General features: G+C 34.5%; 1 protein-coding gene across 1 annotated transcript; it reads right to left on the bottom strand.

The window, feature by feature from the left end:
* Nucleotides 1–3,043: 3,043 nt before the first annotated feature.
* On the bottom strand, nt 3,044–52,707 carry LOC128225619 (dachshund homolog 1-like). Its single transcript, XM_052935512.1, has 9 exons — nt 51,523–52,707; nt 17,416–17,537; nt 11,145–11,337; nt 10,617–10,708; nt 10,173–10,319; nt 5,778–5,972; nt 5,353–5,436; nt 4,756–4,917; nt 3,044–4,432 (listed from the first exon to the last, which is right to left on the bottom strand). The coding sequence occupies exons 1-9, from the start codon at nt 52,071–52,073 to the stop codon at nt 4,344–4,346; spliced, it is 1,635 nt and encodes a 544-aa protein (XP_052791472.1). The 5' UTR covers nt 52,074–52,707; the 3' UTR covers nt 3,044–4,343.
* Between the last annotated feature and the right edge of the window lie 7,841 nt (nt 52,708–60,548).

Below are 60,548 nucleotides of genomic sequence, written 5' to 3'. Positions count from 1 at the left end.
TGAAGAATATTTGGTCGCACGTAGCGCTAAAAGTATTGTACTTACACACATAAAAACTCATGTTGGCTATCATTGGGAATTGTGCACCTTCAATTCGTGTGATATTTCACCACGTCTTACAAGAGTTTTGGCCCTTGGCTTATTAAAATGGTCGCGGTCATGTTCTCCCGATTCCGCACGATTATGCCATTCCCAAATAGTTTATGTTTAGCGTCAACTCTTTGTACGAAAACCTAGCTATCTAGCTATCCTGAAAAAAACGAAGCCCCGAAAAACAAGTACTTAATCAGTGACATCCTACATGTATGTATAGACACCAGAGCCGCCTTAGTCCATTCTGGACTATTCTGAATTGTTAAATTTCCATTGCAAAATGAGCTCAAATAAAACTGTTATTTAAGCGTGCTGATCATGGGAATCACACAGAATGCATCATTTTCTGATATCAGATGCCAATACTAGTAAAAAGCATGAATCATGTTTTCTGCACTTGTGTTCTGTATTTGGAACTAGAGTGAAAGGAAATTAATCATATTCGCCAAGATCGTTTGTCATACAAAATGTGTTGTTCTTTCGATCGGGAAGGCAAAATCTTATCCGTTCGCGGAGGCTAAACATAGAAGCGATTGGGTATGGCCTTAACACCAATAAATCGAAAGCTCCCAACGCGCAATTCGGGCTAAGAACGTTCTTGAAAAGTAGTAAGTCGCAGGCAAATCCTTGATGGCATCTGCATGCATCTTGAAGAACCGTTTGAAGCTGCGGGTGAGGAAAGACCCAACTGTGTTGAAGTATGAAAAACCCGAGATTAAAGGAAATAGAGGCATATTGAGGTTAAATTCGTGAATGTGAGAGCCGTGCTTGAATTATTAATATACATTTCAGTTTTCTGTAACAATGTTCTCTCTAATTGTGGTGGTCATCTTGACATCTTGTCACGCCTATTAGAAGGTAAATTGTGGCGACTATCTTGTACGCAATATAGAAATCGGTACGGCAAAAAATACTTCATAATTCTATTTAAGTATACTTCTTTTAATTTCTTTTAAATAAAAGTATTGTTTCTGTCCAAATTTCAAAGCCAATGCACAAGTTTGAAAGAGATTCATCATTTTGGCAGCCATTTTGATTTTGATCTTATTCAAAATTATGTTTGATTGCTTTAAAGTTTAAAAGCTTATATTCAAAACGGTATAATTAAAACAGTTTTCGACAAACCATGAAACCACACAGAAAGGTTTGAAAGAAAATCAATATTTTCATTCATTAAGCATCCAACTTGGACACCATTTTTTCATAATTATCATCTGTTATATTTTTAATATGAAATATCACATTTCCATCAATTCAAAACTATTAATGGGATGACTTAATTACGACTTAATGTCAAGGTTCGTGCACGTATTTTTACGAACATAAACCATCTTGGAAGTATTGAATTACCAGAGCGCGGCCATCGATCAGATTCTTGTAAGAAAGGGTCAAGGCTACACTGTACCAAAATTTGCAAGATAGGTTCGTTTTATGTGAATGTATCAAGGTCTGCCTACGACCATTTGCTGCATTATGACTTGACCCCGCCGTGACGACTTACATTTTGTTGAAATGCCAAAAGCGACGTGAGATATAAATGACAGCAATTCGCAATCAAGTCCAGACATTGTAAGACTAGAAGAAACAGAGTTAGATACAAAAAATCCGGGTGCGATACTCTAACTCTTTTGCGAAGATACCTCTTGGGTCTTTTACGTGCTCGGTGTAAAGCACCAATACACGGAATACAACTTTCTTGGGTTGACCCAGTACTGAGTACACCATTTTCCCAGTATTACTCTAAAAATGCCGAGCGTTAGGCAAGAAAGCTACTGGTACCATATTTAAACATCGTTCGGTTTTGGCGAGGCCGGGATTTGATTCCCCGACCTTCCGCACCCGAAGCGAACGCTGTACCACTGATCTATCGTGGCGGTTAAAGATGCACTCTTACTCCACAATTAATCATATTGTTTTAATATTCCAAAAAGGATGAATAAATATCGAAAACAATGGTTTTTATGAAGGATACCAAGTTTAATTTGAAAGAAATGGGCATAAAACACCATATGAGACGATAGTAGATCACAGGAAATCTTTTAGCATTCACCAATCATTTAATATTTTTGTGCTTTATGCTATTAAATACACGGTTACAATCTTGTTATCTGTTATTAATATTTTCCATAAATGCATTATTTAGTAAGTAGTTGAAGGTTTATCAGTCAAAATTTATGTTTGTTATACACGTGCATGTCTTCATTTTGAATAAGAGTGTCACTTAAAAATGTTCTATTTACCTATTCGACTAAATGCCGGTAACCCCATTTGGCTGCCGTAATACTCGACATATGGTTGGACGATAAATACTTACGGAATTGCCTGCACAAGATTTAAACCTATTTTCAAATATAAAATGGGACGTAACTCTGGTGTATTGCATGCGAGTTATCTTACAATCAAACTTGACCAAGACATTATGTCATAAACATTGTTTACAAGTTTTAGTGTGATTGTATGATACATAACTTTTCGTCTGCACGATTTGAATGAAGCCACCGACCCCAGACGCAAATGTGGCCTTTATGGTCCTCTTATTTTTTTCTAAATCGATGGACTAGAAACGTTGTAATTTCCCTTCATAAGTATGCCCATTTGAAGAAGCAGCATATGTATTTGAAAATGTTTGTGACGGCCTGTCGAATGGTCTGTCATTCGGAGGCCATGTGTTGTTCGCACATTTACTTCCCCTGCCAGTTGTACTTGACCAATATATTTATATTTTTGTTTCAGGGGTCAGTAGGTCAAGGTCACGGTCATTGTAAATGTTTTTCTTCATAAAACACATTAATTGAAAGCAGTCCAGCAAATCTGTCTGACAAATTGGAGCATGTTTATTTATATTTAATATACAAAACATTTTAAGTGATTAATCATTAATGGCACTAATAATGATTTGTTTAACTAATTTGAAGACACTTCATGTATTGAAAACAAAATGACATTGTTATTGTTTTAGACATTTATTAGGAGGTAAAATTTGCTACAATACATTAAAACACGAACACAGTTCAAATACATGTACAAGTAAATTTAAGCATTAACATTACATTTCATAATCACTTGACATATATTACATAATTAATAACAGTATTATGGATAATTAAAATGCAAACAATACGGACTACAATTACGTACTGTGATAAGAATTGCTCATCATAATTTCTTCACATTCTCCCTTTGAATTGTCAGTCATACTTGACACGAATCTCGTTCTGATGACAATACTATCAAATTTCTCCGCCCTGGCATTTATTGTTTAACGATTTCTTAAAAAATATGACATGTTACATATATGTCCTATATAAAACGTTTTTTTTTTTTTCTGCACTGAATTCAGTTTTGATTTTCTGATGCCAACTGTAGCACTCGTCGTTTTAAAGGGGCACGCCCATGTTTTTGTAAATTGCATTTTTTTTTCAAATAGCTTACAAATGTGGGTTCGCACCCCACTAAAAATAAATACTTTTTTATACTATAATTATATATTATCTGCAATTTCGATATCATAGAGTAAAATACTGATAAAATAAGTGTTTACAGATGCATTCAAGGTAAACTAGTTTTTGGTCCAAAAACATGAGCGAGTCCCTCTATATTCAATATTACTCTTATCTTTATCCGTTGATATGCCTCTCAGAAACCATTCACTCAATTGGCCAGTTATTTTTACCGTCCAATCAAAATACTTGGATTCTAATCATAAACTTATTTTAAATCTAAGGTGGTTATGGAGTATAGCCCCGTTTTATTCCTTTGCATTCAAAATACAGTCGAACCCCGTTGGCTCGAACTCCAAGGGACCGGTGTAAATACCTCGAGCCTCGGGTTGTTCGAGCCAAGCGGGAATGCTTACATTCTGTAAAATGAAATCGGTACTTTAGGTCCTTTGGATCCAGTTCGAGCCAACGAGGAAATCGAGCCAAGCAAGTTCGAGCCAACGTGGTTCGACTGCAGTCAAATACACATCACTGAATGCACGAGTGTTAACAATAAATAACCCGTGCTTCACACACAACATACGGACCTTGATGAATATGATAACAAAATGTGTCCCAGGGTAAAACAACAATTGTGAATGCCCCCCAATCTTGATGTAGATGGGTCTGTTTTTATAGCGTCTTCAGAATAATATTGAAAACTTCCGGCATAGCTCCACAATGTCACGACTATTCTGAAGGTCACAAAAAGTGCCTACTACATATAAGCATATTTTGTGTAGATTTCTAAATCCACCATAGCACACGTGCTCAGACGGGCTGGAAGCTGTTCTGTGATGGTGCACGTTCCGACTCGTGGGCGCTCGTTCGGGACTGGCTCCGCTCGTGCGACTCTTCATCTGTAAAACAATGTTCAATGTTGAGCTTGTAAATTAATGACATACAGATGTATTAAATTAACTGTTCTTAACTGTAACTTCGTTTATATTACTCAGTTTAATTAGTGTTTCCGCTCACGTCTCAACCAATGGAGTCGCCGGACGGATTCTAATAAACTAATTTAGAAAGCTGCCGACGAAAGCAATCGCCAAAAATTCAATTACTAGCAATTTATCGCTTTGTTTAACTTTAAATATGTCTCACAAACAAAACTGAAAATTAGTGAACGAGTCTAAATCATGAGAGCGCGCATCTAATACACAAATCGCAGACTCAAACTCACCACAGGGGCTTGGTGCCGGCTTGTGGATCTTGTCATTGTTGTTGGTGTGGGTGGGGCTGTTATGGCGAGCTAGGGCTACCGGTACGCCTGATTCCGGTGCAACCTTATCCTCTTGGTGGTGCCTCGCCCGCCGTTCTCGCTTTAAACGTTTTAGAAGTATATCTGAAATAATGCGGTAAAATGGTAACTATGCATTGCCTTGAGATATTGCAACTTGCTTTTGCAACAATTACGACAACATTTAACTACAGTCGAAACCCGTTGGCTCCGATATCGCTTGGCTCGATTTCCTCGTTGGCACGAACTTGATGAATTAAGCCCGTTTTTTACTCCTTGTAAGCATTCCCGCTTGGCTCGATATTCGCAAGCTCGAAGTATTTTGGGCGGTTCCTGGGATATCGAGCCAACGAATTTCAACTGTATTTTCATTACTTGTTCAACTTAGGAACAAGGAATGATATCCTGTCTAAATATGCACCATCATGATAACGGAATACGCCAGCCGTTGGTTTTCGACGATGAATATGCCCTTAACAGAGTCAAACTTTATATTTGTATTAAAAATCCCTTTTTTCATCAAAGACAAATCAAACTCACTTTTCTGTTTCTGCTCCTCGGAGAGTTGCTTTTCGAGATCATCTCTGGCTTTCTTCTCACGGATAATGTCTGATTTTAGCTCGGCTGAAAATACAAAAGCAATGCTAAACCAGAGGAGATAAGCATCAATCGTAACAACCCGGTCATCTCCGGCAATCTTCGTAATGTGCTCCGATTGCGTATGTAAAACTTTACAGCAGCTAGCCCATATAAACAGCCGCTTCAGAGTCTTAGACGATTTTTTAATTTGGCGACTCCTCGGAACAAAATGAATATCCAAATGTTAAAAAAGTTCCCTAAACGCGCATTGTTGTGGCTATACAGCAGCCAGTAATAAAACCGACACATTTAGGACTGCAATTTGAATAAAACGAGTTTTTCACCAAATTGAAATATTTAAGATGGCGTAGGAATCAAACACTTACAAATCTGTCTTTCTTGGTGTCTGGCATTTTCTCCCGCGACTTTCAGAAGTCCTTGTATGTTCAACAGAAGAGTTTCGATGGAGGAGTAACCGGGCAAAGCGCCGTTACTCATACCGGTCGTGCTGTGTTGGTCTTCATTGGTTGCCTCCCCTACATCGTCGTGAGACAGGGTTTCCATCAGCTCGGCGCTGTCAGCTGAAAATGTAATAAATAGCATTGCTATTATTTAAAAAGAAAAAAAATAATGTAAATGATAAGAATGTAAAGATACTTTGTCACAGTGACTTATGTCAATGCAGTTTTATTTCTGTGTAGGAAGGGGCAGTCAACAATAACCCATCTTTTAACAATGTGTTTCCGAAACATAGGAGGGGGCAGACAACAAGATTTTTTTAACATTGTTTTTCTTCGTGTAAGGACCTATAGTGTTATCACAAACAGCGCATATATATCAGTACTAATATCGGCATTGCACGTAGAACCAATGAATGTGTTGACACTTTTTACCGTGTTTGTGTATCTATAGTCGCATCAGGTGATGCCAGCTGATATGCCAACATTGCTGAGTCGTTTTATAAACGTGTACAGACGATAATTCGTTCTTTTTTGTGGTTTGCCTCTCATTTGAATTAAAATGATGGAACGATTATAACCTTTAGATATGAAAACAACCGTTTAAGAGTGTATTAAGTGAGTGTTATTTAGAAGAGCTCGCGTATGCGCACTAGCAAGTGTAAAGACATTCGGGTGGCATTTCTCGCTCAACACTAAGAAAGTAAGCATTAATTTTGGTCTTTTAAACCGTAAGTCGGCGCCGGTCTGCGCCGGGCCCGCCGACTTATTCGTGCAAATTTACACTCTGTACTTTGGCGCTTTGAAAACATTTTTAAAAACAATTAGGAAAGTTTAATCAATTATAAATATTAGACATTTGTTATATTTTTTTTGCAGTTTCTGTAATTTTCTTTCCGATGCACTCTTGCACATCAATGACCCGTATATTGCAGTTCATCGAATATTTTTAACTAGATGCGACAATTTCTATAGAAGGATTGATTTATACCAGGACTATTACGTTTACGACGAATTAAGGACGAAACCGTCTGATTGGAAATTATTACAAACTTAACAATATCAGATTAAAACAATTTACCCACGGAAATTAATCCGTTTCATCTAGCCTATAACGATTGAAAATGGCGAATAGAGCGGTCCGGAATCATATACAGAAGATGAATTGAAGAAATTAAGACCGACTCAATTATTACTCGACAGAAATGCCACGAAATCGGAATTAATAAATTTACCACTGGTTTCATTTATTTCGCTCGAACAATTGAAAACCGGTGTATTAATGTGGCAATAATAGCGCGAGCCGTGTTAATGGTCTGAGCGGTCCTGACAGTCATTCTCTGCACCCGGGTTATTTCTTTTTCATTGATTTTCATCGCGGACCCACGTTATTATTACAATATCTCAGGAATAGATCGGAAGTACATATGATATATATTTAATCGTTCATTTGCTTTGACAAGTTTTATCAGATTTTTAATGGTTGTCATTACTACAGAGTTTCTGTACTTTACATGGCGTAGCTCTATGTAGGAACTATGGGGCCGGGCTAGCTAAAGAACTTCAGCGAACACGTTATATATTACCTTTTTGGACGTGTAAACATAAAAAATATCAACATTAAAGTTATGGAAGCCAGAACTAGGGCCGGGCCTGCACATGATTTTCAAAAGTGGCATTTTTAAGATGTCCAACAAATGGATTTAAAAATGAAGGGTAAATGATATTAGACTGTCTTTCCGTTTAGCGTTTTTCTGTTGTTTTCTATTCAAAGCTATTAGTCATACGCACCCGTATTTGAAATGAAAAATCGCACGTGAGCATGCCCCGACCACAAACCCTCTTTTGCCGACCCCCGACCCCGACCGGGCCACATAAATATTGGTCTTTGATAAATCCTTCTTTATGTCGAAGACCTAGTAAGAAGAACCGTTCAGGAAGATCTTAAGAATATGAACTCGTAACGTTGTCCCTAGTAAATAGATATACTCTAAATTACTTTATTATGATACATCTCAGCCCCTTTGTGCAAAATATACTTTTTAATAATATTTTCTTTTCACAAGATTTATAATCTCTTTCTTACATCATAACAAATTCAGATACTGTTTGAACATCGTCTCTTGAATCAAAGACCAGATTTTAAAAGAAAAAAATGAAACATGAAAAAGAGAACCTGCGGGCTTCACCGCTTTGAAGAAAATGCATTTTAAAACGATTAAATGCATTAATACAGCATTTATTACGTTTTCATATGGATGTATGATTTCGCTGGATAAATCAGTAGTTTTGATATCCTTAGAAGTTGCCGCTTAATCTTCAATTGCAATTACATAGTGAAAAGTGAAAAGAGTATAATTCTGTATTAATATTAAACCATTTTTAAGAAGGATTAATTAATATTAAGAGTAAGGGGGATTTTGTTGCCAAATAATTTCCGAACGATGGATTATCCGACTCGTTTCAAGTCATATGAATGAAAGGATTTAAATTGTTCTGTTTTCTTTTACATATACCAAATTATAAGTTATAACATTACGTTTGCGAAGAATGTTTTAATATAAAACATCCAATTTCGTATCATCTTAAGACAACAAATAAACTTTCCTATCTGTTTAATGGAGCGATTTCGGCGTATAAAATCGTAAATTAAGCGAAAAGCTTACAAGATAAAACAGTCGAAAGTCGTACAAATGTTTTCCTGATTCTAAGTTTTTATTTCAAGATTTCGCTAAAAACTGTGGGGCACGTCATTAAAATGAATGCTCATCGTCATTTGTAATTGGCTCACAGCTCTCGGAGTTTGGTGTAATGATTCAAAAGCGGTTACAGCAAAGTTTTAATGCTTATCCGGGTGCATTTAAATTATAACGTCCAACCACTGGCGAATTCAAAGCGAGAAACATTCACTTTTCAATAGAAAAGGACGAGCGCGAAAATGGCATGTTGTCTTTTTCTTCTTCTGCAAATCGCTTCAGCTTCATTAACTGTATTATCATTTTTGTGAAAGAGTTAAATAAAATACGACCAGATGCGAACTACTGTGAAGTTTCTGCAATTTTTTTTGGGACTTCAAAGAATTTAGCCCGCTGCGAGGCCTGCCTGCAATTGATGGCATGTTTCATTGAAATAGTCATGGACTTGTTTAATTTTTAATAAATTTGATAGATGTAATTATTTCATCATTTCTAACGGAATTTTCGGATTCTGCGCAAATCTGCAGATGCTTGCCCGCGAGGAGTTAATGGCTTCAAACATTTGTGGAAATGAAAAGGAAATTGAAATTATACTTCAGAATGGTAAAATGCCCCAGTATTTTCAGTATATGCACAGAGTTTTTTGCATTTCTTTAAACTACACGCAATAAACATAATCTGCCGCCCGATGTGCAAGAATGTTCTTTTTCACAAACGGAATGATGTTCGTTACAATGAAAAGTGATTTATTTGACTTTATTTACGCCTTCTAACCTTCACCAATTCATAATTATTTGTAGCAATTTTATGATTTATTCGATGCTTATTGGTTTGTTTTTAGTAGTTCGGCTTTTTAGGGTTTCACGTGGGAGGGGTGAATCATACATTCGAAGCATATGTACGATCAACAGCGCATTGTAACGCATTTAAAATGCACACACTGTTATTACCTAATTTTCAACGCTTAAAGTGACACTTTTATTCAAAATCAATACATACACATGTAAATCAAACATATTTTTTGAGTGTTAAACCTTCACCTACTCATTAATAGCTGAAAACGCAAAAATATTATGATTGGTGAGTGCTAAACGATTTACTGTGGTCTACTTTCGTCTCATAAGGTAGAAATACCAAGTTTTCTGCACCTTTCTTTCAAATTAAACTCGGTATTGTTCATATTAGGAACCATTGTATTCAACATTAATTTATTTTTTGGTAAATTAAAACAATTGTAGTAAGTACGGTAAATGCACGTTGGGAGTAATAGTGCATGTTTAAATAGTAGATATAGTTTGAGTGAGTAAGAAACTCTGATTTTTTAGCAAAACAAGATTTTATCAATGGATATAATAAGACTCCAAGTAGTTTATAGTGGAGTTACAACATCGCAACAGACTTTAATTGTACAATCGAACCCCGTTGGCTCGAACTCGCTTGGCTCGATTTCCTCGTTGGCTCGAATTGGATGTAATGGACCGATTGCTTTCTTCTGAAGGAAATCCCTCATTGCTCGAATTTCCCATGGCTCGAAGTTCTTTCGCCGGTCCCTGGAATTCGAGCCAACGGAGCTCGACTGTAGGTTTAAAATTTTGGCCCCCATGGCACGCCATATAGATATACACACCTGCGCTTTTGTCGTCGTCATCTGAAGGATTATCGTCATCGATGTCGTTGAATTCGTCAGACATCGGGTCTTCCGATCTGGAGTTCGGTGATTTCCGTAAATCCGTGGCATTGCCATTGATATGCAGATTAAGAGGTGTGTTTTCACCTGAAATAGTCATATGGCAGATATATTTTTCCAAATCGAAAATCAATCGAAATCAATAACCAGTTTTATGTGTCAGCTTCACTTGAATGTGTACAGAATTAGCTTCATGTATACACGTATGTATACTTCTGACTAAATAAATGACAGTCATTTTTCTACACTTAAGCTCTTGACTTTGCGACCATACAGACTCTATTTATACTTAAATTGAATTTCTTCAAAGAATGCTTAGGAAACTAAACAAGTGGTCCAGGGCCGGCGTCCGACGCCTGGTAAAGGAACCCTGTGTGTACTCACTGTCATGGTCGAGTCTGGCGGGCGTGTGGTGGTAGGCCGGGTGGTAGGAGACTTCCGGTGCCTTGGGCGACGTCCGCTCCTTTCCTTCCTCACTGTAACATAGCGATAATTTATGTGGAAACTGAATCATTAAATCTCAAATTAAAACATAACGAGGAGAATTCTTTATTCTTACCATTGTCAGCAATCGTACTTTGTCTGTTTGTATGTGATCTTCAATAAAGTATGCTATTATTTAAGTATCAATTGATAGAATTACTTGTGCAGAAAAAAACATGTTAACATTTTATAAAACTTTTGACCTTAGAAAATACAAAAATGTCACTGACGTCCGAATTTAATTGAAATTATGAGTAAATATTCCATCTGTAATACTTGTTTGTATGATGTTGGCTTATTTTGATAGTTTGCGTCCAAGTTCATTGTTGCTAGAGCGCTAGAGATATTTCTTCTGAAATGTACATAAATTGAGTTTAATTCGGTATACCTTAGAAAGCAACAAACAAAAAATAACAACCCCGGCCCTACCTGTCATGACCTCGGTCCTGGTCGTTGGTATGGGCGTCACGTGCAATAAGGCCCTCGTGGCGGAGACCGAGCTGCTGGGCCATGGCGAGGGAGACGGGCGGTGCAAGGAGAGGATGATTCAGCTGCATGAATGGGAGGTGACCCATCGTGTACGGATGAGGTGGGAATCCGTTCAAGAAACTCTTAGTGGAATCTATAGAAAAAAAAACACAGACATTATTTGTAACCGTCTATGCAATTAAGGTTGGTGTTGTTGGTGTTGGTGTTGTTGTGAAATGTAATCAACACACGGTTACAAGGAACAAGGAATGCGGAGAGTCTTGTGGATTAGCTGGCTATTTTTAACCCAGGAATGATTGAAATGATAAGTACATGTACATGTCATTCCCGTATTAGGGCCTCAAACATTTCAATGAAATATTTGAGGCCCTCATAGTGGATTTTTCCAGATATCCATTCTATTAACCAATGGTCACATATAGCTTATTGCCCACGTCTTTCAAACACGTTAGGGAACAAATATGTCGTATCAAAGGGTGGTATTCAATTCTGGTTTTTAATGTATATAAGTATGATATAGCTAATCGGATTGCTCGACTATACAGTGAATGCAGTCAATAATCATTTACCATAAGATTGTTTTCAACCGCATATTAAATGCCACCCCTGGTCTTTATTGAAGTTAAGAACGATGTAGTTAATCGGATTGTTCAACTAAACAGTGAATGGAGTCAATAATATTTTACTATAAGATTGACTCCCAACGCGTATTTAATACCACCACAGGGCCTCAAAAAGTTTTCGCCAATTTTGACCATAGAACTTGTGTATCTATTATAAACAGTTAAAACTATTTTTACTAAGGAAAATCCAATCTTCGAGAGCTTTACCTTTAAGTAAAAATACTAATGAAAGATTTTAATGATAAAATGCAAAAGAGCGTCTGGTTTAAAACTACCAAGAAAACTCCATGTTTATTTTTTTATAAAAAAAAATTGGCAATCACATTTTATTTTTTTTGCAAATGCATTTCTATTGTACTTTAAAAAACATTTTTGACGTACGGCACCTTAGACACTAAATCATTTTATAGCACCTCGAACAAATATTGTAATTAGCTGTAATGATTCTTAATAATCGTCTTAAGAGATTTGGGAGTTCTGGAAAGGACCATTTTGGATGACAATGAAATTGGTTCTAAATTGTGACTGTGAAATAAATATGGAGAAATTATGATTTTAATAACTTCTATCATAAGACAAAATTAGCCAGTCATCCAATAAAAGAATGTAATTTTCAAATCATTAGTTTCAATTTTAATGATAACCGCTGTGCTAGATGTCTCCGTGGTATCGAAAAACAGCGTTGTCCCTCATCTATTATGGATTGCAAGAATATGATAAATGTTAGTGCATATGCTGGAGTTAATTGTAACAAACAGACTTTATGACAATGTTTTTGACTTGAGCAAATTATAAAAGAAGAATTTTATCAATCTCTTATACCACCTGCATAGATTTGAACTGAATTTTTCAGGCAATCTGACGTTTCAATGTCTTATTATTGATATTTCATCCCGCTCATTTATACCACGAAAACCAGTTTAAAGTCAAAATCAAATAAACTGATTTATGTCTGTAATGATTTAAGGATTACAATATTAGAAACAAAATAATGTCATTGATTTAGGACCCGGGAAAGAAAACGAAACTTGGCTTTTAATCCCAGCTTTTTATCAGTTGTATGTCAGTCGGAAATCTGAACTGTCAAATAGTTAAATAATTTTATACCATGGTTTATTTGGATCTGGAGAGTGAGATTTGAAATATTAGAAAATAACTCTGTCTGAGTGACATTTCTTATTTATCCATCCCCAAAAGATCAATTACTGTATTCATTTCAACGTGTAGGGGACAAATAAGAGTGCTTTTTCCCGCAGAATATAATCCGTACTCGAGTTTGATAACTTTTTCTTGGGTTATTTCTAAATCTCTTGGATAGCTATGACTTCTATGAAGATAACAGTTGTGCATTTGGTCTGAAAATCATCCCAGGGTATCTTTAAAATTGGCTTATGGAAATCAGCGTGGTACCGTATTTCTGCCCATGACAAAGCTAAACAATACGCCGATATTTTTTCAAGAAACAATCGCAATTGGGGATTAAGTAGGGCGCACCCGGCGCCCCCAACCGCCTAAAATTGTCCAAATCATTGTTTATGTAAATATCGGCGAAAATATGAATAAAATGAAATGCAACAAAACTTAAAACGTCAAACTATGTTTCTCGATGTTATAGAAATGGTTCTTAGTCTTATAGAATCAAGGAATCCAAGTTGGGTTTGGTCAAGGGTTCGATTGAGTCAAGGGATCGATCCCCACAAGGGGAACTTTTTATGGCCTCTCCGAACGGACACCAGTATTGAAATTCTAGAGAGGTTACAAAAGGGGACGTGTATGTGCGAGTAGAAAGTTGAAGTTGAGTTTAAAGCTGCACTCTCACAGATTTACCATTTTTACAACTTTTTTTATTTTATTTTTTGTCTTAGAAAGAGCAAATTTTTGCGTAAATTTCTGCAAACCAATGATATAAGATTGCTGGCAAAAAATCAGATCGTAGATGTTCATATTTTCGTTCGAAAATTAATGTTTTATGGCTTAAACCGTTATTAACGGTTTAAGAAAAGTGCATAAAACATCAATTTTTGAACTCAAATATAAAAATCTGCGATCTAATTTTTTGTCAGCAGTCTTATATAACTGGTTTCAATGGAATTTCGCAGAAATTGGCTCGTTCCAAGACAAAAAATAAAAAAAGTTGTCTAAACGTTCAATCTGTGAGAGTGCAGCTTTAAGAGTCGTTATCGACGTTTTACCTGACACTCGTACAAGTAGGCTCACTGATACTCGCTGATACTCGCTTAAATGACCTTCACTCGTACTACCTTACACGTCATTCTAAGCTTGTACAATGTTCCATACCTTGATGACGTAGTGCACACAAAGTAGCCCACATGAACACCTACCCGTACAAGTAGTGTTTCGCAACCTCTCGCACAATCGAGCCAAAATAAATGAGTCTGAACTGCTTCATGCGACATTCTAGCTAGCAGCGCTGCCAGCCATGAGTTCAGTTCAGGCTTACAGTTGCTCACATTAGGATTAAGTTATGCGTTGCAGATCAAAAGCAAGCAGGAAACTAAATCACACACGTTAGCAACAAACGTAGTGCAGACTCAGGTGTCAATTTCTCAATAATCTTAATTCCCTTATAACTGGATCAAGCTAAGCCCACTTTTTATTTAAGTATCTTTTATATGTATAACTCTCATTTAAAAAATAATAATTCTCAAACGATCTTAGTTAAGTTTCTTATATCAGGGTCAAGCCCAGCTCACATTTGTGTTTTGGTACAAGTTGTGTCATATTCTTATTTTAAAAGATGAAAATATGACTCAAATTATACCAAAACAAAAAAGTGAGCTTAGCTTGATCCTGTTATAAGGAACTTAAGATTGTTTGGAAAGTAGGGCCTTATGTTTAAATAATAGATCTCCCCAGATACGGACATTGGAGATACACTGGCTGGTATGATATATGATTAATAATATTCTTTACAGAGATTAATGGATTGTTACCAAGTCCAGCTATACGAAGAATTTCTTTTTAACAACTACGGTATTTCGTTGAGATGAAACTCAAAGATCAAGAGTGAAACAAAGTTTCGATTGATCAAAAATCATTTTTATTGACACCGCAGACTTCTGATAAGGGGCAATATATTCCTGTTTACAATGTCATCTAAACCTCAAGATCTCGGAATAGTTACATTGATATTTTTGTAAGCGGAGACCAAGGAATTTCTTTCAGTTATTACGATAGGTTTTTATAAGTAATTTGTATGATTCCATAACATAAAATAATTAAATCCTACTTATCAATTTCGGCAAAGGTTCCTTGAGATTTGGAATGATCTTCTATTCCAATATGGGCGAGCAGGGACTTGCTTGATTGCAGGTTATGAATTAAGAGAATGGTTTCTTTTCAAAGCTATTTCCATTTAAGTTATCGACACTATTCCAAGAGTAAGTCCGGTACAAGATCGGGCTCGAACGTCAGTAAAATCACCCTGAAGTGCCGAAATCTTTTATAACCATTACATTAAGGTTAAAGATGCACTCTTACTCCTAAATTAGATTTACCACAGTTAATACAATTGTTTTAATATACCAAAAGGGATGACTCAATGTCGAAATCAATGGTTTTTATGAAGGATACCGAGTCTAATTTGAAAGAAAGGTGCAGAAAACACGGTATTTCTGTCTTATGAGACAATAGTAGATTGCAGGTAAGATTTTAGCACTCACCAATTATTTAATATTTCTGCGTATTCAGCTATTACACACACGGTAACAATCTTGTTATCAGTAGTTAATACTTTCCATAAATGAATTATTTAGGAAGTAATTAAATGCTTATCACTTGACATTTATGTATGTTATACATGACTTTGTTTTGTGTATGTATTGGTTTTGAATAGAGTGTCACTTCAAAGGTTGTTAGTATGTACTTACAAAAATAAAATGTTTGATACGACGCAGTCACATAACCATTTGTTTTGTGTAAATACATACTAACATACTAACAGCCATCAACATTTTAGTGGTCTACACACTATTGTGTAGACTACCAACTAACTGGGCCAGCCACTATTTATATCTTCCGGTTCACCTGATTAATTTCATTAACGGTTGACTACTGATTTACTGCAATAAATATATTGGCAAATTTGAAGTATACTGCCTTCTCATTGGACAAAAAACGTTGACCACTAATTATAGTACTGGGACAAAGTACTTTACTTCAACTGCATTGTATTAATCTCAAACAAATAATTTTAATTACGTCCCATGCAAGTACTCTCCCAGGTCGTAAACGTAATTTCAGATAAACGCCGAGTCTGCATCTTATCTTTAAATTAAAGTACAGAAAAAATATGAGAGAATGTAAAAATGTGCTAATTTGTCAAAAGGTCCATAAGGTCTAACTATTTACCCCTCGCGGTAGCATTAAAATTACAAACACTATCAAAATGCCCAGTGATTCCGTAATAAATGTGACGATTACTTTGCCATCCCTCTCCTTTAATTCCTTTCAAATGTATCCAATACTAAGGTTACAATTAAGACATACACGGTAAATAATTCAAAAAGAATAGTTTTTACAAGCGACATTTGACACGGCATACCCGAAAAACTGGGCACCTTATCATTCGCTTTTCACTCAGGAAATTTATACCATCGTCAATTGGAATTGAAAAACAAATATCAGACATTTTGAGGGGAAATAAAATGTTTCTCAATGTTATCTTTTATAGTGAGTACTCTCTTCATCTCTCATAAAACGTGGAATTTATTTGTACAAAACAACACTTGAATCAATTTGATGGTCGACACATGACCTGAAACTAAATCGACGATGTGCCGAATAAAATGTGGGCTCTTCTCAAAGATTTAGGGCCCTCTTATTTCATTGTGTTTTCTTGAATAAATAAGAAGTATGAATAATTTAGATAGTATACAATCTCGCTTACTGATAGTGCTATCAGTCTTGATTCAATTTTGTTTCAATATCTAATTCTTTCTGTGGTTTGAAATTCTTTAATATTTTAATATATTTCAAGGGTTTGATAGTGATATTACAGCGTTATCAGCAGAAAATTGTGAAATGATAAAACTAGTTTAACGAAAAGAAACGTTCCCTTTCAAATGAGTAAAAGGAATTACAAGCGAACCAGTAAAAAACATGCCAGAACAGGGTATGTATTATACTTTGGTCAAAGTATATTCATGAAGTGCCCGTATTAACAAACGTTTTCAGACACAGGCTCCTGGTTGGTATTCGATATTGATCTTAATTGGATCTAAGAACGATGTAGCTTATCGGATTGCTTGTTATTAATAACTGACCAATAGAGTGGATGAAGTCAATGATGAATGACCATAAGATTGACTTATGTTGAATATGGAATACCACCCCAGAAAACTGAATTCTTTAATCTTTCAAATTATCTTGAATATGACTAAATTTGACAAACGATGTGTGTGTGATTGTAGTATAGATTATTTGTAAATATAATAGAAAATATTGGCCCAGAGATCGTATACCGAATCGGACCACCTCGACCATTATCCAACCGATATGTCCCGAACCTTACCGGAGATGACCGAGTCGTTACGATTTGCTTAAACCAACCAAATCCTAGTCCTTACCAAAGAATCTGGAAGCGTTGTAGTAGTCTGTCCCATCAAATCTGGATTTCTTCAACTTATCGATGGTGTCTGGGCTGGCGTGCATTGAGGGACTCCTCTTTGGCGGTCGCCCTGGTCTCGCACTGAAAACAGAAAAAGATAAAATGAAAAATTCGACCGTTTAAATGTTTTGCTAGCTCTTTTGAAGGTCGTAGCTTGACGAATTTTAGCACACCAGCTACAAAATCCAAGTACTAACACCCCAATAATGTCATCAGTTTCGCAAAATTTCTTTGAAAACCTTTCGCTTGGGCGTATGTTCGTTACGTTAGCTACGCCCCCGTGTACCATATTGAGGTCACAGACTACTAAATAAAGTCCCTATATATTCTGCAGACAATTGACCCATTTGCATGCAAAATAACACTGATTTATAATGCTTCACGACCCCAAACACCATATATGAGTAGAAAATTCCACACGTGTACTAACGTTTAAACAACGTTAGAAAAAACGGTTCGTATAAGAAAATATTAAATTAGTTGTACGTAACCATTGTGTATTCGATAAAGTGACCAAATCCGGTGTAGGTGTACAAACAATGCCGTGAAAATGTAAACAAAAAAGTAGATCAAGTAGATCCAGCATGTTCAGCATGTTTTCGAAATCACAAACCATTTAGCTTCAAAACCTATAAATGTTGAATGCAGCTAATGGTTTGAGATGGTATAACCATGTTTTGATCCACTGTCATGTGTCTCTTAAAAGAAATAGGGCGAAATGTAACAATGAGTAGGCACTTTCGAGTTGGTGTAATTTGCCCTCAAAGTTATCTTCTTGTTCATCAGGGTGTTTTGAAATAAATATCAAAACTGAATTTAGATTTGTCGTGTTAATGGAAATGACATGGTCACGTGGCAACAAAATCACAGATTTCTTCATTTTCATTAAAGAACGCCACGTTTACATCAATATTTTGAGGAAATGACAGATTGGCTTGTTTATGGCTTCTCTTTATTTGAAAGCCAAGGATAATATTTCCAACAAATTTTAAAGTTAAAATTCCAATTGTTTCAAAACCTCGTTTAACAGATTTGTAATGGAAATTAAAGAAAAAGAATCCCAATTTTTAACGAGGTCGTCATTTTCCGCACGGTATCGTGTTCAATGGGCGGAAAACGTTGCCATTTTCTCAATTTCTTAAATATCGTAGATGACAGTTTTCAGTTACACTTTTAACAAAGCTGAATTTGTGATTTATAGAAAATATTCCACCATAACCACAGCTGTGTAATATTATTCCATTAAACAACTCGTTACAACCATAAACAAGACAGGCAAATGACAATACATTCATTATGCAAGCATCCCCGGCCATCATATTCAATACCCAATCTAATACATCATTCAAATGAACAATGAAATAAAATATTGAAATAAAACGTTTTTGTCCCGTCACTGAAACGAAGTAAAACGGATTTTTTTCGAGGCGATAGGGGTAGGAAATGATTATTTCGTATTTAATTATAGAAAGTGTAATATTATCAATAAAAAAGTCATAAATATGGTAAATGGGAACCGGGAAAAAACTAAGATATGTCCGCCGATAATGTATAGCTCTAATTGATTGAAAACAACTCACACCTGTCTATGTTAAGGTAACAAAATTCAATGGTTACGTTATTTACTGCGTATTCTTATTTCTGTTGCTGTCAAATTTATCAGTGTCATCAGGACTGATTTAATTAACCAAATGCTTATGACAGATAGCCTGATACATCTCCATGTCATTGATTTCAAAAAGCTATAATATTGACTCCCCAGTTGACGTGTCTTCCTTTGCTAAAGTTTAATTATGATTATTTGGCTGATGAGGTTATGTAGTGTAGTTGTTGTTGTAGTTGTTGCTGTAGTTGCTGTTGTCGCTGTTGCCACTGCTAATTATGATGATAAGTATGGATAAATACTTATCATCACCAAGATTTCTATAGTTGTTACTCTGTTTGATAATCCTATTGAAAATAACGATGCCAGTGATGAGGTTGGTGGTGATAGTGGTGGGGAATAATGGTTATGTTGATGACGGTGATGAATACTACGTTGATGAATACGATGTCGAAGTCGATGGCGCTGATGATGATACTGTTGTTGTTGTTGTTGTTGCTGCTGTTGCTGCTGTTGTTGCTGCTGCTACTGCTTCTGCTGCTGCTGCTTCTTCTGTTGCTGCTGCCGCTGTGCTGCTGCTTCTGCTTCTGCTGCTTCTGCTGCTGCTACTGCTGCTGCTGCTGCTGATGATGATGATGAGGAGGACGAGGACGAGGACGACAATGACGAGGCTGCTGCTTCTGCTGCTGCTGCTGCTGCTGCTGCTGCTGCTGATGATGATGATGATAATGATTATTATATTGATGATGATGATGATGATGATGATGATGATGATGATGATGATGATGATGATGATGATGATGATGATGATGACCATCATGGGAACTGTTCTTCTATTTCCATCACTTATATTTTAGGAGATGCTAAAATTGCATTGTCTGGGCGTCATCGTTCATACCGACAGCTACAGTCGAATGTCATCGACTTCAATCGGATCACTAAGGTACAAAACGCCACACAAGGTGATGATTATTGCCAGCGTACAAAGGAACACTAAAATGCATTTGTATTTTTCCCCATTCTCTTGGCATTTTAAAGAGGACTATCGTTTTCTGTAACAATACCACACACGGCACGGGGGACCCGAGCTTTATAGCATAAGCACGTGCTCTCTACGTGAACGCTAACTGTTGATGGAGCTATATCAAAAACGCGTTATTAAAAACAATAAAATCTTTATCATTTACATATTTTGAGATGTCTCCAGCGAAAACGCTTAAGTGTTTTAACCATTAATTTTTTTCATGGCATAAAACTATTTTATTTTTGTGAATACGTTGAGAAAATTACCAATTTTATTGTAACGTGATGCTTCTGCATTATCTCTGTAAATATCTTTATTTGAATTCAGATATTAAATCTCCAATGAATATTGTAACATTTAATATAATATTTAAATGTTTTCCAAATATCAGATGAAAGATAAAATTACACAAAAGATGCAGAAGCCCAGAAAACAGTAGCTATGGTGATAGTTAATTCATTCCAAACACTTGATTATTGTTGCATTTTGATAAGTCATTTCCTAAACTGTTTTATTAGCGGCGTGGACATAAAAATATAATATGTTCACTTAACAGCATAGAATATTTCTTTAACAATTCAATTGTTCTGCATTCAAGCTTATAATTTATTAGACTATTTGGTTTCATTTCTGATGCTTTTTATTACGTTGTACAAAAGTACACCACGGACGAGGGCCCTTCAAAAAGTTATGTTATATGGTAAAATTATGCAAACCACAATATATACAAACACTTTTTTCTTGTAAGCCCACAATTTAAGAATGCTCCCTGTATACCAAAGCCTGTCTGTAATCCGTCTTGCTATTGTCTTTAAAGGGACTCGCTCACCATTTATAAAAAGCACTTTTTACGAAAAAAAAATCAATAAAATACGAATTTAAGTGTAGCAAATCATAAGGAGTGTCAAAACTAAGATCCTGACACAAGAACCCTTCCACAAATGTTGATATTCTATCGAATATTGACTTTGAAGACCACTTTTTGAATCCAGCTAGTAAAGCTATTCCGCAAAAGATTGCAGCGTGATTGGTTGATGGATATAATCACGTGATGTTTCCTATGTATTCGATAAATGTTAAGATATATATCATGTATTGTTTAAGACCTTGTTGAAGAGTGGCATGCATATATCTTAATATATTCATAGTAGTTTTGAGTAAAATGTCAAAATAAGCATGTTATGTTATTCATAACAAAACTTTTTAAGTACCCTTGTACAAGATAATAGTCTTCAGTTAAATGATTAGATTTAAGCATATTTCTATTATGTTACTGTCGACTTGTTTTATGTCGACTATACGAGTCATTAAACGACAAATTAAAATAATGTCGACATGTTTACTGGTTGTGTCGATATTATTTATGTCGACAAAACTAGTTCGTCCAACTTCGTCGACCTTTTTGTGAAGTCGTCCTAACGTGCGTTACAGTTTTTTGTCGACAAAACATAGTCGACATGTTCAGTTGATAAGTAAAAAGTCGACATAATTTTGGCTACATGTATTATCATATCTCGTCAAGTCGACACTAAACAATTGACAAAACTACCTTATCATAACATCAGCATACAATATACGTTTCCATAATAGAATATAAAATACTGCAACAACATTTATCAACATAACAGTTCGATACGAATACACGTCAGCCAGTACATCATTTCAATCATATTTGACCTTTTTTGCGTATTAATTCTTTATGTGAAATTATCATTCATATAGTTTTCATGGCACGATCTTTATGGCACTGAGGTGTCGATTTTAATGTAAAAATGCAAAACAGCTTCTGACAATTAGCTCTCCAACTTTTTCATCCATTGGTGGTCCCATGGTTTCAAATCACGGTTAAAGACAACCATTATATCAGATCTGTGCTCTTTGCTGAAATTCGATGCCAACTTTATCGAATGAATCAGTCGATAGGGTGAAAATAGTCTTTTATTCATTTCAAATGACGTTTTAATAGAACATCGTCTATTCAAATTGTGCGAATTTGCGTTCTTTCGTTGGAAAAGTAACATTATGAAAATGCTAATAACACCTAATGTGATCGCTATCAGGAAAAAATAACAATTTTATCTAGTTCGCACAAATGTGTTTTATTCACTGAAAATTGAATTTGGATGATACACTAAACGGATCACTCATATTTAAAACCATCTGTTTATTCAAAATGATTTGAATTTTTAGATGCATATCATATAAACGATACATTCAGAGTCCAAACAATGGTTTCATTTCGTGCATAAACAAAATTTAAACGTTTTCATTTCCTATAAAATCCTAAACCGCGACGGACATTTGAATTAAAATGAGTGTCATCAAGATTCGCTCTGAATTTAGATAGATATTAAATGCCGGCTCGGTTGCTATTGTTACAATTTTATTATCATTTTTGCACCGTATGGCAGAAATAAGATAGGTTGTGATGATTTCAAAAACTCTCTGTCAGAATATGTTTCAGCCCTCGGAGTTGAGTTTTATTACAGAAGGTCGTGGTCTCGGGTTGCACCCCCAGCCATTTGATGGGAAGCGACATAGAAGTCTTTGTTAATCAAACGAAATAAAACTTTAATTCAGATTATATATATCACTAGAACGTAAGAAAAGACTATTTATGACCTCAGTTTCAATGGTTTAGCATTACGAACCCATTTGTAAATATTTTTGCTTTCGTTTTGCTGTCTAACATTTCCAACACATTAACATCTTTTTCTCCAAGTACTAAAAAAAAGCTTGAAATATTTTGCTTAAAAAAGTAAAAACGGTATCATGTCTTAAAGCTGCACTCTCACAGAATGCCCACTTTTACCTTTTTGTCATTTTTGCGTTAATTATTGGAAACCAGTGATATAAGACTGCTGACAAAAGATCATATAGCAGTTTTTCATATTTACGGCCGAAAATGAATATTTATGACTAAAACTTTTACTTACGCTTTAAGAAAGATAAGTTTTTCGGCATTTTTCCAAACAATTAATATCTGTTATATTGTGAGTTATCTTATATGACTGAATTGATGCCAAAATCAGCTGCTTCTTGGACAAAAATAATAGAAAAGTCAAAACTTTCAATTTATGAGAGTACAGCTTTAAAATAGCATACATCTCCACATAATCATATGCTGTATGGAATCAAATATTATATGTATCTGTAACAATGTTTTTTATCCACAGAGGGAATGTTTAAATTGTTATTATAGACGCAGGGAAATGCTCTTCCTAGTCAAACATGTAATTTTTGTGATAAGATTTAATCTGAATCCATTTAACTGACAATTCCAGTTTTATTGTCAATTAGGATAAATAAAATGCCTTTCATACATCTTTTGTACAAATCAGATAATGCTATCCGCTTTTAAAAGACAAAAGCTAGCAACAATCACATAAATAAGGCGAAACACTTAGGCAATATTGCATCGGGGAAATTAATTGTTTTTTATTATTCAGTTCTTGTCAATTTTCAGCCATTTTGCCGGAATGGAAATAGAAGTATGGAATCAAGAAATTAATCTGAATTATGAAACAGCAATGCTCAAACGTTCTACAAATGTTTTTCTCCCCTGGGCCATGTTTTCGGACAGACGCCATGTTTTATTCGAATCTGCGGCTAGGCCATATGCACTTCTAAATCTCGTGGAATCTCGAGTGTCCCTGTAGGCCACGAGATTAGGAAGAAACATTATTATTTCCATCATTGGGTTATCTTACAAATAATCTTGGGAATGAAATACAAAGAGAAAAGTTAATTGAAAAACATTATCAAATTTGTAAGATTACATACAATCACCTGTTGGCATTGTTTCTAATGTAGGAATCCATTGTTTTTCTGAAATAATCTAACCCCGAGCAGAATGTCATATAACTAGATAATTATGAAGCAATTGGTTTTCTAATTTGCTAAATGTCTCCTAAGACAAACTGACTACAAAAAGCTATCGAATGGTGCAATTCTGAAACTGTAAGACGACAGAGTTACTTTGTATTTGGCTAAATTCATTTGGAAAATTGATTCTCAGTTGAATTAATGTTCGTCTGCTGGTTCTTTTTGTGTCGTCTGCTTATTGGCTTTTGTAAGCCCTATTACTTGTGTTAATTTGTATTCCATTCCCTATGGGCTGTTCTCTGGTTTGATATTTGAATAGTAAATCGCGTGGATAGAACGTAATAAGTAAAGTCATTTAGACAATTACAGCCCCTTCTAAAATGGCGGCCGAAACATTAGAGGTGCTTTATCAGTTAGTACTATAATAACGATTGATATACGACAGCCTCGAAGCGAAAATCACACGATTTACCCAGTACCATTATCTCAGAAATGAAGCGTCTTTGAAGTAGAAAAACTCTATTTGTGAATAAAATTGTCTTATTACAGTTTCTGCAAATACTGATGTACGGACATAATCACATAAAATATATCATTACCGCAGACGATCCAAACTTCCATCTCATGATAAACATCTAACGTGAGAATAAAAGCTGAAAACTACGAGTCACGCCCCCCTTCTCAGAATAAAGAACATTAACAATTATACCATCTATTTTCTGTTTTTCTTTTGCATTAAATGTGGCAAAGCAAAGCAAAATGGATTGCTTCAAACGATGTGTCTGAAACACCTTCATGACGATATTCCCAAACATAATGGCTTTCAAAAGCAAACATTACCAAGTGTATGCACTTATTTGTGGATTTGAGAGTTTATTATTGGTTTACAATCATTTCAAAAAAAGAAAAGGCAACGGCAAGCCAAAAACACATTCGTTTTATTACATGAACCGGGGTAAGAAAAGTTCAAGATTTTTATGATTTACTTTGACTTTAAGTAACAGTCTCTTGAATATTAAAATCAAATATATACGACCTTTTAGATAAGAAGGATCTACTTGAAACATATAAACAAATTAATATATTTTATAAAACAAACAAAACGTTTCCTTAAGTGTCTGCGTGAGTTTAACAAATGCTTCAAATAAAAGGGAATACGATGTCTGAACAGACAATGCGTTCTGCTCATTTAAGACGCCTTGAAGTTATTTGTTTAAGGTGTTTTATTGTCTTCAGTCAACAAAAAATCTTAACAGTCAAATATAAAAACAAATACGAGAGGAACCGTCTCGTTTAAAATGTTATCAATTTCTATGTAACCTCTTCAAGATGAGAGAAAATAAACATTTGTTTATTGGTTTAGCTTGAACACAATCCTAATACAGCTCTAACAAAAATTTAATTCCAAGACTTTGATATTTACCCAGTTTGGACACTAAACCTTTATTTCAACTTCTTCAATCCGATTTTTATTTACCTAAGCGCTCGCCAGATGAAGAAAAACCATAGAAATACAACTGACCGTTGGAAATTTGATAACAAGTAAATACAAAAAATCGAAAATGGCTCCGTTAGCTTTGAACGAGAACATTAAGATAAACAGGAAAAGATTTTAATCCATTTTCTGAGTGTTAGTATTGGAAGAATTAAAATGACGGATTGGAATTGAATAATTTGGTCAAACTCAAATATGATTTGTTTTTCATGAGGAAATATGTCAATACCGGAATTATTGAGATGAAGATGAATGTAAATACTAAAGGAACAATACAAGGTCGTGACATCGGATTGAACCTTGAGTGACACTATCAATCTGCCTGTAACTGTACCTGGGTGATTCATAAAGAAATACAATCGATGTAAACGTAAACCGTGTTTGAGAAAGAAACTTGAAATAAAATACTGGATTGCAGAATATATTACATTTTATCGTAAAGTTAATTTCAGCAGTGCATAATAACTGCAAAATGCTGTATAAGCAATGTTAAGTATGTATTTGTCAAACGCGCTCTTATGTAAAGTGACCCAAACCTCACATCCATGGTAGCACTTAATATCACAGAGATATTTGATGCAATACGTAGAATTTAATTCCACTTTAATAAAACTCATTTTGAAGGTCAATAGTCACGTAATATGCTGTCAATGTGTTATGTAACGTGAGCCAAAACGTCAAAAACTGTATTTGTCGTTCCTAGATGTGATCCACCGTCGTTTGACGTCATAGCTGTGCTACGCCTTACTTGACTTACAATTCCAAGAACTATATCAAGCAAAGGGTATATCCCAAATGATTTTTGCATAATAAGAAAACAATATCTTCCAATGTATGTGACGAAACTTGTTTAATCAATACACTTTAAAACGTGTGCAGGGTTGATTATATTTTGAACATCCCTCACGAGTGACTCTTTTCGTCGTTGATGTTTCTTAGTTAGTTTATTCGGCAGCATTATTCATCTTTAATGAGACTAGTAACCCAAAAGTAATGCATTTTTATTATTATGACTGTTGTTATTGTTGTTGGTGTACGTGTCAGTGGTGGTGGTGGTGGTGGTCATGATTATTTAAATATTGCCACAAGGGTTTGCTTGTATACCGCGATGTAATAATGGCTGAAAAGGCGCATATGACATCCATACTCTGAATCGGTCAATAACCCAAATCCTGTTCTTCTGTTTATTTTCAATACTCTTCAAGATTAAAGCTTAATTAATTCCTTACATTTTATTAATAGCACCGGATGAAAACCGTTCTTAAGCCTAATGTCAAATATTAACTTACTGGTGCCGTATTTATTACAATTTATTTAATTTTGATGTTGGTCAATTTCGGACTGTTTGCTGACCAGAAAGGCTTTATGTCGATTTTGTGTTTGTTTAATCAGTATTTGAGAACAAACTTAATGGTCATTTCCTAATAATTGGAGGAGCCACACTGTCACGTAATGACCGGACAGTTTTTTCATTGATGTCCTACTATGATTCAGTTACGGTCTTAGACAATGCTGTTTGTTATAAAGATAACATAAACGATATTATTTACGTCGATTCAATTTATGTGTATGTTGAGAGTGATTTCGTTGACGACCATGACGTCAATAATTGCGTTGAGGAAAACGTTGATAACGTTGTGACCAACGTCGACATCGATAACGTTGACGACGACGCATATAGTGATTTCGTTGAAGACAACGTCAACAGTTCATACATTAATAATGATTAAGTTGACGACACCTACTTTCACAACTATACAACGGTATAAACGTTGACAACAGCATGAACAGTAATGACGTTGACGATATTGGCGACAGTTATTACGTTGACGACATTGACGACGGTACAAACGGTGACCGCACTATCGACAGTACTAACTTTGACGACAGCGCCTGTAGTAACTACGTTGACGTTTACGTCGACGACATTCGTTGTTTAGAGATCTGACAACGTCGTCGTCAACATCAATAGCGATTGACGACAAGTCATTCCTATATCTATTTCGTTAACGACAGAAAAGCCAACTTTAGACTAACAGACATACATAAAAAAACAGAAGTATTCATTTCGACATGTCCTGAGTACATTGTTACTACAAACCATACCTGTTTTGTATATTTTAATTGATATAGAAAACGTAACGTTGACGAGCATGCAAAGATTACGCTGAAGCCAATGCCAATAGCCACATATTGACGACAGCGTCGGCAATATTAATTGGGTACAACGTACTTGCTTATAAGCACAGCCTTATCTCTCACTGTTTGAGAAACAAATTTTGACATTTATGTAAATAACTTGAATCCTTTAATCACCGTTTATTTTCTTTGGGTGTTAATTACGCGTTATGCTTAATCAAAACGTTAAAGAGGAATCTACTTTATATCTATAAAGATAGACAGAATGGCATTTTCGTTAGGCCAATTATGCCAAAAACACTTCAGTAGAAATATTAGGATTTTTAGTTTCTACAATTTATCTTGATCACTGCGAGAAACGATAGTTTTCTCCACACGAATAATGATTATTTTCTTTTTTATAAGAAGATATGGGACTTATTTTCTATGTCCGTATCAACAATCTCAAAGAAAACAGTTTAAATAAGAAATAAAGCTTATTTCAATTATACAAACGTCTCGTAATGTGTATATCTGGAATGATGAAGAATCAGAAACATGATAATTGCAAAACGTAGCTAGATATGCCACATTATACCCAGTACGTTTCACAGTGGTAATTAATTTACAATCATATTGTGATTTGTTGGAAACATATTAAATGCAAATTCCTTGACTCTATTTATTAAGTGCGTTACATTGATATGTATTTTAAACCACTGTCATTGGTTGAAATATTCATTTTGTCTTAGCTGTGCGATTTTGGCTGAACAAACGACATTCTTACATTCAAGTATAGGAATATTCGACATTCGTGACATTCGAGGTTTATTTTCTGAAAAAAAACCCACAATATTGAGAATCTTGCGAATGTCGTGACTGTCGTGTCCTGGATGTCGTCAATGTCGTGCATGTTGTTAATGTCCATAATGTCGTCAATGTCGTGCATAGTTTTAATGTCCTGGATGTTGTCAATGTCGTCAATGTCGTGAATGTTGTTAATGTCGTGCATGTTGTTTATGTCCTGGATATTGTTAATGTCATGGATGTTGTTAATTCCGTGCATGTTGTTAATGTCCTGGATGTCGTCAATGTCGTTGATGTTGTTAAAGTCGAGCATGTTGTGAATGTCGTGGATGTTGTTCATGTCGTGCATGTTTTTCATGTTGTGGATGTTGTTAATGTCGTGGATGTTAATGTCGTGCATGTTTGTCATGTTGTGGATGTTGTTAATGTCATGGATGTTGTTAATGTCGTGAATGCCGTAAATGTCGTGAATGCTGTTCATTTTGTGGATGTTGTTAATGTCATGGAAGTTGTTAATGTCGTGCATGTTGTTAATGTTGTGGATGCTGTTAATGTCATGGATGTTGTTAATGTCGTGCATGCCGTAAATGTCGTGAATGTTGTTCCTGTTGTGGATGTTGTTAATGTCATGGAAGTTGTTAATGTCGTGCATGTTGTTAATGTCGTGGATGTTGTTCATGTCATGGATGTTGTTCATGTCGTGCATGCCGTAAATGTCGTGAATGTTGTTCATATCCTGGATGTTGTTAATGTCGTGCATGTTTTTCATGTTGTGGATGTTGTTAATGTCGTGGATGTTGTTAATGTCGTGCATGTTTTTCATGTTGTGGATGTTGTTAATGTCGTGCATGTTGTTAATGTCATACATGTTGTTAATGTCATGGATGTTGTTAATGTCGTGAGTGTTGTTCATGTCCTGCATGTTGTTAATGTCCTGCATGTTGTTAATGTCGTAAATGTGGTGAATGTTATGAATGTTGCAAATGTCGTGCATGTCGTAAATGTCGTTAATGTCGTAAATGTCGAGAATGCCGAGAATATTGTGAATTTAAGTGTAATTTAAAAAGGTTTAAGATAGAATAAAAAAGTTAATGTTGTATTACCAAATGATACCCGTTTAAGAAAAAATCTGAAACATTCAAGAAAGTCTATATTGCTGCATCTAACAGGTTTAAATTATTGCCCAAAAAGGTAAGGTTGTATTAAGAAATGGATTCTGTTCAAGAAAAATTCAGAAACACTAAAGTAATCATTAAAATTCTATTGCTGTATCTAACAGCTTCAAATTGTCAGACAGTATGCGTTTTGAGGGAAACTCGCGTTCTACAGGGGTCAAAGATAAATGTTAATAATGATCTTGTATAATCACTCATTAGTGCATTCAGTGGTGTCGGCCTAAACCATCGTCTGCCAAACATTCGTATCAGTTTATATCAAGGAATTCCAAAACAATACAATTAGGAGTCTTAATGCAATGAGTAAATTATGCTTGCCCTTACAAGATGTCGTCAAGCGGAAGAAATCTGCAAAAACAATGATTGTATTCATTAAACAAATCTCACAATAACACTTCAATTATTTACCAAAAACTCTTTTTGAACTTTCAGGTAAATATGGCTGTGTTTCTCCTATTTGCGATTCTCACAACACAAAAGTTTTCCACTCGTCCATTACCGGGGAAACTTAGGCTGGATACTTTACAATTTCTTTAATAACTTAATTTGTACGGATAAATTAAACTGATTAAATTTTGAATAAAACGGTCGTATTATTTAGGTTATTTATTGATAAACTTTGGTTAAAGTGGAATAAATGTTATCTAAATACTCGCGTACGTTGCCGCAATACTGAGGTGATTTTCGAGTCAATTTAAACAACTCGTTATCAACTAAAATGGGTTTCAATTATAATACAGAACCATTCAAATCCCGACAACATATAAGAACCGTTCAATCCAGGAATTAAAATGATGTGATATCTGGGTTCTTATTGCTAAAATACAGCCGTTAATTTCCAAGGTTCCGCTCCGAGGGATTAAAGTCCCAGTGCATTAGAAAAGCCTTCTATTTAATTTATTATCAGACCATTGAAGACAATTATGGTCATGCTTGTAACATATGAAACACTCAACAAATACTTGGTTATTGGTATTAGCATTATACGGCGATTTCTGGATTTCTACAGATAGTGAAAATTTGATTTGTGGGCAATTTCATTGTCAAAAATGGAGAAAGGTGTTAGTTAGATGATTAACTGGGTCTTTTAAGTCAATTTATTAAAACTTCGTTATTACTTTGTTCTCTGATTGTTGCGTTTGTGCCCGTAATAAAAAAAAGTCTATTTAAACACAAATGTGATAAAATCGCGGTAGCTTAATCTTCCTTTAAGTCACCTTATGCAGAAACATATCATGACAGATGTCACACAGATTTACAACAATTCTACATCACAGGCATGACGTCATTGTTTTAAAGCTACAAAGGCGAATTTCCTGTATCTTAGTGTTTACTCTCACGACCCAACCTATGGTGTTTCCGACCTAATGTTTTAGTATAAAAAGTTTAGCATAAAGAAACAAACACTGTATCTTTAACATATATCAAAACACACAATATGTTTTGGTGAATACTCTTTTTATCTTATAAGACACCATGCATGCTTATATTAAAACAACTTCAGTGTGTTTTTTTCTACTTTTAAAGGAATGATGGTGGGGCCCTTTGATCGGGGGGAATAGTTTTGTTTTAGCAAAAAGGGGAAACAATACTAATATGATTTATAATAACTTGTTTCCAAAACCTTGCATTCAACAAACCTATCGACATGTTCATTAATAGCACTATAATGCTATATTTGATAAATGTAAAGACGCCAATGCTATTTTAAAATATATGAATTCATTTTTTTATAAAAAAGGGGGATTTTTTACCATGGTGGGAGAGGGGGGATGCATTTTTTTCAGGAGGAAAATGGGGCCGAAATTCGGCCCAGAAAGGGCCAAAGAAACACTGAACTTCAACGTATTTCAAATATACAATGAAAACATCAGAGTCAAGCCCAGAAGTAAGAACAAAAAAACAAAACAACTCTGTTTAGTGGATCAACACACATTTTCTGATAAAACAACATATATTCTGTTATCTTTTCTTTAAGTGAAGAAATTCCTTGTTTCATAATCCAATATTTTCCTTCTAAATTTCAGTTGAAAGCATCAAAAAGAATAAATTAGTTTATCGGTCATTGTGTAAATCAAATAATCAAACAAATACATGAAAACTTGTTCAAATCTTCTCCCGATTCTTCTGTTTCAATATAATAATCTTAGAGATATGAAACTCCATTTATCTGGATTTCTGACATGCGGAATGATTTCTAATATTCTATTCAAACACGCTGTAATAAATCCAATAAAATTTGCGATAATATAAAGGAATTTGAAAGTGTCCTTTATTAGATGTTCTTGATTTAGGGTCTTTGGACATGATTTGGTTGGTAGCCTGGTTGATTCCAAAGTAGTTATTTCGTAGGTCAAGTTTTGTGACGAAGTTGTGAAAAGGGCGATTTGTGACATGGTATTGGATGCGTCCATTGCTGATTCAAATATTCGTTTAAGATTAGCAGTGAACTAGAAACAAGGAACTACCACAGCCCTGAAACAAAGGTCGTCACATTCTGTCTCCGGATTTAGCCACTTCTCTGACAACGTATTTATGCAATTGTTGGAGCATTTGCATGTTCTGCAAAGACAATGATGTGCTCTGTACATATCATACTTATTGTTACATATTAACCTTAACTGCAAATCCAGCGTCATACATTTATTTTTCCCATTTTGGCATTCGACTTGCAAGAAAACACCTTGGTCATTGTTCATGACGTCACTTCCCCTAGAACTATCATTGAAACTGTAGTATATTCATTAAAAGTAGACACTTAAGTTTTGTTTGGCTTTATCATATGTCAGCATTCATCATTTACCTCACAATATACAGTAGCGAGTATTGCCCCAAACAAGTCCAAGTTTCTTAGACTCTTTAACGCTCCAGCCGGGTCTAAGAATGTCTGATGCCCTTTGAAACTCAACACATTCTTGGTCCAATTTGGGTCTAACTTTTTATTCTAGAATATAGCGTATTGTGCATTAAACAACTTCTACAATAAAGATAAATAAATAATGTGACATACTTTACATAACTGTCAGCTACACACCTACTTTACCAGATAAGTTCCAACATCCTCCAACTCGTTCTGGCAGCCATTTTAAGGGTCACGTGTGTAGGTTTTTTTTAGAGATTACGTCATGACTATAAATGGATACCAGTCAGCATATACATAGCTATTTCAGACCAGAGTTTGATAAGGCTGCGGGACCACTCTAGATGTCATTCATCGCAGGTTTCGAGGCATTTTGGATACAAAATACTCCTTTGGCGAATATCCCATCAACAGGTGGGGTTAAATACCCCTTTGGCTTCAAAATCGAGTTTTAGTCACACTTAGGGATGTGACGAGGTCAAGACATATTGCAGCCATTATAGGGCGCGGGTAGATCTTTATAAACACAAGAACAGCAATAATTTGGCAAGACATAGGGTAAGTTTCTTATTTGCTGCTGTTGTCTATATAACCGTACGTGTCATAGGCTTACACTCACAGCGTGGGTGTCATATTTTGAACCGTTTGTTCTTAAACAGTTGCAATGAATAAACAACGTAATACTGGGTGTAACGTTTCCTTCCCATCAAAGTCCCCCTTGTGCGTCATCGCTGGCCAGTTTGAAACAAATGACCACCACAAGTCCTACCAACTAGGCAAATAATGCAATTAGCGAGAGGTAATTGATGTTTGTCTGTTTATTTCCGCATAACCTTTTTGATATCATTTGTATAAATTCTGTATTTGAAGACGCTTTCATTTGTTTACTATTTCCACCATTTCTGGCCCGGATGAACACATCGCAAATTTATTTCGTGACAAAATTCCTAACAATCGTAAACACTCGCATCAGCACAGTGCTTGTGTTATTTCTGTATTAGTATATCAGTAGGACATATCGAAATATTCTAGTGTTTCATCGTCATTTCACGCCGAAATTTAACTTACATATCTAAGGATGCCTTTAAACGGTCGAAATTATATAGATATTAAAGCTGCACTCTCACAGATTGACCGTTTTGACAACTTTTTTTAATTGTTCTCAAATGAGCCAATTTTAGACTTAATGTCTGGAATCAGTTAAACAAGACTGCTGGCAAAAATCAGATCGCAGTATTTCATATCCATGTTCGAAAATTGATGTTATATGGCTAAACACGTTACTAACGCTTTAACAAACCCTTTAAGTAAAAACGTGTTTCGGCAATTTTCAAAATAATTAAAATCTGTAATATTGAGAGTTATCTTACAGGACTGAAGCGAAGGCATTGATATCGAACTGATTCTGAGACAAAAAAATGTCAAAACTATGAATCTGTGAGATTGCAGCTTTAACACTAAGGCAAAAGAGATACGAAAATGATTATCTTTGACCTTGACCTTGAAGCAAGCTTTTGCAAGTTCGTAGCGTAAAGGGCTTCAAGTTATATAACTTAATTCTGTACTTAATTATAATAAACAATTACTCAACACATTTATTCTTGGCATGAGTAACATTAATGTATGCATACCGTGACCTTGAAATTGAATTTGACCTCCATATGTTATAGGCAAAACACCGCGGTCCACCTTTGCGTAAAAAACATGCAATACTGCTTAAAGACCATATGAAATGGGAACATATAAACAGAGAAAGAGAGAGACGTACAACTGCCTCATATGGTATTAAAGACAAAGTTGTCTGAATACAATGAAGTTGCAATGCATACATTAAATTTGAGCATTATGACCTTTTGGCTTGCAGTTTGAACATACACACGCCACTATTTACGTTTTTATAAAACGACTAATTTAAGTTAGCCCTTTCATTTATCTAAGTTATGGCCTTAACGCGAAGTCAAAACAACATCCATGACTTTTTTTGTATGGAAAATTTTGGTGTTTTCAAATACTTGATTATTACATGGACACCATATATTACATTTCAGTTCTTTTTGTGCATTGTTATATTATCGACCAGTCCATTACGTGTCATTAGAAAACGTGTTATTTGTTTGAAATATGAAATGATTGTTCAATGGAAGCTTTTAGAAATGATATGCTATCACCTTTCACAACTAAGGTGACACTTTTGGATTCCATAACCTCTCACAAAGCGGAACTTGTGAAATGCTCACTATAACTGCTTGATAAAATGAAGATTTTTCCCTTATGACTGATAATTCTTTCAACAAATATACTTACAAACCTATTAAACTGTAACTCAATCCAGCGATGGTATGTTGAGTCAACTGCAATAAAACTTATCCGTGTGTTCGGCAACCCTCGCTGTTCCCGGGTCAGCCCGTGCGGCCCTGTCATGTGGCGCTTGCAGCCCCGACTTATATTACCCCAACCCCTTTTGTATGAGAACCCGATACTCCAGTAGGCCGATGCGTCTGAAATACTCTCAAGCACGCTGCACACTACCCCACACTGGCTCAGCCCACGAAGCGCCTCAGCTTCGGTGTAAGGCCAATATAAAATAAATTCAATTTTCTTTTAAATGGGACGAGGGAGTCATTATTTAACTTAGATGACTGTTTCCACGTTGAATATGTGTTCATGCTCTTTCTTATTTCATGAGTTTCAAGAGACGAACCACGAACCAACTGTGGTGACAATTTTCCTTCTTTACATGTGAATGGCATACATCGACACCGTTGGTATGAATAAATGCCGTTTCGGACTAGTACTGGACCGATACGCAAACACAGACCCTAGTTCAACATAAAGTTCAGCTGCTCTTAAAACAACAATGAAATGGTGACAGCAATGCCATAGATAGAGCCCACATTTGTACAAAATATGTGTTGGTAATGATTAATGGCATATTATCTTATAAATACTTTACTTTAGATTATAACTTTGATTTAGTTTAGTAAATGTAACATTTGCTATCATAAATTAATGGCATTTCACGACATCTAGATTGCCGTATGTTGCTGAATTAAGTAAAGATATAATGATACATGAAACAAAAAGGCACCCTGTCTTCATCCAGTCTAATCTCTATTTATAAAACTTCGCGTGTATAATGATCTATAATGTTAAGGGGATGGGTTGTATGTTAATTTGTTTTTATCTGAGATGGATATCACTTTTATCATCTTTATACGATTATTACCATATCGGAATTCATTCTGTCTGTTTCTTATTTTCACCAAGTTTCAAATTTCATAGTTTTGCTGAACAGCTCTAGGTATTTTATTTCGAACAAACAGGGTACTTTTATTATATTGTTAATGAAAGAATGCAGAATGTTCACATACATTTTAATATATTATACTTGTTATTGCAAATTCTAAATAGTTATCATACTTTGGGAAATAATCCAAACAAATGACTTCCACAAATGTTTAATATAATGAACGTAATTATTATACACTCAAAGAGACGAGATTGTTATAATATTAAGAAAATGTTAATTTGTTATGATTTACGAGCAAAGAAAGTGTCGAGAGAAAGGCGCATGTTTCAATAAACACATTTTGCCCTGTTATTCTTACAGGTGGCAACATCGAAGGTGATCCAAGAGGCTTCAACATTTGGAACTTCTACAACTGCAGCCTTTGCCAACACTAGTTTATGAACAGGTATTGATGTTCCATCCAGATGCTGACAGGTTGGTGCATAAATTCGCAAGTAAACGCGGACTGAATTTCTAACATTACCTATCACCTATCTAATGACAGCTGTTTAAGTTTGATACATGCCATTTAAACGTCTGTGCATTTGATGGAGGGATGATGAGTAAGACCTGAATTGAATCAAAGAATTTTGTAAGTAACACTGATTAACATAACATATCTAGCATTTTTAAGTATTTGGTCATGGATACCACCTTGCCCAACTCCCTTGGAGGTGAATTTTGAACAGGGTATAGCGTGCGGTATGAAACGAAGGGGGGACAGATCTTTTTTTATGTTGCATCAACTCTTGAAATATGCTTTTATTCGCTCGACAGGTTGCCCTTTCTGGTTTCCACATGTTTTGAACAATTAATTAAAAACCATGCAATGCAAAAACAACACCAAATTCATTAAATTCATGGAATACCAGCACGAAACGTTATACAAACATACCAATCCGCTATTAAAATACAGATGTTTTGGTGAAATTGTTGGAACTTTGATCATACTCGTTCATCGTGGTTTAACAAACCGAAACCCATTTACTGTATAAAAAAACAATATTAAAAAGATTGTTACAATTTTGTTCCACTGCCTGTAACATAACTTCATCGAGTTCACGGTAACTGTAACATCTCGTTCTGTTGTAAGCATCGCCGTATGTTCATCTATAAACAATATTTTTCTATGCAGACCCATATCATTATGACACATGACTACACTACAAGGATCCACAAGTTCCAAAACCATGCTTAGGTTTATTACTTGCAATTCCTGTATTTGGTAGGAGCTTCCAGGTGTGACTTGGTACTCCGAGCAAAACCAGAGACACATTGTACCTAGATTTCCTTGAACCAAGCATACTTTCATGGCAACCAAAGTCGTAAAAATAGCCTGCTTCTCTTTAACTCATTCATAGCTGAAATGCTTTCAAATCTTTGAAAACACTTGGCAGTGGAGATACTCTGTTTGACTCTCTTTGTATTTTGGAATCCAATACTTTTTATTATCATGATTCTCTTGTAATGAGTAACACACCTCACTTTCAATGGTATTGTACCTGCTAGTATATGGTAGGCATCCGTGCAAAAGTCTTCATTCCAGACATTGTAATAAAGCAGCAAAGCAACAGAGGTTGTGTACAGCTTACCTAATTACTTCGATGATATTTTGGAACATCCCTCGTATTTTATCGTCCTTGTCTCTATGACATTGACGATGAGAGCCACCACAACTTTAAATGCATTGCTCAGCAAAAGCATCATCTAACATCTCATGCAAACAGAGTACATGATTAGTTTCAAAAGTAGAGTTTCAGGAGATTTAAGTGCATGCATTTTCTTATTTTTGTTCTCTTTTTAAGTTTGAATACAATCTTTACATCAATAAGCAATTGGCATTTTAACGTCCCAATTTAATGGTTTATGTCACCAGCAACATGCAGTTTTCGTAAGAATTCAATAACAATGATTACAATCGAAACAATAAAGTTAGACATTTTCATCAAAAGATACATAAATATCTACCTTGTGTGCAAAAAACACATATTTTACTTTATTTCATCTGTATCTTTAATTGCCATTATTTAGTGCTATCCCGCGTGCGTTCTACGTCACAAATCGTTGCTATTTCTATTTATAGTAACGACAAATATTTGGCTGTTGATAAGAATTTGACGTGATACAATAACAAAACAATTAGCGTTATTAAATCAACTGCTGAACAGCAGTAACAAGCAGTTGATATCAAAGAATCATTGAATTTTATCATTGTTTTATAGAATTTTACGGCAATCATTATTTTTCGTTCGATTGAAATTATGAAATTGGGTATTGCGCTCGCAATATGTCCGATGTTGCGGGGAAGATGAATGATTAATATCTGTGCTGTAAAATTGTCGAGAAAATATCAATGGAAATGATATATTTAATTGATTAATTATACTAGGCTCTAAGGAGATATGATTCTTGTCTGGTGTCTGTTGTCAAAGCGGGAAACATTAGAGCACTTTTGTAAATATTTCATAAATGATTAAGCAATTATTATTTTTAAGTCAAATGCTTCATTGGGAATTTAAGTTCATACACAATAAATTAAAATAAATTAAAAAGCACAAATCAATGGTGGCTTAATTTGCCTATCCCGCATGCCAACTTTTATTCCATCTTTCAATGATATTACAATGTCTATCAATAATTCCTAGTTAATAACAAATATTTAAAATGTTGATTTCTAAAATGACATGACTGCAAAACTTGAAAGACATGTGAAAAAGACACAATTTCCCAGATTTCATAATAGTCCTGATTTTGTGGAAATGATGTCAATTAGGAAAAGAGGAACCCCCGACAACTACAATACCAAGAGAGGCCAGTCACAGTGTCTCAAATTTCTGAGGGGGTTTCCACTCGCGTTTCTGGGCTGAGCCCGAATGACACAAACACAAAAATGCTACTCCGCCTTCAATTAACAAAATAAAGTGTTTTCGAAATGAAGTGCGAAAGTGAATTTTAATGATGTTATTATTCTTGATACGACCGGTAATCGTGATCATTTATATGCCCAATTTCTCCGCAATACGAAGCCCCGATCAGCGGGCGAGGACTGTCACCCAGTGTATCCAGCCATGGCCAATAATTGATTCTTTTTCACGGTAAATTATCATTTAAATCAGTGTGAAAATTTTAAAGACTGATTGGTATTATTTATGCATGCAGTTCCCAGTTTTCGCAACGTGGAACCATTGTATGATACAAATATATCATTCATTGATGCGGAAACGGAGAATAACTGATCACGTAGCTGACAAATAATATTTGTCAAAATTGTGTAAATTTTCCTTTTTCGAGACTTGAATTTAAATATCATCGTTTGGATCCATTCATGTTGCCGATTCCTTTCATTAATCTCTGCCTGTGTCGATTCTTTCCATTTGATTTCATTATCATGATGTATGACTGTCTTTAGTGTTGAAATAAAACTTCGTCACCAAATAGATATGTATCTCTGTCAACCAACAAGAGTTTATCAGCAAAATATTATTAACATTTTATCATTCTGTGGTTAAAATCTTAATGTATCATATCCAAATTGATTTCTATGCGCTCTGACTGGCAAAAAAGCCATCCTTGTGAAGATTCTTTACCAACATTTGTTTAGTCAATAGATATAAATTGAAATTCAATCATAGACATATTTAAGTCAAGTTTTCTTTTGGAAGACAAATAAGAATATTTGCAAGTAGTGATCAAAGTCTTGGCATTTTACTGGCAACATGAAGCCACAGATAACTATCAAACGAAGGAAAACTATTAACATTCACAATCAACTGGCTAAGAGTGAATCCTATTTCAATAGAATGACATTCGCTTGCTAGATAAGCAATATGACACCATTTTCAATTACATTGATAGCAATGTTCATCTTCGCAGGTAGGGTGGCGAAGTCAGAGAAATCTTGGCTGTCAACCAGTCAGACACGGTGAGCTAGTTATCTTTGATTTGTTGGATGACACCCATTACTTTTATTCCAGGCTTTTCTTGCATTTCTTTTGAATATTCCTGTCCAATGAGCATCAATATGTACGTTCATTTCAGTATTAATAATGGCGTCAGTCAATTTCCTAAACATTCCGCAGTAAATATTGTCACGTGACTGCATGGTTCCCAGCGCAGTGGGATAAAAATAAACCAAAGCGTGCATCAATTCTGAAATTGAATTTGTCACCGGATACGGCGTAAATAAAATGTATTACTTCCGTAGCAATCGGAGGGATAAAAATAGTTCGGGTAGCCAATATTATTACCGTCATTTCTCTAAATGATTGATGAAAGGATTCATTTGGATATAATCAACATGTGCCGGGAAATGCCCGTTATGATGTTTTCAATATTAATGCAATATCCAACGTATAATTTGCATTTGACGAAGTAATGAAAAACAATTGTGTTGCATTTTCCCCGTTTATCCCACACTTGTCTTCTAACAGTGCCACAGTATTAGGCTTACAATATTGTTCTCCATTAGCCCGACCAACCTTTTTCCCTCCCGACACTACATTTTTGCCGTAGTGGGGATGTTTTACGTAATTTTCAAAAAAGTGCATGTTTTAGTGAACATGTTAATATTTCACCATTTTATATATTTAACACTTATATCCACAAAGGTTTTTCCTACCTTACGACCCTATTTTTTCAGAGATGTTAGTTTAAACAAAGTTGGGTTGTTTTGGCCTTAGCTAAGAACAGTATAGTATTGTAAACATTTGACAGTGAAATCTCTAGTATTCGACATTCGTCCACACCTTACATACGCTTTGTAGATGATTAAATAATATATTTGCATGTCCTAAATGACAGGTTCATTTAAATCAAAAGTTTTAATATCAGAATTAATGACCAGGTTTGTGTCAAATCTTCTTCTTTAGGTTTACAACAATTAATTATTTAATCTCACATCAAAGTAATAAAAGTCGATTGTGACAATGGGTCCACGATTGGTTAGCTAACCAAGACAAGAAGACAATAAGTTTGTTTGAAAATGTGAGTTTTATTGCAACATATGTTTCTGGGAGTTGTCATTTCTTAAGCCTTAACAGATAGGTGACCTTTCACAACACAGTAGACATATGTGGCATGTTCAAAATTCAAACGTGTGTGATATGTTTATTAGAATTATCTAGTGCTCATCTACAGATGGGGTGTGCTTGCAGGGCAACCTTATGCAGGCAGATCCAATCTGAGAAGAAGACAGGCTGTAACAGTCGTTTACATCCTCGTGACAAAATGCCACGTGCTCAACATCCGGATAGCCCCAACGCTATTCTTTTTTTTTTAATTATGAAGACTTCATACTCTATAGAATCATGCTGTAATTTAAGAAAGCGTTTAAATCTTCGATGCGAACGGTCGTTTTAGGGGAAAGCCTGGCATTTAAACAGCATTAAAATACTCTAATGTCTTACGTAAAAACATGTTTGGGAAAAGGGGGCTGCCTTTAACGCTCTATAAAAGTTCAAAAGTAAGGGAGATAACTTAAGATAATTCAAATAATGAGTATCTCGTATATTTTAGGATCCTACAATAAACGATACAAAGTTCGAAGTTATGGCTAAATATAATAAAAATACCGAGTTACTCGTATATGTTGAGCTCTCAGATAAAACCTTAAACGTTTAACGCTAAAAAGTTTCAAGTTAAGGGAGATAACTCAGGATAACAAATGACGAGTTACTTGTTTTTTTTAGAGTTTTCAGATAATAGATTAAACGTTAAACGATAAAAAGTTCCATATTAAGGGAGATCATTCAAGACAACTTATTTAAATAACGAAGTACTCGGTTATGTTGAGCTTTCAGGTTTGTAAATCAAAGATTAACGCTATAATATTTAAAGTTAAGGGAGATAACTCAAGATAATTCAAATGACGAGTTACTCTTCTTATTAAGCTTTAAGATAAAACGTTAAACGTTTAACGCTAAAAGGTTCCAAATTAATGGAGATAACTCAAGGTAATTCAAATAAAGAGTTACTCGTTTTTTCTAAGCTTTAAGATTATAAATAAAACGTTTAACGCTAAAAAGTTCCAAATTAAGGGAGATTACTCAAGGTAATTCAAATAACGAGTTACTCGTCTTGTTGAGCTTTCAAAGAATACAGTAGACGTTTAATGCTAACAAGTTCCAAATTAAGGGAGATGATTCAAGATGATTAAAATAACGAGTTACTCATATTTTTAAGCTTTCAAATAAAACATTAAACGTTTAACGCTAAAAAGTTCCAAATTAAGGGAGATAATTCAAGATGATTCAAATAACGAGTTATTCGGTTATTTTCAGCGGAATAATTAATCATACAAAAGAGTAGATAAAACTATTAATAACTCGATGTCATTCATTTGCACGTTGATAAATTCACATTATCTAAACCTTAAGTTACCAATTTATCTCTCTTCGTGATAAAGGCTCTCTCATGTGTGGTTAATTTTATAACAAATATATTTATCTTTTAATCGCAATATCTTTTTCCCATGTACCCAGAGAAAATTTGCATAAAATAGTTCGAATTTCAAAAACGTCTGTGTGAATGTCTCTGTTAAGTTTGTGTACATCCTTTATATATTTCAATGCAGAACGTTTCATATTAAATTTGAAAATGCAATCAGATGATGTTAAAAGGCACAAAACTTCTGGAACAATGGATTCTTGGTTTATTAAACGTAAATGACTATTATTCACAGTAAATTAGATGTCATTACCCATAAAAGTCAAAATAAAACTTGTGTGAACTTTATAATTAAAAGTCGATGTAATTAAATACCTTATGTTGTGTATAAAGAACTACTTATTGTCCAGATTTACCTATTAACATAAATGTAATAAACCTTGAAGTGTAAAATGTAATAAAAATTTATACTATTTAAGGTACTGAATATATTCGCCTTTGTGGTCGAGCAGAAAAAAATAATAAATCTGTTTCACGCAATTGTATAAATTTGATTACCCCTGGTTGAAAATCTAATAAATATTAATGAGTTATAAACTAACATTTGTCAAAAATGTTTTACGATTGTTAATTTAATCAAACGTAGTACTTTATTTTAAGAACAATAAATGTTTTAGTTTCGGACGAATTAAGTCTACCAAATCAAACGTACGTTTGTCTAAAATGAAATAGGCCGCAATAATTTGGCAGTTAATTCGCACTTTAAATTGGTATTATGAAACAATTGTGAATTAAATTTGTTAAATTTAAGATGAAGGAAATGTTTTAATAGCAAAAATCTGACAGAATCTCAGGTGGGGTTAGTGTGAAATATTTTTCTATAATTGTTATTTATGAGCTTCAAGAATTCATACAAAGTGATGAAGGAAATAGAAATAGCTTCAACGTATGATTCAACTTATAAAGACATCTTTGTTGATAGATTAACACTTTATAATCCTCCATTTATGAAGGGAATATCGTATACTTATAAACACACAGTATATATACCGAAAAACAGTATATATACCGAAAAACAGAGTTAAATATTTACAAATATACATATGTAACTGAAAGGTATGAGTGGTTAGGGCAGTGGTTAGAGCACTCGTTTCCCACCAAGGTGACCTGGGTTCTATTCCCGGCCTGGGCGCATGCGAGTTTGGTTAGTAGTCACCAAGCCGGACAAGTGGTTTTCCTCCGGTTTCCCCCACAACACAAGACCACACTCTCGCGCAATGTCGTGCCAACGAGAGTGACTTAGTATAAGTTACCATAGCTTTCTTCACAAACGTTTTAAAATAATAATAATATTTACACTAAAGGTATGTTCTGTATCACTAGACAGTAGCTTATGATCATTTCTGACTATATAAGTACTGTCCAGCTCAAATGAGAAGCCATAATCAGAGATACTCTTGTCTATTTACATAAAGTGTATAACAGAAGTAGCATTCACAAGGTACTATTTGTCAACATAATGTTAAACGTTGTATACAGACAAGTTTGTCTAGACTTTAACAGTAGTAAAATAATTATCTATACGATACTGAAAATAACTTATCTTTTAGTAATGCTTTCTGCAAGACAATACTTCTTTCGAAACAAGCAAAAGATATCCTAATAAATCTTGATTGGTCTGCATAGCAAATAAAAAAAATCGGTTTGGAAAGAAATATGTCTACAATGCAATGCGCATCCGCGATGCATCTTTCAAAAGTTCAGCACCAAACTCCACGCGAGTTCGTCTCTGGGCAGTTTTATATGTTCTCCTCATACGTACCGTGTTAATGTGACCCGACCCTCAGCTCGGTACCACCAAATCGAGGGGTGTCTTCAACATTATAGTAACTACTAGAATCAGTGCGAGGACATACCACGTGGTTTGTGACGTCACATTTGGTAATTGCAAGAAGCAAAATACATCTCGCTTCAGATTAAAATATCGTTGTAAGTTTGTTATTTTCATATCAATTTTTACAAACATAACGCAGGCTATTGGAACAATTGTACACTTTACTCGGTTCCGGATGTGTTGTGTAATTGATAGTTTTGTACAGAAAAAAACGTGGGCAAATGCTCAGAATGTATACAGCATTGTTTGTTATCGCATAAAGCAAATGGCTAAGAATATATGGAAGGACTTGCAACAGCCTTGTGGATAGCCCTGGAAATGCTTTTCCTCTTTAACCAAGGGTAAGTGCATTGCACGCCCAGATCATTGCATCGCCATTGTAACTATTAAAAGAGTCCATTACATTGTGTGTTTTTTTCTTCTCCAGACCAAGTGAACATTTAGTACAACACATTTTCAACTGCATTCACCAGCATTCTGTTTCTGCATTTTCAATATAAGTTTCGGAGTTTTAGTAAGATAAACAGCATTTAGAATCTGTCAACTCCTATTTCCATGTGCAGTTTTCATTTATCGTTTATGATTTTTGAAATGTATTGGAGACAGCTATGATCCATTTTTGTGCTAGTGATAAACAAACAGTATTGACACAATCTGTGACAAGGACATTTTAAAAAATTGTCAACTTATGTGACAAGGACATTTTTTAAATTTGTCACATGATTAAAAACAATCGATCTTATCTAAACTGTAAAGATAACGGACATCTTTCTAAAAGTCATATGGTCTCAAATTTGACCAGAATTTATAAATATTCCATGTATACATACAGTCGAAACTGGATATGTCGAAATCGTTGGAACCTCGGGAAACATTTTGAGGTAACGAGCATTCGATATAAAAGAAATACAAAAAATGTATGACTAAACCCAACACATTCGAACAGTTCGACATAACCAGAACATCGATAAAACAGAGTTCGACAAGTTTTGAATGTTTATTTTATAATTTAATTCGAAAACTTATTTCTTTAAACCTTTCTCTATAATGTTAAGTTGGGGGACCAGAGGGGCCGTTTCAAGCAAGTCTGTACCTACGATATACTTTCAACAGTGTAGTACTAAATCTTTCCCCGAAAGATGTTCGGTTTAACCAGTATCTATTTCAGATGGTAATACATACATCAAAAGCATTAAAACTGATGACTAACGTCAGAAAGTGATATATAGTCAATTTAAAACATAATACAGAAGAATATAAACAATAGAGAACATTCTACAGAATTGAGAAATACCCAGAACAAGTCTCTCTTCTAAAGATGTTTGATGAAACGAACCCCAGGATATTTCCCATGGCTTTGTTACTGTATTGTGCGTATTGAGAAGGTCAAACAGTTGTATACTTTATGACTTATTTAGGATTTTATATTTACCTATTATATAAATGATATACAATACGAAAGCGAAATCTTATATTGCTATATGATACATGTGTTCTAACCACATTTAAAATAATTTAGGAAGTGGTGTAAATTATATGGTCTGATTTTATTTTCGAGGTATCTATTTACTTTACTAACTTATTTCAAGAATTTAATGGCAGATACTATTTGACCTTTACAAACCTAATGCCTTAAATACTATACTCGTGTATGGAAGAGCATACTGATCATGAACTATTGTCGACTTGTTTTATGTCAACTTGTCCAGTTATAACACAACATCTTGCCCAAATTATGTCGAATTGTCCAGTTGTAACACAACATCTTGCCCAAATTATGGCGACTTTTCCAGTTATAACACAACATCTTGCCCAAATTATGGCGACTTTTCCAGTTATAACACAACATCTTGCCCAAATTATGGCGACTTTTCCAGTTATAACACAACATCTTGCCCAAATTATGGCGACTTGTCCAGTTATAACACAGTATATTGCCCAAATTATGGCGACTTGTCCAGTTATAACACAGTATATTGCCCAAATTATGGCGACTTGTCCAGTTATAACACAACATCTTGCCCAAATTATGGCGACTTGTCCAGTTATAACACAACATCTTGCCCAAATTATGGCGACTTGTCCAGTTATAACACAACATCTTGCCCAAATTATGTCGACTTGTCCAGTAATAACACAGTATATTGCCCAAATTATGTCGACTTGTCCAGTTATAACACAGAATCTTGCCCAAATTATGTCGACTTGTCCAGTTATAACACAACATCTTGCCCAAATTATGTCGACTTGTCCAGTTATAACACAGTATATTGCCAAAATTATGTCGACTTGTCCAGTTATAACACAACGTCTTGCCAAAATTATGTCGACGTGTCAAGTTTTGCCGACTTGTCCAGTTATAACACAGTATATTGCCAAAATTATGTTGACTTGTCCAGTTATAACACAGCATCTTGCCAAAATTATGTCGACTTGTCCAGATAATAAGCGGATATGACAATTTAGTTTTGATTGACAAAAATTAGTTGAACATGCTATGTCGACAATATCAGTGTGAAGTCGAAATTACATTTTTCACCTGATTTGTCGACACAACTTCGTCGACATATCGAGTTAATAAATGAACAAATCAACAAAGTTTCAACGGTATGTCTTGTTATAAGTCGACATAAAACAAGTCGACAAAACTACACGATCACACTATCAGTATCAGATATACGCTTCCATACACATGTACATTATTGTCTATATTATGTATCTTCTATGCAACATATTGACGGGTTTAAAGCTAACAAAATAAAATCACCTATTCAGTCAATAATATCTATCATTTTATCAATGATCATCTTTGACTGATATCATTGAGTTAATAGTGTGAACTGATTAAGATGAAATAAACTTTGTTTAGTTCTGTTCTGTTCTGTCAAAAAAATATATGCGTTAAATATGTATATCTTCAAATGTAACTATATTTAAAGTATTATTGCCACATGTGGTAATATAACTCGCAATTCTAGTCGACTTGTTTTTACACGACATGACATGTCGCATTTTTTTTGTCAATTATTAACATAATTATCACATCATGTCGTATCAAAATTCGCAAGTCGACATAGACTAAATGATCACAGCATTTGTATATATGATATATACGTTTATACATGTATATAAAATGTTTATATAATATCGTACCATCGACCTTCAACAATAAACTACGCATTAAATAAACAATTATATCTATATCATGTTGTTACATTAAATGGTTCCAGCGAGTGTGTGGCATCTTAACATTGTTCATGGTCTCTGTTGCATGCATTATTATTGTGATTTTTGCGGTGATTTTAGGGACAACGTCTAACTACAAACTGTTGACATGGTAGGGTATGAGCCAAGGAAAGGGTGCTGCAGAAAGGAGACGTATCGAGTTAATAAATGAACAAAGTTTTAACAACATGTCGTGTAACATGTCGTCAACTCGACATCAACTAAGCTAAGGAAGAAAAAGGTACATTTTTTCGGGCTGTGAAGAATTTGAACATTGAAATAATGACAAAAAAATGTTTGGAAGTGTACTTACTTTGAGGTTTCAATTGCCCAAAAAGTCAAATTACAATCAAAACAAAACAAAAGTTTGATAATATTAAGCATTTTATGAAGGCACGAATGCGCTACAATGATCTCCATGAGGGTAGAAGAGTGCTACCACAATTCGAACAGAACTCTTCCACAACTCTTTAATGGTTGGTGCTCGGTCGCCAAGCCGGACAAGTTGTTTTTTCTGGGTTCTCTCACCCCCCCCCCAAAAAAAAAAAGAAGACCACACTCTCGCGCAACATTGTTCCAGCGAGAGTGACATAGTATGAGTTAAATTAGCTTTCTCCACACTTCCAGCGAGAGTGACATAGTATGAGTTAAATTAGCTTTCTCCACACTACTTGTAAAATAAAAAAGTTTAAACTAACTCATTTGCTAAAACACTAGTATGGTGCCACCACTGATGACGTGGACGATACAGGGGCCAAAGGGAAGCATCTGTGTAGAGCATTCAATGTGTTTTCAACATAAACTGGTCTGAGGAATTTAGCATTTAAACCATGTAATCGCGAGTAAATGTCCAATTAAAACGGCAATGTTCTAAAGGGACATTTTGGAGACGAATTTAACATTTGTACCAAGTAATTGGTGGAAAATGTCAAGCAAAACCATTCAAAGGGGAAATAAATAAGCTTGATTGAATTGAATGTGTGTGTTTTGTGTTCGTTAATTATCTTTTTTTTATTTAACTATTTTGACCTCTTCACATATATAAATTAATTATATTTTTCAAACTTGGAGGAGCAAAATTTGATCAATTTTGCGAAATTTTATGAAGCAAATTGGGACATTTAGTCATTTTTGGCGATTGGGAAGTAGCCTTATTTCTTAAAGAGGAAGAAAACCCCCAAATACGTATATATGAGCAGCACAATTTATTGGACACCCCTGTATTGGTTCAAAATCTACACATACCTGTAAATGGCAATGCTGCTATTTGCCCAGAATGTTGTTGGTTCTATTTGTGTACCAAATGATGGTTCTGATGGAAGAGACACCCCATGGTATCATTGTTATATTACACTCGAACATGCAACCATCACACGCCGTTGGCCATTTCTAAATATTCATGTTTATTCTTCTTTAGTGTACTATTGAGTATTATGAGTCAAATATGTGAATATATCCATTCTGGTATTACACACCATATGTTAATTCTATACGAATGATAAACAGAAGAGACTTATATTATAGAAAAAGCATTTTTACTTAATTCTCAATTCTGTTAATGTTTACTTTAACTGCTAGTAGGAATATTCTTGATATCTTATACCTACAGATATTGACTGTAATGATAACTTTGTGATAATCCGTCTAATTGCTAGTATATGTGTTTTGAACTTATTATATTATCAAAACAAATACTGGTTTAACCAAATATTCATAACTATGTTATTATTAATAATGTTCCCAGAATCGTTATTGTTCACGTTATTAGTTTTGCAGCACCTGACGAATGCATGGACCAGGTGTGGATCATGAAACTATAATATTTATAATATTACAATACTTTAAACATGTGATACTTACCTTTAGTCCTATTTTTTCATCTAATATACTTGATATTATTCAAATCTCGTTTGTTTACTTCCTATATTTCATATGTAAATAAATATGCTGAGAAGTTTTTTCTCCACTTCTGTTTTGAAATAGTTTTAAGGTTTTTGCCAGGTTTAAAAAAAGGTTTAAACCAGGTTTTAGAAAAGGTTTAAGCCAGGTTTTAGAAAAGGTTTAAGCCAGGTTTTAGAAAGGTTTAAGCCAGGTTTTAGAAAAGGTTTAAGCCAGATTTTAGAAAAGGTTTAAGCCAGGTTTTAGAAAAGGTTTAAGCCAGGTTTTAGAAAAGGTTTAAGCCAGGTTTTAGAAAAGGTTTAAGCCAGATTTTAGAAAAGGTTTAAGCCAGGTTTTAGAAAAGGTTTAAGCCAGGTTTTAGAAAGGTTTAACCCAGGTTTTCTATGTGCTTAGTCAGGTTTTGAAAGGTTTAAGCATGGTTTTAAAAAGGTTTAAAACAGGTTTCAAAAAGGTTTTAAAACAAAAGGTATTAGCAAGGTTTTAAAAAATGACAGGATGCTGTAGAAAAGGAACAGCATGCCAAAAGGAAGAAAAGGGCATAATCATGCGATAAATCCAGTTGATTATTATGAATTTGTAAGAAAATGTTAGAAATTATGTTTAATTGAAGTACCCTTAGGTTTCAACTGCAAGTTATGTAAAGTTATGTATGTATTTATAATCATATAATAAGTTTTAATCAAATAGAAGAGAAAAATATGACAGTCATTAGCATATCTTTCTTAGAAGGCAGAGCGGAGCCAAATCTCATAAGCTTCAACCCTAAATTTTGACTGTAATATTCAATGAACCTAAATAAGAATGAATAAGAATATATTGCACTTTTAAAGAGCATATTTATGAGTTATATTTATCCTTAAATGAAGTGCATTCAATGCTTCAAGTTTATTAGTAAAACAAAACATTAACATCAAACAATGCTAATAAGCAGTGTCATTTAATAGGATGTAGCGCTGTATTAATCATTTTAAAACTGTACTCTCACAGATTTTCCGTTTTGACAACTTTTTCATTTATTTTTTGTCTTGGAATGAGCCAATTTTTGCTTAATTTCTGAAAACCAGTGATAAGTATGCTGACAAAAGATCACATCGCACCGTTCGAAAATTAATAATTATGGCTAAAAGCGTTACTAAAGGTTTAAGAAAAACGCATAAAACCTAATTTCTTAAACAGAAATATGAAAACATGCGATCTGATTTTTTGTCAGCAGTCTTATATCACTCGTTTCCATGCATTTTTCAGAAATGGGCTTGTTCCAAGACAAAAAAATAAAAAAAAGTTGTTAACACGTTCAATCTGTGAGAGTGCAGCTTTAACATATAATTATGCATCTGTTACTGATTGTGGGTCACGATGATATTTGTTTAGATGGATAATGTAATAAAACATTTCAGAAAAAAATATAAATAAATGTATTCATCGTTGGTGATCAATAGTTTTAATATTATTTCATATGTTAATTTTGTAATTTAGATAATGAATTACTATTGTAAATGACATATTCTTATATCAATCGACTTACTTACTTCCTTTATTTTGTAACGTTTAAGTCAGTTCAAAGTCTTGTCAATACGCATATGAATCTTTTAAAATTCCAAAACAAAATCATGAAATATATCAAGTTCTTAACTATGCAATTTGTAGGCTTATATCTATCCTAATAGAAATAAAAAAGAACATATAAACAAGATTTGTATTGATAATTCAAAATTAATTTTAGATACAAAAATATATAAAAACATTCTAGAACAGGTGAAAAACGACCCGGATAGCAAAACAGCCCATGTTCCATCTGACATGTGTGGGTAATAATTGTACACCTTCATCTCACTCCATGGGGCCGTTCCCACCCAATTTTTTGCATGCAACCCCATATTATTCGTTTTTTTATTTAAAAAAATCTGCTGAATATGGATGATGTCTGTTGAACATTTATGTACTAAACTTGTAAGTACAATAATTTACTCTGTCCCTGTACCCATGAACATTTATGTCTACCAACAATGAAAATTATTAAAAAAGGAAATAAAATGCAATTTACGGAGAATATTTCTTTTAGTTGAGATCCTATTTGTCGCCATGAACTCCCATGAAAGGCCATGATATACGGGCGAGAGTAACCACGACAGGGTATAAACGACTATATTGTGAGTGAAAGGTATTGTTGATATCGCTAAAAGGAATACAAATGTGTAAAATAAAACTGTCCATTGCGAAATAATTGTAATATATACATTCTGTATCTATAGTCGTATCATTTAAATCATCACAATCATTATATTATATCAATTGCATGCATGCATGATGTCAAGACATGTTTTGAACAAAAAACTTCTACCTGGAAATGCACAACCGAATATTCTAGAAATACATAAATCTGTAAAGAGTGCATCCTTCTTGGGCATTAAAATGACAAGCTTGGTATGTATTATAATTCATCCAGAACAAGCAAAGTAGTGCCATACCTTGAGTTAGTGCAGTCCTCGTACAGGATGTCAAACTCCTTGCAGGAGATGAGTTTGCACCTGTTCACCCCTGGCTGGATGGCACCGAGGCCGCGCAAGACTCGAACCTGCTCCACGTTGCAGACGACAGGCGTGATGTCCAGGCGCTTCAGCTTCGTATACACCGTGTGTAGTCCGCCCACCAGGTGTTTCAGAAAAAGTTCAAACGCCTGTGGTAGGCATATCAGCTCTCGTCCGTCAACGTTAAACGCTGCTATTTTAGCGCCACGGTAGTTGATCAGTTTGCAGACGTTGTTTTCTGGACTACAGGCGATAGGTGGCGGGGAGCTGTAGGATACTTTGTGGAGCTTGCTCAGGATGTCGTGCCCGTGGCTCAACAATGCCCCGTGCATGGAGACGGGAAACATGGACGCCCTGGATGACATGGCCGGAGGGGTCGGAGGCTCGGGGCTGCTTTGACTCAGGGTCGGGGAGCCACGGCCCTGCGCTGACAGCATCGCCTGGTTATGGAGATGCTCCATCTTAGCCAGGGCTATATCCATCCCGTGCATTGGGTTTCCGGTAATGTGAAATCACAGCCTTGTCTGCAGTAATCAAATGTTGTTAGTGCACTCTATATCCGCTCAAGTCTTTAAATTAGGCCCTTTTGCTCACGCGTAATTATAATATATCTGTCAAAGTTCACTCAAATCTTAAGACGTTTTCATGTTGTATGAATTCCAAAGTCATAGGTAACACACTTGAACCGCGATCCTCACTATAAATCAGTCAAAATTATGTTGATTTAATTTACTGTTAATTGTTAATTTAAATTTAATAACAAGCTACACCTCCTGAAATAAAGAGAGCGATAGAGCCCAAACACTGAGTTCAAAACACACAAAAATGTGATCAAATATAAGTTATCCGTTCATAAGATGCTCCGAGTATCAAATGATGCTGATCTTATGAATGCCAGATATCAAATAATGACTTTTGCATTAAGCCGCCTGAATATTAGTGAAGCATTTCGCCAGCACAATGTTTTAAACCACATCAATTGAAATCCTTTCTGTGCGTTTTTTTTCACAAGCGTATGCTGGGGCCAAAGGCTTGTCCAGATATGATAATCATTTGAATACAGATTACTAAATTGTTAACCTTTTTTCAAAAGCCGGTAACAATATTCGGCCATTTCAGCCTAGAGAATTGATTTCAAGCGCATAAATAACTTTTATTTGTCAAGAGAGATAAAACGAAGGCGGAGCGCTGGCTTGTTCTACAATCGTATTCGCTGACTGTAAGAATACAGCAATCATCGACTGGGCGGATCCGTTAGCTTGTATCACCCCGATCGCTTTGTGGATACATATTCACTTCAGTATTTCTGCAGTATTTGGCATGAGATGCGATTATCTATTCAGTGCTAAATGATATATCGGCAAGGCTATGATAAACTTGAGAAATATCGTCAATATAATTTTTAATTAAGTTTTAAAAGTAGATGGGTTTTATGTTTTTATTGCAACCGCTGTGGGATTTTTGAGCAAAAGTTGCTGCAGATATTTAAATGTTAAGACAAGACAAAAATAGAAGAAAATTGAATTGTCATGGTTTTGCATTAACGATACCTTTTGTTTGTTTTTGTCAGATGTTTCGTATTTTACCAAACTGGGGTAACAGTATATTTTGCCGTTGCTGTCATAGTTACTACATTCATCATTTAACTTCCCTTTATTGAGTGCTCGACAAAGCTGCCATAAATACAGCAACTATAGTATCAACTTAATTTGTTATTTATTTATTTATTTTTATTTATTTTTTTTATTATTTTTTTTTTTTTTTTTTGGGGGGGGGGTAAATAAAATAACTGTGAACTATTTCTGATATGAGGTACCACCAGTAGGTGTATGCTGTAAGATCAAATGTCTCTAGGAAAAAAATGTTTCAAATATCATGTAAACCGCACTAATTCGCCTAATAAACCCTTCATTTGATTAATTCGCCCGTGGCGCATTTAATATCGTGCAGCCTTCAAAGCCGGTGGTCCTCGTGCTACAGTTTTCGTGTCCACATATCGAACTCTCCGGTGAAAATATTGTTGCCTTTCTTATTGCGTTTTCATTAAAAGAAATGATCGGAAATGCCATTCGACGATACTAAACAATAATAACAATAATTCCTTTTACGATTACCCGCGTTTAGAACCCGGCACCTTTTCTATTTCCCTGTGCAGAATAAAGCCAGCCACTCTTCCACGAGTAAATGATTCGCTATAGACGGTTAATGTACCGACGAATGAGTTTCAGAAAATAATTCCAGAAATCAATTTTTTACTCAATGATTCTTAACTGCACCTTTCGACTCCATGAACTTTTATTTGATCTATTTGAATTTCTTGTTCTTATTGCGTTTTCTTTCATTTTTCTTTGATTTCTGGGATTCCCAATGTATACACGCATCCCGTTTTGGCTGCGTTATGAGGAAGGGACGCTTCAACCGGCAATGGAAGAAAATTCTGAAAACTTTATGAACACTGATAACAAGTAAATCTGTGATTGTTAAATGCTTTGCTTTAGTTTCAAATGGAAATAAAATAGCAATAAATCAAACGCAGTAGAATTATCATAAGGACAATAAGAATGCCTTTGTTTCGTTTTGAACACGTGAATCATTGAAAATGGCAAATCAACTTTGTCCGGAAAACAAATAAACTTGTTATAAATGCAAATATTTAAGACGTTTATGGATATGTTGTAGTTTTCATATCCGCATCAAGGTTTTCATATGCTGGTTCAAGTGGGTCAGACAATAAATCACCCATGGGCTGATGTTGACGTGGGCAAATAAATCTGTTTGTTCTATTAAAATATTATATATTACAGAAAAAAAGAAGACAGGTAAAATGAATATTACTCATATTTGCAAGTCATTGATACCTGTTTGAAGTCACGGATACCTTGATGTGTTTTATAAAAATACATTGCAGATCATATAAAGCTCTTCAAAAGGAAGATTTGTTGAAATTTGTAAAATATTTGTATTCTTACGAGTATTACTCAGACAACAAATGAAACGAATATTTATTTATTTTAGAAATTCACATTTTGTCTAACTTTTTCTCATAAACAATTACACTAGTGTACATTGGTGTACATTTTAACTGAAATATATTGAAGTTACCTTAACTGTGATTGATACAAGTTATCTTTAAGATACTCGATATGGAGTTGGCATATTATCGTTTGTTTGTCTACCAGGCCAAATTTCAAGTCAGGTGGAACATACAGAACAGAACAGAACAGAACAAAACAGAATTTAGGGAATAGAACCATAGCTGTGACTTTCATCATATTGGGTCTAGTTTATAAACGTACATTATTCCCATACTCCCGTATTTTGGTATTGAATTATTTAGAAGCAATTTTTTACATACAAATATTTATGAACTTGATAAACATTCCTAGTTTTTTTATATAGTATATATGCACTGTGCTGTTTGTGGAGTTTTGTGCTGTTTTTTCATGTTTCTTGTTTGTGATTTTTTTGTTTTTGTGTTCTATGTCTTTGGCGTTTACCCAGTGTCATTAAACCGGGTTTATGTTTAAACTTTTTGCTACTGAGCTTTCTGTGGTTTTTCACATAAGTATTAGTCACTTCCAAATACATGTGCTTCGTTTTATTGGCACTATATGACCAGTATTAGTTCTGAATTTAGAATTAAAGATATTCTTTATAGAAAAAAATATTTGTAAATGTGATCATCCTACATGTATATTGATTGCTGTGTGATCATTTTTCTATAGTATGCTTGTTGTACTTGTTTAATTCTAAATAATAGCTTCAATGAACATGTCCAGTTCCATTGTAGGATTTTGTTTGTATATGTTTCAGGTACGCTATTACCTGAATGCATTGTTGGAATAAATAGTATTTAGTAAACGGTTAAAGCTGCACTCTCGCAGAATTAACGTTTTCACAACTTTTTTTATTTTATATCTCCGAATGAGCCAATTTTAACGCATATATCTGCCAACCAGTGATATAAGACTGCTGACAAAAGATCAGATTGCAGATTTTCATATTTCCGTTCGAAAATTAATGTTTTATGGCTAAAAGCGTTACTAACGCTTTAAGAAAAATGCATAAATCATCAATTTTTGAACTTAGATATGAAAATCTGCGATCTGATTTTTGTCAGCAGTCTTATATCACTGGTTTCCATGCATTTTCGCATAAATTGGCTCGTTTCAAGACAAACAATAAAAACAGTTGTCAAAACGTTCATTTTGTGATAGTGTAGCTTTAAGACAACATGTATCATAAAAGCACAATTGCACGTGAAGTTAAATTTAACCAAAATGAGAAAATCAAAGATCTAACATTCTTAAATTCTCAAATTCGGTATAAATAGGGTGTTCATAGGTTATGTAAAACTAAATAAGATAAAAGAGACCCAAATATTGAAACGTCCATATTAGATGTTTGTTTTCTTTTTTCCGTCCCCTCGAAATTTTCTCACCTTGGGTGATACTATTTACCTAACCGGTGGTATTACAAATAAATAAGCAATAATGAATGACAGAAATATCTTGGGCAAATACTAATATCACACATTTTCCTTTCGGACTTTCATTAAATTAAACATATTAGGATGTGTCTGTATTCACCCCTTCAGTTTGGGGCGATATTAGAGACAAACGAACAGATATAAAGTTAATAAATCAGTTACTATCAATTAATTATTTCATCGGAAGAATGATCGATCTTTTATTCAGATATACAGCACATATTATAGTTTGAAATATTAGAATATTTTTCAGCATGTGAAGACAAACTCGGACACTTATTTCTAAATACACATGATTTTGGCCGGTATTCATAATCATCTTGACTCATTTCCTAACTTAAGTCATTTTCCTAGTTAAAGCTGCACTCTCACAGATTGACCATTCTAACAACTTTTTTTATATTTTTTGTCTTGGAAAAAGCTAAATTTTGCATAAATATCTTCAAACCAATGATATAAGATTGCTGACAAAAATCAGATCGTAGATTTTCTTATTTCCATTCGAAAATAATTGTTTTATGGTTTAAACCGTTACTAACGGTTTAAGAAAATTGCATAAAACATCATTTTTGTACATAAATTTAAAAATCGGCGATCTGATTTTTTTGTCAGCAGTCTTTTATAACTGGTTTCTATGGATTTTCGCAAAAATTTGGCTCGTTCCAAGACAAAAAATGAAAAAGTTGTCAAAACGTTCAATCTGTGAGAGTGCAGCTTTAAGTATCTGACTGGTTATTTCATATAAAAGCTTAATAATATCTTAAATGCTTTTTTGCTTATTGATGTTATTAAATAAACATACTTCTTATCTAAAATAACTTATACTTTTCTTTAAATTTGACTATAAAAAAGTTAAGAATTCGACTTAAGTTAAGCTATGACTTGAAGCTGCACTCTCACAGAATTACCGTTTTGACAACTTTTTTATATTTTTTGTTATGGAATGAGCCAATTTTTGCGCAAATATCAGAATAATAGTGGTATAAGAATGCTTACAAAAGATCAGATCGCAGTTTTTCATATTAACGTTCGAAAAATAATGATTTACGGGTAACAGCGTTACTAACGCTTTAAGAAAAGTGAATAAAACGTCAATTCTTCATTGCCAACTTTGGAGCTTAGTATCATAAAAATGAAAATCTGCGATCTGATATTTTGTCAACAGTCTTATATCACTGGTTGTCATGCATTTTCGCATAAATTGGCTCGTTCCAAAACAAAAAATAAAAAAAAAATGTTAAAACGTTCAATCTGTAAAGTGCAGCTTTAAGTCATTTTCTTAAGTTAAGTATCTCACTGGTCATTTGATATAAAAGCTTAATAATATCTTAAATGCTTTTTTGTTTATTGATGTTATCAAATAAACACACTTTTTATCAAAAAAACCTTATTATTGTTAAGGGTCAAAACCCACAAAAAAAACCCATAAAAATGTGTATTGTTACAAGTATAAGCGATATTTTGGCGCTTTTTAACTGGGGAATTGGTCGCCACGTAGCAATTAATTTAAAAAACCCATTTCGAGAGGTGAAGACGAAAAAAGTTCTAAGTGACATTAAATAAAGAAGAAGATAGAACCTTTTCGCTTTCACTCCTCGATTTATATTAAGGTAAGTATTTATTTTATCAGTTCAAAAATCATAAGCTTTTTATCACTATCACTGTCAGATTAGTTTAACTTTACAAATCATTAAAATGAATACGTTTCTTTTGTGCATCTATGAGTGCCCCTTTAAGACAACTCAATGTATATATCATGGGATTAAAGCTGCACTCTTACAGTTTGAACGTTTTGACAACTGTTTTTATTTTTTGTCTTGGAACGAGCCATTTTTTGTGAAATTCCATGGAAAGCAGTTAAATAAGACTGCTGACAAAAAAAGATCGCAGATTTTTTATAATTAAGTTCAAAAATTGATGTTTTATGCGTTTTTCTTAAACCGTTAGTCCATACAACATTAATTTTCGAACGGAAATATGAAGATCTACGATCTGATTTTTGTCAGCTCTCTTATATCATTGGTGTGCAGATATTTTTCGCAAGAATTTGCTCTTTCCAAGACAAAAAATAAAAAAGTTTAAAAAAAGGGTAAATCTGTGAGAGTGCAGCTTTAAGGGTCATTCACAATAGTACGGACCGTGTTAACTGTTAGCTGGTTCATATGACCCCAAGACAGTGGTAAAAGGTCAAAGTTTAGCATGTAATGTTCAGCCGTACCACAGTTATTTGTGTTTAAGTATTTGTTAAATGCCCTTTATTACGCCTACTCTAACGCCAAATCCTTGGGAGGGGGGGGGGGGGGGCATGGTTACGAACGGTCTCAAGTCTGAGTTCAGATTTATGTGGCCAAACTGCAAATCTTCATTTCATTGTAGCCATCTTTCTGGTTGAGTTTTGATTATAAAATTTGATTAATTTAACTATTATTTAAAATCGTACAAATCTTCACATTTCTTTGTGTAAATTCAATGGAATAAAATGATTCTTTGTAGTTTAATCAAAGTGCTTTTCTGAGCCTGAGTCTAGCCTTGAACTTGAGACTATTCGTTATCACGGCTCCAGGGGCAGTGATTACTGGTACGAACAGTCTCAAGTCTGATTTCAGTCTCAAGACTCAATGTGGCAAAACTTTTTTCATTGTAATTTTCCTTCTTTAAAAAGCATTGATGGTGAAATTTGCTGAAATGTATTACTTTTTGAATGTTTACCTATTATTTACATATTTTTTGTAAAAGAAATTGAATAACTATGATTTTTCGTTCCTTCATAAAATTGCTTTTCTGAGTCTGAGTATACACTTGGACTTAAGACTGTTTGTAATTTTGGCCCCAGGACATCAGTAAATACGGGCTGGAAAGTAACTCATCACCTGCTATGCTCTATGAAGCTGTTTGTGTTCTTGGCCAAAATGCAAATATAACTAATTATACAGAGGATATTAGAAAAACTTAATGCCTGCTTGCATCATCAAAAGCAATTCTAAAGACGTCGAAATTAGTCTTGTCTTCAAAGACCGGTTTACATTTCAATATTACATTTCCGAGCCAAGCGCTATCGTCGTCGGATACCCCCGATACACACTACGCTGTGCTTCGTATGAAGTGCAACGGAAAAAGTACCGTGGTTGCCTACGATGAACGTTCTTGACAACACATCTGTGTCCTCCCGTCACCCACTCTCAACGTGCATTGGCCTAGACATATACAGTTGTAGTAGATGTTAATAAAACATCTTTTTTCAGAAAGAAACACACAGAAATGAACAAATCTGCCGTTCTATGTCTACCTCCATTTAAGTCTAAACTATTAGATTTCAATTTGGTGATTCTACTTATGCTTGTAACGTATTTTGACATATTAAAAAACGTAGAAAACAATCCTCCTTTACACGAACAATCGTTTGGGTTACCTCCCGATGATTTTGCTCGTCTTTTAACAATAAGAAAGGGGTAGTGTTTTATCAACGCATTAAATTAATGTCTGCGAAGTCGTATTCGTGGGTCGTGATTCTCAGATCAAGCAAACTATCTGTTACATAATCCCACGCATAAATGTTCTTCTTCATTTCTTAGAAACCTTTACAGATATTAATAATATCATAATCATGAAACTCGGATCCCATGTTAACAGTATCAATTATCATATTTATAGCAAGTCCCATTACTCTGGCTAAACTTTTATTTAAGTTATCCGCATTGGCAAATTGAGAAAACCGTACGTCAAGCATTTGCATAGACTGCTCGGTGCTTATCTAATGTTAAATGTGCGACTTATCTTGCTTGGCGTTCCAAGACAACTAATAGGCGAAAATTACAGAAGCGAGACTTAGTACAGAAGCGAGCGAGACTTATTACAGAAGCAATCCTTAGTATAAGCTGCAATTATATCGTGATTATTTTGTTTTGTGCATGTACCAATTGTCTATTTTACCACGTTTTATTACCACAGTAGATGCCTTGGTTATGCTTAAAGCTGCACTCTCACAGATTGAACGTTTTGACAACTTTTTATTTTTTGTCTTGGAACGAGCCAAATTTTTGCGAAAATCCATGGAAACCAGTTCTATAAGACTGCTGACAAAAAATTAGATCGCGGATTATTATATTTAAGTTAAAAAAAAATGATGTTTTATGCATTTTTCTTAAACCGTTAGTAACGGTTTAAACCATAAAACATTAATATTCGAACGGAAATATGAAAAACTACGATCTTTTTTGTCAGCAATCTTATATCATTTGTTTGCAGATATTTACGCAAAAATTTGCTCTTTTCAAGACAAAAATAAAACAATTGTAAAAGTGGTATATCTGTGAGATTGCAGCTTAAAACTTTCTTAATATTGGAAATGTTTTATTGACATACATATTGTTTAAACCAAGAACACTGAAACTTAGCGAGTGAAACTAACCTTGATTATAGGGATGGGAATTATATATGGAATATTCTTCTATAAGAACTCATAAGATAAAAACCTACG

The sequence above is a fragment of the Mya arenaria genome, chromosome 3 (genome assembly GCF_026914265.1).
Source record: "Mya arenaria isolate MELC-2E11 chromosome 3, ASM2691426v1".
NCBI classification, from domain to species: Eukaryota; Metazoa; Mollusca; class Bivalvia; order Myida; family Myidae; genus Mya; species Mya arenaria.
The sequence above is the reverse complement of the archived record's forward strand: the minus strand, read 5'-3'. Positions and strand labels throughout refer to the sequence as shown.

Excerpts from the sequence above, each read along its gene's own strand:
- LOC128225619 (XM_052935512.1), bottom strand. The coding sequence starts at position 52,073 with ATGCACGGGATGGATATAGCCCTGGCTAAGATGGAGCATCTCCATAAC. Across the intron at positions 11,338-17,415 it reads CAACGCTTCCAGATTCTTTG|ATTCCACTAAGAGTTTCTTG; the intron begins GTAAGGACTAGG and ends TTTTTTCTATAG. Across the intron at positions 5,437-5,777 it reads ACACCAAGAAAGACAGATTT|CCGAGCTAAAATCAGACATT; the intron begins GTAAGTGTTTGA and ends TTGTATTTTCAG.